The sequence below is a fragment of the Cydia pomonella genome, chromosome 8 (assembly GCF_033807575.1).
Source record: "Cydia pomonella isolate Wapato2018A chromosome 8, ilCydPomo1, whole genome shotgun sequence".
NCBI classification, from domain to species: Eukaryota; Metazoa; Arthropoda; class Insecta; order Lepidoptera; family Tortricidae; genus Cydia; species Cydia pomonella.
In genome coordinates this window covers 2485795-2557883 of record NC_084710.1, presented here as the reverse complement: position 1 = coordinate 2557883, position 72089 = coordinate 2485795, and the positions used below count along the sequence as shown (strand labels likewise).

The 72089-nt window shown below is 36.6% G+C and overlaps 1 protein-coding gene and 1 non-coding gene across 2 annotated transcripts; both read right to left on the bottom strand.

Moving 5' to 3' along the window:
• Positions 1 to 25032: 25032 nt before the first annotated feature.
• Positions 25033 to 65408, bottom strand: LOC133520378 (muscarinic acetylcholine receptor gar-2). The gene is made up of 6 exons (XM_061854760.1): positions 65062 to 65408; positions 37346 to 37425; positions 34256 to 34395; positions 32686 to 32821; positions 30010 to 30193; positions 25033 to 29388 (listed from the first exon to the last, which is right to left on the bottom strand). The coding sequence occupies exons 3-6, from the start codon at positions 34330 to 34332 to the stop codon at positions 27296 to 27298; spliced, it is 2490 nt and encodes an 829-aa protein (XP_061710744.1). The 5' UTR covers positions 34333 to 34395; positions 37346 to 37425; positions 65062 to 65408; the 3' UTR covers positions 25033 to 27295.
• Trnad-guc (transfer RNA aspartic acid (anticodon GUC)) lies at positions 49336 to 49408 on the bottom strand. The gene has a single exon. It is a non-coding gene; the product is annotated as a tRNA-Asp (tRNA).
• Positions 65409 to 72089: the final 6681 nt, after the last annotated feature.

The window sequence follows — 72089 nt, the reverse complement described above, 5'->3', positions numbered from 1 at the left end:
AAGAATATTCCAACAAACAAATTATGTAGACGAATAAAATTATTGTGTTTTTTTTAATAAAGCGGTATTTGATGTAATTGCATTACTTTTTTCATATTTCAAGTGGAATTGAGCTGGATAATTCAGACATTTAAGGATAACCCACGCTACAGAGGCCCGGGCCCGGGCCCGGACCGAGGCAATCGACACTTCATTTTCTATGAAAAGTGACCGGTGATCACTTGGGATGCATGGGATGGCACTTGGGAAAACATTGTTAGCAAACAATCTTGCATACATCTGCGAAGAAATTCAAAGGTGTATGTGAAGTCCCCAATCCGCATTAGGCTAGCGTCGGGACTATAACCCAAGCCCTCTCGCGTATGAGTCCTGTGCCCAGCAGTGGGGTATATTATGTAGGCTGAATTATCATATTATTAATAAAGTAGATGGTGGGAAGATCGCCGCAAAAAACAAAACTATAAAAAAAGAAACTTATTGAGATGTTAACATTACAGAACCTTGTTATGCTTCTTCTAAATACTTAGCTAAACGATGTTCTACACACCCAAGAATTAATTAAAGTAAACAATTATACCGCCAACTTGTATCCCAACCATCGCTGGTTCCTCGCAATCAAAAAGTCCAAACAAAGCGGTATTTATTAAAGAGCGAGAAACTGAGCATTCCACTAATGATGGTCGTGAATGAAGCGTGGAACAATGGACTGTTTCGCGGCGTACTTGCCTAGTGGGAAAAATTATTGTTTATTAAGCTACGTGCGTTGATATTTATTGCGGCATCGTGGAATGTTCTGCCAAGGAAATATCTTAACTTTGTGACGTTGGTATTGTCTTATGAAGTCCCAGAATATGAACAATTCTTCACAAAAAAGAAATGGCTTTACAAAACTGTTTAATGTACCCTTATTATGATAAATAAATAAATAAATATTATAGGACATTATTACACAAATTGACTAAGTCCCACCGTAAGCTCAATAAGGCTTGTGTTGAGGGTACTTAGACAACGATATATATAATATATAAATATTTATAAATACTTAAATACATAGAAAACATCCATGACTCAGGAACAAATATCCATGCTCATCACACGAATAAATGCCCTTACCAGGATTTGAACCCGGGACCATCAGCTTCGTAGGCAGGGTCACTACCCACTAGGCCAAACCGGTCGTCAGCAGGATTTACAATAAACATGCACATATCACTATAGGTAGGTGTTATAATATTTGAAGAGTTCTCTCAATCCTCCAACACACAAGTAGCACTACTCTTACCTTGCAATACCAAAATACTATAAGTGTGGAGGATTATTGTCCCTCGAGCCCTCGACGCTAAAGTTTTTTTATTTTTTTAATACTACCTTGGTAGCAATCAAGCATACGGCCCGCCTGATGGTAAGCAGTCTCCGTAGCCTATGTACGCCTGCAACTCTAGAGGAGTTACATGCGGGTTGCCGACCCTAACACTCCGCGCCCTCGTCGAGCTCTGGCAACCTAATTATTAATATATTCAAATTTACAACTTACTAAACATTATATTCTCGCCAAACTGCTACGTTTGATGGCGAGGTGCGCTCAGTTTTTACACAAATTAAAGTATTAAACTAATTTGTAACATAAACTAACAGTTTCAATAGAAATGGCAAATAATGTAAAATTGTAAACAATTATGTCAGACTTACTCGCTGCGCTCATGATTCTATTAAAGAATCGCTTGTTAAAAACTCATAATCAACAATGATATGTAGTAAAAACACTCTGATCTTTATCGCTCTTTTTTCAGCCTACATATCCCACTGCTGGGCTTTGGCTATATATAATCCTCACGCTAGCCCAATGCGGGTTGGGGACTTCACATACACCTTTGAATTGCAACTGAAACAGGGTGCAATCGTTAACGCTCCATGGCGAACGAAACGCAACTGCCTCTGTCGCACTAATATAGAAGAGTGATAAAGAGAAATAATTACGCTACGCCAAGGAGCGTGAACGATTGACGTCGGCACCCAGGTTTCCTTAAGATGTTTTTCTTCACCGAAAATCTAGTGATACATATCAAATGATATTCCTTACTTCAGTTTCAAAAAACTCATTTCTATGGGCCAGGATTTGAACCCGCGACCTCCGAATTGAAAGTCAGACATCAGATCCACTCGGCCACCAGCCCACCACCGCTCCTTCATTTCATTACCTACACCAAAGAGAATTGATTGTAATGGAGAGGTAGTCTAAGTTAAAAACGTGCCCCATATTTGACATCCAAAACTGATGGTGCTGTACTGCGCCATATCTTTTGCGGTCACTTAATTGTCTAACGTCAACTTTTGACAGTTACCGCAAAATGTATGGAGCTGCAGTGGCACCATGGTTCCATTTTTATCGCTTATCACTATTCCCGTCACTTTCACAGTTACATACTTGTTAGAACGTGACAGGCATGGTGACAAATGATAAAGAGCCGACCATCTTAGCCCTACTGTACAGCGCCATCCCGTTTATATGTCAAATTTGAAGCTCGAAATTGTCTTAGATTGTACTCATATCACTCAATCAAAGTATATTTTCCTACACAATTTTAATGACAATCATTAATATAGGTTCCTGTTCCTATACCTATTTCAAGAAGCCACTACCGCTTCTGTCTGATCATCGATTGAATATATTAATATCATATCGGCTGCAGCATCGGTTATGCTAATATAACGATCAAAGTGCTAATATTGCTGTACTCATCAGAACTTTCCGTTCGAAGTTGCACTTATACGTATATACCTAAGTTAGGAGTAATCTGGGACCTTTCACTCGTCATTTTGTTCAACAATTTTAAATTTGTGTGTATCACTGCTTACGAATTAATATTGCTTATTAAATATGTCGCACTAAAATTTACTTACTTACTGCTATGGCGCAGAGACCCGAAGTGGTTCTTGGCCTCCGACACCAAAGACCGCCATGCTTCTCTGTCCAAAACCGTTTCTGTCCAGTCGACCGCGCCATGTTCGCTAAGGTCTTCGTTTCTAGGTTATTCGTTTCGGTATCTAGGGCGTCCAGACAACACAAAAACAACACAAAAGGAAGAGCGCGCGCTACTGGTAGCTGACAGGAAGATCTACCGAAAACCCTAGGACCCACACGTGAAGAGAATGGAACCTGGAGACTCCGCAGGAACCAGGGGATTGAAGATCTGGTGTCCGAGCCGAACTTTTTTTATTCTAAGTATGGAGTTGTAAGAGACTTAAGGTGACGTTTAGCATACGCAACTGCACCAAGCAAGACACGTCGAGGTATTCTAGAGGATTCCATCCGAACGAACGAACAAACGAACGAAGGAACGTTGGAAGACCGATGCTGCGCTTTAAAGACTGTGTTAAGCGTGACATGTCAGCATTTGAAATCGACCACCATGCCTGGGAAACTTTAGCTGCAGACCGTGATGGATGGCGCAAGCGTGTTGTGGAGGGGAGAAAGCTATGCGACCAAGCCTGGTTTACTACGTTAGATAGCAGAAGGTGTCGCAGAAAGCAAATCGGGACTGGAACCTCAGGTGGCATGAGCTTTCTCTGCCAAAAATGTGGGAGGTCGTACCGCTCACGCATCGGCCTCCACAGTCACCAAACCCGTTGTCTAAACAGCAATGCTTAAATCGTCTGCAATAGACGCAAAGGCCTGTGATGAAGGTGACGTTGTTCACTGCAGCTGCATAGCTGTTGCGAGGTCTTAACAACGAAACGCTTTGTTTCTCTATCACTCTTCCATATTAGTGCAATTGACAGAGCGTAAGCGATTTACACGTTGGCTACGCGGCCTGTAGAGGAGAACATCCGGACACACGAAAGCAGATTGCCCGATTCAAAACGGCTCGTTAACGCTTCGATCAATAATTACGTCTTCATATAATTTATATTTTATAGTAAAATGCATGAAATGGAATTATTATTCATAATCGTATGGCATAATTCGAGTCGCTTAAGGTATTAGAAAGTATAATAAAGAGTTAAAGAACTATATCCAATCTTGGCCCATATGGCTGCGTCTTCACTAGGAGCGAGCAAGTCTTCATGGTAGCCAATAAACTTTCTCTTAGGGCAGTCGACTGTTATTGGTAGATAGTCTGCTTTAGAGCTCCGCAGTCACACTGGTGAGTCTCGAGCCCATCGGCGGCTGTACCTGTTACTGAGAGAACCTCACAGCCCTGATCCCGAGTCTATTATAATGAAATGAAATAGAACATACTAAGTTCCATTGCACCTATTTACGGCAGTCTACACCTTTCGCTTTAAAGGTATGGAATTAATTTTCGCTATGAACCCTCAATTAGCGCATACCTCATTTTCATATACCTACCTTAGAGCTAATGGCTCATTTTGACAGAAGGACGTATGTTCGTAATTAATCTATGTTAGTTACGACGTTATTTAACTAACAGTTAATGCGTTTATCTCCATTTCCATAATAAACGCCTGGGATTCTAGTCTGCGTTCGTTCATTTAAATGGGTTCTAGGAATGTTGGGTATGGTAGCTGTGTATAATAAATAGCATCTCTGACCATCATGTTGAATTCCCACCGACCGGCTGGAGTCGGGCTGCGCCGAACGCCATGTGCCTGTCATTGACATATATATAAGGACGGACCTTACAGGTACTAAAATTGGTGCTAGTTCAGTCAAATTAGTAGTATCACTTACGAATTCGAGCCAGTCGTGCAGTCTAAGGCGACTAGTTGCGACCAATCGCGCGCGTGATGTGAACTCATCAACCAATCGCGTTGTTACGTTAGACTACACGATTGGCTCGTATTCGTGTGCGTGACACCGCTGTACTGGCCCCATTCATATTCGACGACCGGTCTGGCCTCGTGGGTAGTGACCCTGCCTATTAAGCCGATGGTCCCGGGTTCAAATCCTGGTAAGGGCATTTATTCGTGTGATGAGCATGGATATTTGTTCCTGAGTCATGGGTGTTTTCTATGTATTTAAGTATTTATCAATAATTATATATTATATGTATCGTTGTCTAAGTATCCTCAACACAAGCCTGATTGAGCTTACTGTGGGTCTTAGTCAATTTGTGTAATAGTGTCCTATAATATTTATTTTATTTATTATTATTATTTATCATATTGCCCGTAAGAAGTTAATAGTGCCTATATATTATGTGTGGCAGATGTAATGGAGTCCGTCCGGAGCCGGTCGCGTCCGTCAGGAGCCGACCGGCTTGCGGCCTTACAAATGTGAAATGTACTCTGTCTCCGCTCGTTCGGTGGGAATCGTACTTGCCTATGAGGCATATTCTGATTGTAATAAGAAGTTATGAAATAGAAATGATTTTTTTCTTGGATAGGACATATTTATTATCCTAGGATCATAATCTGTCAGTGTCAAAATTGACATTTCTTGTTGAAGGAATCCACATGGAAGGTAGAGGTAAGGAATAAATAAATAAATAAATAAATAAAATAAATAAATATTTTAGGACATTAGCACACAAATTGACTAAGTCCCACAGTAAGCTCAATATGGAATGCAATCTCCATAGGCAGAACTGTTGCAAAAGTGTCCAGCTGTCAACTATAAATAATAGTTCCAAAATTCTCCAGAGTTGCGCTAGAGTAGCTAAGAACTTAGACGTTATTGACGGTGTAAAGTGCGCTGTCTATGATTTGTTTTGTTTTTTCAAATTTCTAGGTACTGTAGCGCCACCTATTTAAGGTTTTTTGACGGTCATTTTTTGGTACATGGAGATTTCATTCCTTACCTCTAGCTTCCAAAGGAATCCAGATCAAATTAATAATCTGTTAATAAGGTCGAAGAAATATTATTTGCACCGATGAATGTGATCGCTAATGACTCTGTTACAATACAGTAATAAAACAATAGGGGACATTACGCAAAACTATGCGTAGGGGGCGCCTCTAGCACATATTGAGGGCCTACCGCGTTATCTGCCTCTAATACATTAGTAAGGCATTATTTAGCATTTCTAACAGCAGAACGAAATACGCACAGCATTCATATATTGGGCGCGCATGTAGGCAGTACAATGAAAAATGTATGGACGCAGATTTGTTTTGCAATTCATTAGGCCTCTTTAAAAGAGCAGTATATTCTTTTCTAAAATAACGGTGAAAAGTTGCAGCAACCTGATAATAGATACCTGTGATTTAAGTATTTTCTCAGTTCTCTACATATATGTATATGTATATATATATATATATATATATTATATATAAATTTACGCTTTTGTTATGTACGCTATAAGTTTACACTTATTATTATTTTTTCAATTGTACATCGAATAATTTAAAATTAGCAAACTATAGATCTATAACGAAATCAATGCATAGCTATTAGCTAAGTTGCTCATATGTTTATTTTAAGACTGTTTGTTTCTCAATAAATAAAAAAAAAAAAAAAATATTGCTCTTACATATTCGAGCGATAAAGAGCCAGAGGGCCTACCGCGAACCACGTTCGACGTGTTACCTCTCTCTCGCACTTGTAAATTCGTACGTAAGTGTGACAGGGAGGCAACACGTCGAACATGGTTCGCGGTAAGCCCTCAGATAACGAAATTTCGATTTTCGCGTTTCGCAGTAGGCCTAAGTAAACAAACAAAATGCATCAATGTCATAGTGAAAACTTCTCAAAAAACCGGACATGTGCGAGTCGGACTCGCCCACCGAGGGTTCCGTACTTTTTAGTAGTTGTTATAGCGGCAACAGATGCGTAGTCGTGTAGACGTAGGCCGCGGCTATATTAATTGGCTGTTTGCGTTTTTCTTAGTGGATATATGTTTTTTAAAAGTAAAAACAATACAGTAATAACTTCCCGTCAACTAAAACACGACAATAATGGTTTGAATTTTTTTAATTTGGGTTTGACCATAACGAAGAACTTCCCGTACTATTTTTGCTACAATAAGTCAACATTTCCGAGCATATTGGAGAAAATTATATTTCGTCAACCATACAATCAGAATAATACTCACACATATGTGTTTGCAATCAGGTAACAAGTTTTTAGCGATGTTATAAGCAAGTTAATCGAGACTTGTTTTGAGGATCAAATGTCTGTATTTGGTCTGTATGCACCCATTGCACTAAAGAAATACAAAAGCCAGAAATGCCAGTCAATATCTGACAATGGTATTCTGAACGCGAAACGTGACCTCACAATCAAATTGAAGCCATCGCGCGTCGTGAAGTATGGAAACTTGATGAAGTGACACCTAAAGATTAAATTGTTGACGAGTACTTACCTAACAAGGAAGGGTACCCAACTGTCCGACTCCGATTTGATTCATTTTGGTATATGTTATAGAGTAGTCTAAAATAACGGACACGTATTTTTTTTTAGTTGCCTAAACTCAACCTGTTAGGAGAAAATGGCCTTCAAAGTACTAAAAAGTTACTAAATATCTTCTAACTCCTATAGAAAGTGATGCTCAAGCAACTTGCTAGTTAATGGCTGGTTTGAGTATATGTTTGAAAGCAGCAAAAAATAATGAGCACGTGTTTTGTTATATCTGCTTAAACTCAAGTTTTCCTAAAAAAAAATCCTGTCTTTATATGTAACTTTAGCGATAAGATATTATAACACTTCGAATGTCGATTTTTTTAGGAAAAAATGAGTTTTAGTCGATATAACAAAACACGTGCTCATTATTTTTTGCTGCTTTCAAACATATACTCAAACCAGCCATTAACTAGCAAGTTGCTTGAGCATCACTTTCTATAGGAGTTAGAAGATTTAGTAACTTTTTAGTACTTTGAAGGCCATTTTCTCCTAACAGGTTGAGTTTGGGCAGCTAAAAAAAAATACGTATCCGTTATTTTAGACTACTCTATAACATATATCAAAATGAATCAAATCGGAGTCGGACAGTTGGGTACCCTTCCTTGTAAGTTTCAAAGACGCTTTTGGGAGATGTTTGGCATAGACAAAACATTTAGTGTCGCTTGTCCCAAAGGTTCTACTACTATCATAAATTGTAAGTAATGTTTTTAAGCGTCATAAGGACTTATGTATGTTTTCCACGTATCCATGTATCACATTCTTGTGAATATTTATCGCGGGGCCCATTTGGTTGAGTGCTTGCTGTTTTTACCAAAAAAGAAGCAAATATCCTATGGGTGGAATATTCTAGTAAATCTGTGCTTTTTACTTGAAAAAAAAAAATGGAATCCTTATATGATCACACGCGCGTGTGCGTCTGTCTGTCTGTCCGTCTGTCACAGCCTATTAGCTCCAAAATTTATGGTGCAATAAAATTAAAATTTTGTACTCAATGTAAGTATCTATAACCCAAAGGTAACGTAAAAATATGTATTTCAAACATACGGACCAATTTTAGGGGGTATATGAGAAATAAAAAAAAAGTTTTGCAAACTAGGTATATCGCGCTATACCGGGTGTGGCCTGTGACACAAGCAATAAATTTAACTGTAGGCTGTACTATGCAAACTTACCAACATTTATTCAGCGATATTTGAAAATTATGAATTCTTTAGACTCCCTATTTTTCACACAAATTAAATATTAACTTCAGTGTACGCTGTCATCAGTGTAATTGACGTTGATTGTCACGCTTTCAACATAACAAAATTCGCAATACATTGTTTCTTAGAATAAATTTTCAAGTAAGAGTTCTAAATATGAAAATAAAAGCTATTTTTAAAAGTTGAACAAATGTTGGTCAGTTTGAGGAGTACAGCCTACAGTTTAATTTTTTTGCTCCTGTTACAAGCCACACCCGGTAATTATATTGCTGTCCCGCGCATGATGCCGGCTGTCAATGTCACTGCGAGCTTGACAGCAGTATAACTATCCGCGTGCAATAGAGATAGCAACAGGCAAGTCAATATACGCAAATCTATATGGAAAGTAGAGACTGCTTTATGTATTTACTTTTTTACTATGTTTCTCTTGATTCGGAAGAATAATAAATACATTTAAGTACATATAAAGTTACTTGCTAAATTAACTAACTATAGGCACAAAATAAAAAAATAAACAGAAGGTCCGTCCCGCTGTTCTTGAAAATACATACCTAAACTTGCCCGACTCACTAGGGTTGCTTCTGTATTAATTTCGAATTTTAAAAAGGAGAAGGTAATATAAGTTTACAGACATATATACATCGATTCGTTTATACATACATCTTATCATGTTTACATTACTTAGAGACTGCATTTTGACGTACATGACAGTAGGTACCTACGTAGCGGCGGAGACGTCAAGTGAGCAACGCGCGCACAGCCCGACTAAGCTTTGCCCGAGAGTGCCCGAGAACGCCTGTAAATGTAACGTCTGTGTGCGTAAATGTCACGTCTGTGTGCGTGCGGCGAAAAGGGCACTTTGTACTGAGCGGACTCTGCTCCGGCGCGCGCCGCCGCTATTTACTTTGTGCTATAGGTATGTAGTTGTAAATAATAGCATATGCAGTTTTGTGTCCTTTATTACTGAATAAAGATATTTTATTATTTATTTATTCACTTCGTCAGCATAACAATAATAAAATACAGTATTTTTTTCTTAAGAACGCCATTCACACTGTATTTAATATTCGCGGAGACAATGGCTTCACGGAACAATGAACTCGGTTATATTAAAACAGTTCTGGATCCGTTATGGCGCTGTCAAGTTATGGTGTCAAGTTGTGGATTTTAAAATTGTTATTGTTCGAACTGTACCCCTAGTGTAAATTTATTCGATGGCGTAACGTGACGTACACGTTTGCGTTAAGTCTCATTTTGTATGAGATTTTGAGTTTCCAAAACGTCACGCTTGGCGCGCTGTGTCTAAATTTCCGATGGGAATTCATTTTTAAATTTATAAGTTTAACTCCGTTAAGTGCTATTTTATAACTTTTGTTGTATTAACAATTATTTTTTAACATTCTGCTGTAACTAAAGTCGATAATTTGTCGATAATTAGTTTCTATTTGCGAGTTCCTATAATTGGCTCTGTACTCGTATTGCTATCTAAAAAGTTTAATGTATCTTTTATAGATGAATTCCTTGAATGAATAATTAAATAATATTGGATAATATAGGAATTATTAATTTAGGTAATTTGAGATTAAGGTATTATAACACCAGCACCATGTCGATTTGAAGTTTAGGCATTTTGGGAATGTGGTATAAGAAAAAAATAGGCATTTTGACACTCAAATTGCGTTTTGAGATGTAGAATTTTTTTAAATGGGTAAAATGAAATTAAGGTGCAAATAAACCAAAGCACGACCTAGATTCTTGGTAATTGGCGCGCATTTTTCACTTCATTTCAAAGTCGTAACGAAATAAGATCAAAACCGTAACAAGTTGTTAAATCTGAATCGGGTTCATGGTGTAAAGTAAAGAGAGAAAATAAAATTTATATTTAAATATATATTTGTGACAACACTATAAACACCGTAAAATTAACTTTTTTTTTTTTTTTTTTTTTTTTTAATATTATAGGACATTATTACACAAATTGACTAAGTCCCACAGTAAGCTCAATAAGGATATCCATGCTCATCACACGAATAAATGCCCTTACCAGGATTTGAACCCGGGACCATCAGCTTCGTAGGCAGGGTCACTACCCACTAGGCCAAACCGGTCGTCAAATTACTTACTGTTACAAACAACTTAATGTTAGTGTGTCCTACGACAGTTTAAATTCATCTATATACAGCGTGGGCTGATAAAACTCGACATATTTTAAAGGTGTATTCTTACAGGTCTAGACTGCATTTAGAGATTAAAATGTCATACAAAGTTTTCTGAAATTGGGTTGTTTTACGACATAATGACAATTATTTTGAAAATTTGTTTCTGCAATAACTTACTGAAAAACGCCTTTTTGGGTGCGACGTTGCCAGTAGGTATGTGACTATGACCAGGATTAGACATATGTTTTAAACGAAACTCGCATTAAAAAAAACTTTACTTATTGGTGGTTTTGCCAAGATATACATGGAAAAAACGTTTCGTCTGCAGAAAATGCAAAAAAATTTTTTTTTTGTAAAAAAAAAAATTTTTTTTCTTCAAAAAATTTTTTTTATCCAATTTCACAAAAACTCGTATAACATTTTTCCTCCTTATGACCTCAGGAATGAGTGGTTAAAATCTGTCGGTTCTTACCAGCCCACGGTGGATAACAGATTTGACCACTAGAAAATTCGGTTACAAATGTAAACTAACAACTCATTTTTAACCTCAACAACATGTATAAGACAGACCTTTAAACGGGCAATCCTGGCACGGTTACATCTAAGTTATCTACACGTATAAATAAATAAATAAATATTATAGGACATAATTACACAAATTGACTAAGTCCCACAGTAAGCTCAATAAGGCTTGTACTTGTAGGGTACTTAGACAACGAAACACCCATGACTCAGGAACAAATATCCATTGCTCATCACACGAATAAATGCCCTTACCAAGATTTGAACCCGGGACCATCGGCTTCATAGGCAGGGCTACCCACTAGGCCAGACCAGTCGTCAAAATGTACAAAATCTACACGTATACAAAGCAACTAAGCAAATTAAAGCACGCCATTCACAATACCTGTCGACGCGCCTCCTATTCTGGTACTTGACAACGGCAGGGCCTGGCACAAGCGATAAGAGAAACATGATTCTGTGGTTTTAATAGTGAAAAGAGGTTTGAGGAGGTCGTAATTATTTTTTTTTTTTTTTTTTTTAATTTATTTAGGCAACAAACAGTCTTGTACAAAAAATAATGTAAACATAAGTAATGTGTTAATAGACCTTGAGTGCCCTACCTTAATAATAATAAGTAGCTAGTCTAGGAGCAGTAAGCGGAAAACAAAATTATCAGTTAGTAACAATAAAGTTAGCAATAACTTGAGTGAATCTGTATTCATTCATCCATGTATATGTATGCACGGGCAGGTTCGTTGATACTCGTACATACATCCACATGGGGTACACAAGAATATTATATACATAAGTTAATACCTACAATGTTACAATGTTATAAGTACTAATATGCAGAGGTTATTACAAAGGTGTAAGTATAACTACTTTTATTAATGTTACCTACTTAAAGAAACAGTTTGTTAATGTTTATAATTTCGATCTTAAGTGAGTAATAATTTGTTTTTTAAAACTTTCACAGGTTTTATACGAAAAAAGATCAATGTGGGATACATTTATATTGTAATAATTGAGACAACGGTTGAAGTAAGAATTTGAGCAATATTTTGTACGAGCGAAAGGGATAGCAAATAATTTCTTGTGGCGTGCAGTGCGTTGAGGTATTTTAAATAATAACCTACCAAGAAGTGAGGGGGAGTCAATAAAGTTGTTAATGATTTTGTAAAGAAACATTATATCAAACTGTGCTCGGCGATCTTCAAGTGTCAGCAATCCATAGTGAGAAAGACAATTTTTATATGAATTTCGACTCCGTCCCATACGGAAGTCGATAGATTTGAGAAATTTCCTTTGTACACGTTCTATTCTATTGATATGACACCTAAAGAAAGGGTTCCAAATGATACACGAGAAATCTAAGATTGATCTGACTAAACTGTAGTATAATATCATGTATGTAATTTCATGTTGGAAAGGCTTACAAACCCTTAATATAAAACCAAGTTGTTTGTAAGCCCTTTGAACAATGATATCTATGTGATTATTAAAAGTAAGTTTATTATCTATTATAACCCCGAGGTCACGGACCTTGTCAACCCTGTTTATATGGTGATTATATAATTTATAATTATGTGTTATTGGATTTTTGTTACGTGTAAATGTGATAATATTGCATTTATCAGGATTAAGAAATAGTTGATTAATCTCACAATATTCAGATAGAGAATTAATATCGGCTTGAAGCTCGCAACAATCATTGACTGTGTCAATAATCTTAAAAATTTTAGCATCATCGGCATATAACAGGTGATGACTGCGGCTAACTACATCACCAATATCATTTATATAAAGTGTGAATAGCAATGGACCAAGATGTGACCCTTGAGGGACACCTGAAGGAATGTAAAGAAAATCTGACATGAAACCTTTGATCGAAACAGCTTGTGAGCGGTTTGTGATGTATGACTTAATCCATCGGAACAAGTCGCCATGTATTCCGGCACTCCAGAGCTTCTCCAATAAGGTTCTGTGACTAATTTTATCAAAAGCCTTGGAGAAGTCCGTATACACGACATCGACTTGGCATTTGTTATTTAGTGCGGTTAGTAAATAATCAGTAAAGGATGATGAAACTAAATTATGATGAAACTTGTACCTTTTCACTTGATTGTGGCTGCTGAATTGGTGAAGTATGTACACCAGAAGGGGACTCCCTCTGGTCGTATAACAACTTAAGTCATATTTTTAAGTGTATGACACTTTATGCATAAAATTGTAAGTTATAAAATTCTTTAGTAGAATTATTCCTGAGCATAACTGGGTTTTTGTCATATATGAATTATGTCATAATTTTTATAGTCATAAATTTAATTCGCATAAAATTTTAAGTTAGGTTCGTTAGGTATGTCATCAAATATTATGGCTAAAAATGTATGACACAATATAATATGACTTTTCATTTGTAGCCGCAATGATGATTATGACACATGTTGTTATGCGTATCAAAGATATGACTTAACTTTTATGCAAACCAAAATGGACGATGCGAAGATGGCGCCGCAGCCGAACGATCGATCTCGGCTCTGCGTTTTTTATTAAATTATCAATATGAAGAGTGCAGTTACAGGGACGAAAATGTTATAAATAGTGAATGTGTACTTAAGTGCTTTATATTAAATAAACAGTGAAAAGGCTAAATAGGCCTACAGTGCAAAAACCTACCAAAATCCATTGTAAACAAACTGATACTTTCTCGGCCTTGTCGACCAAATTATTGTGAAAATAAACATTAGGCCACACAGTGAAGGGTCTGATATACAAAGTGCCAAGAACGACGGGTCAATTAAGGATTAAACTTCAATAATCTCAAAAATTATAACCAAAAAAATCATTAATATAACGGCACATTCGTCCCGCCATCTAGCGACGAATAGAATACGAAGATCTATACAAACTGCTTCACCGACCGAGGTTCATACTGTTTACTGATTACTGAATGCCCCGCTACTAACCACCAGTGTCGCCGCCGTCTAACTACAAGCTAGTTCCACCACATTCCACCTGAGTCGCTAGCGTCTACGTATAACCTAGTTCCGCCATCTGACACCTGAGTTGCTGCCGTCTATATAGAAGATAGTTCCGTCACCCACCAGTGTCGCTGCCGTTTATTAAACAAGAACTTTTACTTTACCACCACAATGTCACTCACATGCTCAGGATGCCACATAGAAGTTACAAATAAAGGATACCTAAAATGTGTGGCATGCGAAAATGTTTACGATTTGGAATGCGCCGGTGTATCCGATAAATGGTTCGACAATATTATGACTTATGAAACTAAATCGTCCTGGAAATGTCCCCTCTGTCGGTTGAAGGAGCCCAAGGGAGATAGAACCAACACGCCCATCCGCTCTCACTGGCAGTCTTCCTTGCCCCATTCAGCGGAGAGGCATTCTGAGGAGTCTTACAAAGACAGTAATTCCAAGAAGAATATTGCAGATATTTCTAACGTCACCATAAGGAGACCGCCACCCCAGAAATACTCTTCTACCAGTCTAAGCGGGGATGATTCCATTACATCACCCGTAGGTCACACTATCATACAAGAGTCCCCATATTCAACAAAGAACTCACTAATACCTACTAATTTGTCTAGTAATTCTGAAGAACAAATATCCCTCAAAAACTTTAAAACCATATTACAGGAAAACAACGAATACATCCTAGCAACAATACAATTATCAATTCAAAACCAACTGCAAAGCGCCATATCTGAAATAAAGGACAACTTCAAGCAAAGCCATGACAATATATGTGCTGAACAAAAAAAACTAACCCAGGATATAAGCAATATTAATTCAATAATCGACCAACTTAGCCTTAATTGCCAGAAGTTGCAAACTGAAAATGAAAAAATTAAACAAGAAATCCAAGACTTTAAATCAAAGGCTGAACCCAAACAAATTCCTCAAGCATTCGAGAAAATTGTGGTTCTACATGGACTTTCCGTAAACTACTGGGAATCTAATTCTGAAGTTATTAACAGAATTTGCAATATTTTTTATGATCTACTGAATATCAACATATCTGGATACATTGAAGAGATATCTTTCATCGGGAAAAAAGGAGCAACTAGGCCCGTCAAGATTGAACTTATAAGCAAAAGAATAATGATGTTTTTGTTGGAAAGCTCATCGCCCCTAAAAGCTGCTGGCCTTGGCATCAGCACTTACCTTAGTCCTGCAGACCTACAAAAAAAAAGGGAGCTCCGGCGTGCCTTGTTAAAAGCCCGACAGGATGGTCACCATGCAATATTAAGGAATAACCAGCTAATCGTGAACGGCAAGGTGACATCGTACTCCACTCAAACCCTCTCTACGAAGGATCATACCTCTACCACCATAAATAAGACTCTAAGAGAAGATACGCCTACGGAGGACCCATCAACTTACCATGCTACAACATGCCCATCTACCCAGCAGCCCGTGGCAGCAGGAGCATCAGAAGACGCCTTAGGAAGCTCTACCTTTCGTGACTAGCTCTAGTATTCTCTTTCAAAACATTCAAAGTGTTTGGAATAAGGTCCATCTTCTTGAAGAATTAATTGAAACTATAACAAATTTAGATATAATTTGTATCTGTGAATCATGGCTTAATAGGGACAAAATTGATTTATTAAGGATGAGTAACTATAATGTGTCCTCTTTCTTTTGTCGCAGCTATCATGAGGGAGGCGGCGTCCTCATATTTACTAAGAATACAATAGTATGCTGCGAGCGATTAGATATTACTCAACTATCTTTAGAAATGATTCTAGAAACTTGTGCAATCGAAATACCAAAATTGAACTTATTAATTGTAATCATATATTGGCCCAATAGTAAAAGGGAAATAGAATCATTCTATTCGCAGCTAAATGACCTCTTAAAATTAATCTCTCTTAAAGATAATCACAAGAAAATTATTATAGGGGGAGATTTTAATGTAGATTTTGCAAATTTTAGTAATGAAAAGTCTAGACTTTCTAACTTAATGTCTTCTTATAATTTCCACCAAAAAGTTAAGGAACCGACACGTGTGACACCTACAAGCTCGACATGCATTGATTTATTATTTTCAAACTTCAACACAAACAATATAGGTCTACATGTTCATGAATTCGGCCTGTCGGACCATAGGGGCATCCTACTTACCATGCCAATAGATTTACCGAAACTCCAAAACCTATCTACCTCAAGAAGAACATACAGTAAACCTAATATAGATAAGTTTAAACTAGAAATTCAAAATGTTTACTGGGATCGCATATTATTACCAAACAAAACCATTAATGAAAATTATGTATCTTTCGAAAATGCTTTAGTCGAGGCCTTGAACAAAAGCATTCCTAAAAAAAAACATCAAAATCAGATTAAAACATAACAATACCTTTTTAACTCCAGGATTGAGAGTGTCGTGCCGTAATAAGAGACTCTTAAAACAATTAGTATCACACTCCAAAAATACTATACTGCGAGCCTACTATAAAAACTATTGTAATGTACTAAAAAAAGCAGTAAAGGCATCTAAGAAACTTTTTAACAAACGTTTATTCCATAATTCGAAAAACAAAACTAAATCAATGTGGTTAATAATTAACAGAGAGACAAAGAAAACCACAACCAAAATAAAACAAAATATTCAAATTAAAACTCAGGATAATTTAACACTAACTGACCCGCTGGAAATAGCTGATTATTTTAACAATTTTTTCTCCTCCGTTGGGAATTCCAACTCTAATTCTAGTCCAAAAAATATAAATAAAATTTCTCTTACTAACCCGATCCATAATTCACTATTTCTGAGCCCCGTTGATCCAAATGAAATATACGTGTTACTAAAAAATCTAAGTAATAAATCCTCTTCCGGGATTGACGAAATTCCTCCTATTTTAATTAAAAGCTGTGCTGAATTACTTACTATCCCCTATACGCAATTAATAAATCAGTCTTTTTCCGAAGGTGTATTTCCGAACGCATTGAAAATTTCTCTAGTAAAACCCGTATATAAAAAAGGCAAGAGTACTGATGTAGCTAACTATCGGCCCATAGCCCTTCTACCAACTTCTGCAAAAATCTTCGAAACTGCCATGATGAACCGTCTCTACCCCTTTTACGAGAAATTCCAAATTCTACACGACAGCCAAAACGGATTTAGGCAAAACCGCTCCACGACACTTGCTTTATATAAATATCTAAAATATATTGTAGAGGCTATAGATAATAAGCAATATGCGATAGGTCTCTTGCTCGACATGAGCAAAGCCTACGATAGAGTCTGCCATGAAACCCTGTTAAAAAAACTTTATATTACAGGAGTCAGAGGATTAGCTCATGAGTGGTTCAAATCCTACCTCAGTAATCGGTCTCAATATGTAGAAGTAGAATACACAGATTTTCAGACTGGCAAAATTCAACAAACACGATCCGATAAAGTTGCTGTTACTTGCTCCATCCCCCAGGGTAGCGTCTTAGGATGCTGCTTATTTCTCATATATATAAATGACCTCCCTAACATATTAGAAAACCATAGCGTGCTATTCGCTGACGATGTCTCTGTACTTCTTCCCTGCTCTGATATTCTCGAAGCTGAACATAAATTAAATACCACTTTAGAAAAAATTGAAAATTGGCTAGAAGCTAATAATCTTAAACTCAACTTGGGGAAATCATTAATTATTCAATTCAAACCACATCAGAAAGCCTCACTGCCAATTCAATTCTGCTATAATAATATTAAAATTGAATCTGTTAGTTCTGCTACTTTATTAGGAGTGGAGTTGGATACCCACCTTAACTGGAAACCTCATATCCTTAAACTTTCAAAGCAACTTTCCTCTTTTATATACGCACTCCAGCATCTCAAACGCGGCACCGACTTCAATACGGCTCTCACGGCGTACTACGCTTTTGCCTATTCAAGAATGTCTTATGGTCTAGTCCTGTGGGGACAAAGTACTGAAGTCGATAAAATCTTTATTCTTCAAAAGAAATGCATAAGAATTCTTGCCAACATTAATCTTATGGAAATGGAATCATGCCAGCCATACTTTATTAAATTTAAAATACTTACCTTAACTTCCATGTATATCTTTGAATGCAGTAAATTTGTAAGAAAACATTTTGAACTATATACCCCAGTAACAGATATTAGAAGAAATAACAGGAATCTTAATAAACTTAAATTGCCCTTCTCGAGAATGAAAATTGTAACGTCTAGCCCTCACTACATGATGATTAAGATATATAATAAGTTACCTAACTCTATAAAAAATCAGGAAAAGACTACTACATTCACTAAATTATTAAAAATATTTCTAATAAATAAATGCTATTATTCCCTAAGTGAATACTTTGAAGAGGATACTAATGATTGATGGTAATACTAATGGTTTATGCTAAAACTCATGTATTTAATTGCAATGTTAAGATTATTGGTTTCTCATTGTTTAAAGTAGATTTAGTCCTCTTAAATTGCTGTGCCCTTGCAGGGCGTCACATGTACTTCTACACTTTCTGTTCCATCTTATGTGATTTGTGATATGCAATAAAGATTTGACTTTGACTTTGACCTCACCAGAAGACCTGTTACCTACACGCTGAGGGTATTCCAGCTTCGATCGTGCCACTACGTGCTCTTCAACTATATAGTGGTGCACGTGCCGCGACCGCTTCAGGGGATCATCGAGTGCGCCGATTTCTGGCTAAAGTGTGTCGTGATTTGGAGCCTCGCCATGAATATTTAGTTTTAGGTTTATGACATTTAGTATGTATGGTCTATGAGGTATTTGTACTATCACCAAAATGCTTTATGATATTATTGCCGGTTACTTAAATTTTCTACTATTTATTATCAGTAACATGCTTCAATCTTGCTTGCAATGCCAATTAGTTAAATGAAAGCTTGTAAGTAGTACCACAAAATAAAAAATAAACAGAAGGTCCGTTCCCGCCGTTCTTGAAAATACATACCTAAACTTACCCGACTCACTAGGGTTGCTTCTGTATTAATTTCGAATTTTAAAAAGGAGTAGGTAATATAAGTTTACTTCGATTCGTTTATACATACATCTTATCATGTTTACATTCCTTAGACTGCATTTTGACGTACATGAGAGTAGGTACCTACGTAGCGGCGGGGATGTCAAGTGAGCAACGCGCGCACAGCCCAACTAAGCTCTGCCCGGGAGTGCCCGAGAACGCCTGTAAATGTAACGTCTGTGTGCGTAAATGTCACGTCTGTGTGCATGCGGCGAAAATGGCACTTTGTACTGAGCGAACTCTGCTCCGTCGCGCGCCGCCGCTATTTACTTTGTGGTACCTACCTAAGTAGTACCTAATAAAATACCGTTAACCACCTTTAACTTACAACTGAGCCATTAAGAACTGTAACTACCCATAACTATCTGTAGCTCCGTCACTTCGTTGTGTATCTACGGTTTATTGTGTCTCAGTAAATGCCTGTTCGTATCCTAAGGTCGTACTTTCAGTTAAAGTAATATCTCAGTGGTACAAAATAACGATGTTCTTGATAAGTACTTATGTAGTATTTGTTTATTGAGATGTAATTAATTGATTCGAATTAAGTTTTTGCCTAGAGGACATAAAATAAACAGAGGTAGGCAATTTAAAAGATGGTCCGATGAAATAGGAGACATGGCTGGAAGGACTAAAACATGGACCAGATTAGAGCAAAATAAGAAAGAGTGGAGAAGTTTGGGGGAGGGCTTTACTCAAAGGCACACAGAGTCGGTTATTGTAGATTAAGGAAAACTATAGACATAGTATAAAAATGTATTTCTGATATGAGGCTATAAATAAAGTTCTTGCTATTTCTATTGACATTCAAATTGAAAAAAGGTATACATGATGCTTCTCTAACCTCGTCTTTAAAATAAATAATCGTACCTATATTGAACTAGTTTTCACACGGACTAACTTAAAAACAACATATTAATTTGGATGTCTAGAAAAGTGTTACCCTAAACCTTATTATAACTTTCTTTCTCGTAATTTTATACTGTAAACTCGTTTATAAAGTAGTTTTGAACCCGGGTATCCTTAAACTACGTCTAAATGATAGACGTAGACGTCTTGTGGACGTAGTTTAAGGACATACCATCATTCAGAAAACAAAAATGTAGCACCTGTGTATACACCGTGTTTTTTTTAATTTCCTTTAATTTCAAAGGGCTTAATTTAAGTAACTTTCTCAAAGACACCGGTATTCTAATTAACTCCATTTCAGAGATAATCAGTAATTCATTTTTATCTTATAAAGCCCTTACGAGCGTATGGACTTGCCTAAGGGCCTGTGTACATATTGATTAGTGTTTAGTACGAGTGTGTACATTTGCTACATGTGAAATTACATTGATTTATTACAGTTTTCAGTTGTTTAGTTTAATTAAATGTAATCCCCGTGTTACAACAACGCTATATGCAACAATTAATTACTTTTTATAAAAAAATAATAATAATAACTATGCCATTTAGTTTCCTTAAACGTACTTACGTATACCCCGGAGTTAAAGGAATTCAATAAAAACACGGTTTATACGCTTGTTTGATTCAAATAAACATTCATTTATTTATTCATTCATTTTACGCAACGATATATTTGGCCGTCACTTATTCATTGGCTGTTGACAATATGACCTACAACATGCACCTACCAAAGTATAAGTTAATGTTACAAACATCTTATATAAAAAAGAGTGGTAATTCTTTACAACTGAACGAACTTCCTTAGAATGGCTGGTATACAGAATATAAACAGTAATCGAGAGGCAATCGAGCCCCCGCGTTGCGTGAGCGATGGTGAACACAAATCACGTTGAATTTCACGGCCTATTGCGTCTGACACTTCAAAAGTCGGCAGCGGTCACAATAGGGATGTTTAAATACAGTAACACAACCACAAATGTATTCGGCAAGAATATGTATATGGTTGATCAGTGCAGGAATCCAAATACAAAGAAATCGGATCAAGTGTAACAATTACATAATTGTTTTTCAAATAGCTCAGTCCCTGTAAGTTATCCAAAGTTGGCGTCATATAATAAAATAATGCTATGAGAAATCCGTTTCAAATGAGATGTCTCAACTCAACTCAACAATATACTCCGATGAAACAAATTGCCCATTCTCCTTTCTATGAAAATTTGACGTTTGATCAAACGTAAAATGACAACTTCTTACTTTATTATTATTATTTATGAATTCACAGGCAGCTTACAGCTGATACGTACACATCAATGTTGGTCGAGTCTGTTTTTAAAAGAATTCACTGAGTGTGCAGTGCTGTGCACTGATTACGGATTCTGGCAAACTGTTGAAACTTTGTCCTATTAAAGTCGGTGTAAAGTTAACTTATTAACTTAGACGGACTCTAGAAGTTGTACTATTATTTTTAACATGTCGTTTACCTCGTAAAATGAGAGCGTTACTTGGATTATATTTATTTATTTAAATTTGGTTATTTATTTAAAAGCGGTGGTAGCCGAGTGGATATGACGTCCGACTTTCAATCCGGAGGTCGTGGGTTCAAATCCTGGCTCGTACCAATGAGTTTTTCGGAACTTATGTACGAAATGTCATTTGATATTTACCACTAGCTTTTCGGTGAAGGAAAACATCGTGAGGAAACCTGCACACATCTGCGAAGAAATTCAAAGGTGTATGTGAAGTCCTCAATCCGCATTGGGCTAACGTGGGGACTATAGCCCGAGCCCTCTTGCACATGAGAGGAGGCCTGTGCCCAGCAGTGGGACGTATATAGGCTGAATTATTATTATTATTTATTATAAATTTGACTTACTGTTAGAACACGTATACTCTGTACAGTATCACAAGCTGCTGGCGTAATGTACAAAGTTCTGATATAAAAAGCGTTGAGACATATTTAGGTTTCGCTTATTGTGTATGTTTGTGACTAACAAATACAAAAAATACAAATACAAATGTTTTGAATACTTGATATTATTCATATGGGAAACTTGTTGTGAATATTTTCTACTATTTTGTGATGTAGTTTAATGGAAGGCAAAGTGAGAGACAATCTGTTTATATTATGGAAATCACAACTGTTTTTCTTTTCGTTTTGTATATGTTTTGTATTTGTTTACGGCCGGACTGGCCCAGTGGGTAGTGACCCTGCCTACGAAGCCGATGGTCCCGGGTTCAAATCTTGGTACCTAAGGGCATTTATTCATGTGATGAGCATGGATATTTGTTCCTGAGTCATGGGTGTTTTCTGTGTATTTAAATATATTATATATATCGTTGTCTAAATACCCGCAACACAAGCCTTATTGGGCTTACTGTGGGACTTAGTCACTTTGTGTAATAATGTCCTAATCTTTTTTTTAGGGTTCCGTAGTCAACTAGGAACCCTTATAGTTTCGCCATGTCCGTCTGTTTATCTGTCTGTCCAAGGTTTTGCTCCGTGGTCGTTAGTGCTAGAAAGCTGAAATTTGGCATGGATATATAAATCAATAAAGCCGAGAAATTCGTACAATAAAATCAAAAATTTTTTTAGGGTACCTCCCCTACACGCAAAGTGGGGGTGATTTTTTTTTTTGCTTCAACCCTACTGTGTGGGATATCGTTGGAAAAGTCTCTCAAAACTAATAGGGGTCTTCAATAAACATTTTTTGATTAAGTGAATATATTCGGAGATAAACGCTCCGAAAGAAAAAAAATGTGTCCGCCCCTCTAACTTTTGAACCATAGGTCCAAAAAATATTAAAAAAATCTTGGAAGTACAGCTTAAAAAAGACATTAAACGAAAACTATAGCGGATATGATCAGTTTCGCTGTTTTTGAGTTATCGCAAAAAGTTTCCCCTTCATAGTAAAAAGACGTACATCCACAGTTCATCCCTTGGTTGTTCAATCTGCTATACTTTAAGCTCCAGTTTAGCTTATTGTAACGGAGGAGTAACTACGGAACTAGTCCTTGAAATTGATGTTACTTAAACAGTTTTTTAAGAAAGACTATTTGTTTTAGTCAAGTAAGAAAAATATATGTTCATATTAATTATATTTCAAAGACCGTGGTTGTACTCGATACACGATTGAACGAAATCGGCTCGATAGAAAATAATTGCAAAGATTGGTCTTAAAATCGCAATTAAACGGTTTTATGTCTTTATTGTTTTGACTTATGGGTCTGCAATTAAAATCACAATTTCAAAACATTTATATCTTAACCGCGGTTGAGTAAAATATTACACTAATAATCCACTTTTTTTATTTAAATATTTTTTTTTATTATTCCCTTGCCCAGGCCCAGTAACATGCGACAGTGCTATCTCATTTGCTCCGATACAAATAGACAGTGTGCGCGCTTTAGGTATTCACAGTTTGACAGCCTCTTAACCACCGCCGGACGGGACAGCAATATAATTACGCGCGTGCGATAGAAATAGAAACAAGCGGTTCAATGTACGAAATTCCTTGTGCAGCTCATGTTAACCAGTTGCTGCATGTAATTAAAAATATTCGTTGAAATTCGAACTTTAATAACTGTCAATAGAGTTGATAATCATATCAGCCATATATGGCTTATGCGGTAAAGGGCTAAGCGTTTTTCTTTTCTTTACTCGTGTTTGCCAAGGTCACAGCCTCGGCAAAAATCGGGAACCTTCGTTTACTTTCGGCCTAATGGCGGTAGGCACGAAACTATCACGCTACGACAATTATTACTTCTTGGGCATTTTCTTTCACATTATTTCCTTTGCTTTAGTTCCTATTAGCCGTCACGAAAGGCAATTATTTTTAATTCTGAATTTTTGTTTGATGAAAGACAAATAACTGCTTATTACAGTAATTGCATATAAGTTTTTATTGTGTCAAACAGAAACGGGTTCAGATTTTATACAATATTTGGAAGTTTTATGAATTTTTTTTCGCATATTACCCTTACTCATAAAACGTAGCAAACTTTTAATACATTTTGTCCCTTTCTAACAAATACTTATGTCAAATTGATGGATAGGAAAAATAGACTATAAAGGGAACAGGGTATGTCCTTAAACTACGTCCAAAAGAGATGTATGGCGTATGACACTGTGAATATCATCTCACTTTGTGTGGTAGGGCACAGCACAGCGGATTTCATTCCAGATCTAGAGCAGACCCCAACTGGGGAAGTACCTTCACCTTATAGAAAACCGCAGCCAAATAACACTAGAACCTACTCATACTGTTGTTTTCCTGCCGGTAAGGTTGACAGAGCTCAACGAGGGTGTGGTGTTAGGGTCGGCAACGCGCTTGTAACACCTCTGTAGTTGCAGGCGTACATAGAAATGGTTACCGAGTGGGACCCACGGAACACCATAGGCGGTGCAGGACAGACAGGCAAATCGAAAAGGAGATGGCGGGACGACTTGGACGCATTCTATCCAAAATGGTGGGAAAATGTCAATGACAGGCTCGAGTGGAGAAAACGAGGGGACGCCTTTGCCCAGCAGTGGAACACTAAAGTAGAATAACAAAAAAAAAACTTCTTAGAAAACGCCTTAGTTATACAGTAGACCTATAATTAATTGTAGAATAAAACTACACATCATTACTATTCTGTTTTATTCTCATAACTGTCTTCCATTTTTTATTACAATCAGTTCAAATTGAAGATTAACAGTCTGTCAAAAAAAACTTCTATGTTAACTCCATCCATTTGACAACATCTAACAAATAATAGTTATTTTCATCTAAAACAGTTTATTATATTGTAAACATTATTACTATAAAAATAATATAAATAAAGATTCTTCATACATAATTTTAATGACAATGTATCAGCAAAAACAACACAATTTTAGCTAGTCATTAAAAAAAATAGAAACGTAAAATCAGTACTTATTTTAATATTCTATGGTATAGCTGTCATTTTTTTTTTTCTAAAAACTTAATGAATAAAGTTCTTTCTATCATCTACGTATCACAAACAATTGAAATATAATCAAAAGAGTAGAGCGTGGCAAAAAGTTGTTTTGGACACAAATTACAAAAACAATATTGCATCAGGGGTTCCCAAACTGTGCGGCGCAGCGCCCTGATACGCCGTAAACAGTATAAAGAGGGGCGCCGCCGTAAGGCAATAGTCCTCACCATACGTACATACCTATTTATTTCTAATAGCTTAGCTAGGGTACGGCGGTGAGATTCAATTTTAAACTTGTAAGGGCGCCACGGACTTTGAAAGAAATTTAACATTAATAGCTGAATACACAAGCTTGGGAAAATGTACTTGATTTTAATCACACAAAATAAACTAGTCCTTTTTTCATTAAAATAATATTTCATTAATCTATCTTTATTTTTCCGTAATTTTCCGATAACACTAACTAATGTTATTTCACTTTTGTCTTTCATATTGATGTGACAATTTATATACGACCTATTATTGTAGCTACAGGGTACTATTATAAAAATACTGTTTAAGATCATACATATTTTGAGACTGAATTACTATTGCACTACGAAAGGCGAGGCTAATATACAAATCTAATACATGCAAGTATTCTAAGTAAATTAATTTTAACACAATCTCAATTAAAACATTGAGATTCTCTGAGCTTAACGTAAAATATGACCATAGGAAAAAGTATTCGCGTTACAAAAACGATATTTGGTTAAATCCAATACAATAAGGTCAATACGGGTAAGTGTAACGGTTCGATTTGAAGAATGATTAAGACACGTCTAAGATCATGGAAAGATCTTTAAAAGATCGATAACTAAACAACATGTCAAAATTGACGTTTATTTAGATTCCACTGTGATCCCAATAAGATCTATCTACGATATTTCTAACGCCAAAGTGACATTGGTTGCCCGCATCGAGCTGCTTCTGTCAATTATACGACATAAAAATGATATCTAAATTAGAACTTATCTAAACCAGATATTATCGTTATCGTATTTCATTCTTCGAATCGGGCCGTAAGTTTGGATAGCTTTTTTGCTACTCGCGATTAGTGGCAAATGAATGAACTCGCATTATACACTAATCAATGTGTAAAGGCCGGCCGCAGTTACCCCGCTGCCACACTTATCCATATTTACCTTACATTTTTAACATCTAATGTATTTTTTTACTTTTCCACAAATTCATACAACGGTGTTTTTTTCGTAGAAAAATCTCATTCTTTCTCAATCTGTGTTAAAAATGTGTTTTGCACAGTAAAGTTTATTGAATAAATATTAACCTCGAGAAAGCGTAGATTTGATATTTTGTTTAATTTTGCAAAAAATATCACTTGCTTGCTGCTTTTTGATCATTTAATTTAATTTGTGATTACGTAAAATCTAAAATCTAAAAATATCGAGTCTACACTTTATAGAAACGGTTTAGGCCCTTAGTACTAACAATGCTTATACTAACAGATAATTGACTATTTTATTTTTTGACGCTGAAAAACTTTAGCTGGGCTCGTGCTTAAAGCTTTTAAGCGTTCCGTCGTTTGTTATGTGGCTATTTATAAAAAAGTAAAAAAATCATCATATAAGGTTTTATTTTTTCTACAATATTATCATTATTTTTTTGCTTTGCTCCACTTTGTCCGGTCTTCGGCAACTGTCGATTGAAAACAGTCAATTGTTCGCATAAATTTTCTTAAGTTTTTTTATGTTATAGAAAAATAAAGCATCCAAACTTTATAGCCACATAACAATACAGACTTTGAATTTAAAACGGTCGATCATACATCATTTTGATATAAATACATGTCTATTATGTTTTTACAACGGCTTTGACTCTAAAGCGACACTTAAACTGATTATTGTAAGGTTCTTAGCTAGAATTATAAAGAGACTTGAAGTATACATACATGACTACAACTTTTATATACACACTCTAACATTTTATTGTCAGTTCTGAACTTTATGACTGAAATTAACTTACAAACAAACAGTATTTACAGTCGCTAATATCAGTTTTTTTTTGGCTTTTAGAAAGCCTATACATCTTAATACACTTTCTACACATTTCATTCTATACACTGAAAGCGTTCTTACTGAATTTAAAATACAGTATTGTCTTATCATAAACAACATTAAATAGTCATTCAAAATTGTGCGCGCAGCTCGGGGGTTGGTAAATTCACGCCTTATGCCCCACATACATGGACTAGGTGATGTGGAAATCACCCCGAAGGAGTCTTGTGAAGGTCTTTTTAAATTGCTGGTTAGCGAGGGCGTAGCAGAAAGGATTAATAGGACTATTAGCGTAGCACAAAAAGTATGTAAACATGTATAAATGCTTGTTCGTACAGGGCGGATCTGTGCAGAAACCTTCCACTAAAGCTAAAATGTGATAAGGCGTCCAACATACTACGAACGCGCCGAGAATAAACGAAATGGTCCTAAACGCCTTCCTTGCCCTGTTTTCCGACTTCGACTTCTGGCGCCCGATGCTCGGGAACAGGCCGTCGCGCTTCGAACGTTTAACTTTTAATTTCTTTCCAATGTTTTTAACAAACTCTTTCTTCGAGTCACCACGGCCTGACCCAGTAACGGCGGGGCTGGACGCTTCGCTGTTTTCCACGGCCGGCATTATGCAAGCGTTTAGTTTCAATGGTGAGATAATTTCAGGCCGCTTCGGTGACTGCTGCTCGTTATTATTGGAAGACGTTGACACTAAAGTGATCACTGGTTTGGGTCGCTCTCCCGTCGTCAAACTAACTTCTGTGTTTACTTTTATCGGCGGTGGCGGTGAGAAGCTCGTTTTAGGCGCCGGCGTTTTGGCCTCCGCTGTAGCTCTAATAAGAGCTGCTTGCAAAAGGGAAGTATTAGTTACATTGGTTGCATTGTTCAAAGTTGGTGGAGATGAAGGTTCAGTTGCAGTTGGAAACGTCACAGAAGAGGGAGGACTTTCGTTAGTCGGTGTAGGAACGATGACTGAACTCTCATCCATGTATCTCAAATCAGCGCCGTCCATTCCAACTAGTACGTCATAAGTATTGCCATCTTTTACTACTCTAACAGTTCTTGCTCGAGAGGATTCGGAATAAGAAGGAGGGCTTTCGGATACAGGCGGGCTGCACCTGAACTCAGTAGGTGGAGGTATAATTCTTTGAGCAATAGTAGTCGACACTTCTCGTTGTTCAGACGGCGTAGCTATGCCTGAAGACGTGGGTGAGGTGACGCTAGTGTTTGACGGAGGCACTGTCGGCGCTTGCATGGTTCGTCCAGTTTGAGACGTGTCAGGGTTATCAGTGTCAAGTAAACTCTTCTCGGATATCTGTGATAGAGAAGATTTAGGTTTATCAAGTTCTTGTTTCGTTACAGGGGTTTGTTTTAAATCTGTTTTAATCATCATTCCGCCGTTCATGCGCATGTTGTTGAGCAGTTGGAGTGCTCCGGTTTGCATTACGAGGTTGGCTACAGACGGTCGCTTTTTGACGTTGGTTTGTGTAGTGCTTTCATCATCGGAGTCGAAAGCAGGACTACTAGATCTTTCCGCCTCTACTTGATCTTCTTTCTTATCTCCGTCTGATTCTGCGGTTGTTGATGTGGCAGTAACAGTAGCACTACTTTTGTGAGCTGATGATTTTTGACTAGAATTAGAATCAGTCGATCCTCCAAGTGTAAGCAACGGTGCTGCTAAAGAGCCCTTCGAAGTTGAATCTTTTCTAATAGATTCGGATACCTTCATTTGATCTTCACTAGAAATTGTAGCTTTAGAAAGTGCCGCCATGCCTGCAGCCCTTCCAGCCATTCCTGACATGACACCTGCGCTCAAAGCCACCATAGATTGCATCTTTCTTTGTTTTGCCTCACTTTTCTTTTGCATATCATAAGCAGTCTTAAATATTCCCGCGTATAGCACGATAAGGACAATCAATGTAGTCCAGTAATATCCAATAATTAAAGCTGTGTTAAAAATGGGATCCTTTAGGAACTGTACAGCGCATTCTCCTTCTTGCAAATCCCTGTAGCCGATGAAATGTTCCCATCCAAAAATAGTTGTAAAGAACAATAAGGCTGGTATAATCCAGGTGACTGTCACCATCCAAATAACTCGGTTCTTAGTTCTCCAGGCCCTGTATCGAGCTGCTATTTTAACGCTGCAGAATCTGTCTACGGTAATAAGGAGCACGGTGTATTGAGATACTAGACAAACGGTGTAGTCGACGGACAGCCAGAGATCGCACAATAGAGGGCCGAGATGCCAGTAGCCTTTCAAAACGTAATCTGTGTAAAATGGCATGGATATTGTACCTGCGGACAAGGACAATCTTATTTTAATATAGGCAACGGCTGAATTTCTCGAGCTTTAGTGGAATTGAATTGCTAACCGTTGCGTTGCAAGCAATTTGTAGAGGTTATTTTCTTTATAAATAACGTTTGTGGAAGTATATTACAGGTGTTTAAAGGAGATAAATCTGTTTAATAATTTGACACCCTCAATTATTAAAAAAATAGAAAATCATGTTTCTCAAAAACTATTTTCTTTTATAAGATGCCTAATCATTAAGCTCAGGAACAATTTTGTTTTTTTAATTTGGTCATCATCGCAATTTTTCAATGCTAAAAAAAAAAATCATAAAATGACGCGCGGGGAAGTAAAAATCATTGTAAATATTTTCCTCGACAAAAAACTGAATATTAAAAAATAATGCAAGTGTAAGATGATTTTTGAAATTATTTCGATATTCCGTGTAATTTTACCACCGCGAGAATGACATACCTGAGTGCCTTACCTATGAGGAGGTCTGTGGCAGAGAGTGAGGTCATGTAATAGTTGCTGGACGGGCGGATAGTCCGGTCCACAAGGGTCCATAAGCACCCGGACATTGCCGCTGACTTTCAACATTAATATTTATATTGGTAATATCGCACCTATGAGAAGGTCTGTGGCAGCGAGCGAGGCGATGAAGTAGTTGCTGGGTTGACGAATAGTGCGGTCAACAAGAAAGGCCATGAGCACCAGGACATTGCCGCTGACTGTCAGCAGGATGACCAGCAGAAGGCAAGTTGCGAAGATCGCGGCCAGCCACAGAGGGAATGGTGGGAGTATTGGTTCCTGTGGGGAAATTGTAATGTTAATTGTTTTCAAAATGAAGCATTTGGAGTTCGCGGATTCCAATTTTGACTCGTACCTATGAGTTTTTCACAACTTATGTTACGGAATATCAATTGAGATTTTAAATTACTTTTCGGTGAAGAAAAACCATCCTGAGGAAACCTGCATACCGTGAAGAAATTCTAAAGCGTAAGTTTGTGGAGTTCCCAACCCACAATGGGCCAGTGTGATTATAGCCCAAGCCCTTTTCGCGCATGACGGGAGATCTGTGCCCAACAGTGGGACGTATATAAGCTGAATATATGATCGTTATTAGATGTTTTTAAAGTTAAAAAGAAAAAATACAGGTTAGACACCGACGTGCGAACAAACATTGTACACTTTGTGTACGAATACATGTATAAGTAGGTACCTTGAGTAAATTTTTAAAAGACAGCTAAAACTTTTTTTATCAAAAACTTCAAAAGATGACATGATGACATACTGAAAGTACTGTTTTATTTTTATATCAAACTATTTAACTAGCTAAATATTTAAAAAAGTAGATTTGTGAAAGTAAAACTGAAAGAAAAGTTCAATAAAGTTCGCATAATAGCTAAACTAACACAAAGAAAATCGTATGTACTTAGCCCTGCCCTATCGTCAAGGTTGCATTGACTTTGAAATACCGTTCATTCATTCTTGGCTACAAAATAGGCTTCCTTTATACCCATTTTGCCTCACAACCGCCGCTTTCTAACAAAAATAAACAAATGACTATACGCCTTTCACAAACGATAAAATACCACAACGACTCGAATCGGCAAACCTATCTTCTAATGACTTTTCGATTCCAAGGCTAAAATGGCAAACTAGGCTAATTTGCTCTATTGGGTATGCTGTTTACTGTCCACGAAATCGGTTTCTGAGATATTTACTCCTACATTTAAAGAGCACGGATACACGCTGGCCCAATGCGGGTTGGAGACTTTACATATACCTTTGAATTTCTTCGTTGATAGATAGATAGATAGAATACTCTTTATTGGCACACCTCAGTAAAAATATACAAGAAAAATAAACAATTGATTAGAGGCAGACAACAGGCGGTCTTATCGCTAAAAAGCGATCTCTTTCAGACAACCTTTGGGTAGCGGAAATGGAGAAGTTAATCGAAAAAGAAGGTGTTGCTAAACCGTTATGAAGTCTACATTCACACACACAATTACAGTGAATAAACCTACACATATAAGGAATACAAATAGACATACATAAACATACATATAAATATATATAAAATTAACCGAAACATAGCAGGTTTCCTCACGATGGTGGTGATTGTGGTGGGGACTATAGCCCATACCCTCTCGAGCATGATAGGAGGCCTGTGCACATCAGTGGGACGGATATAGGCTGAATTATTATTATTTATACGGAGCGGTGATTGAAATTGGTTGATTTTATTTATGTTCGGCAGATTTGAAATTGAAACAAAAGGCTGCTTAGGTGTTTTTGTCAACAGTTGTTTTGTTTTGCAATATTTTGTCGTAAACAACGTAGGAAACTTTTTGCGTATACTTGGAGTAGGAGCTGTTCACAAGAAATACGAACATTTTAAAATTCGTAGCAGGTATGGAATTTGATTTTTCCATTCTTACTCTTCTAAAGAGCAATGGTAAAAAAAACAGAAGTTTTTTTATACTTCCCGTTGTCCCGGCATTGCAACTAATCCCAAAAATTGGGGTTTTTACGAAAGCGACTGCCATCTGACCTTCCAACCTAGAGGGTAAACTAGGCCTTATAGGGATTATTCCGGTTTCCTCGCGATGTTTTCCTTCACCGAAAAGCGAGTGGTAAATATCAAATGATATTTCGTACATAAGTTCCGAAACACTCATTTGTACGAGCTACGAGCCACGGTTTAACCCGCGATCTCTGGATACAAGTCGCACGCTCTCACCATTGGGTAGATATTCGGCACGGACATATCGGTCGAGCGTGTGTATTCTTTGTATTCACAGATCTACAATGTAAGTACAGGATTGACTGTCAATTAACGAGTGCGACGAAAATCGAAATGATGTCAGTGTCAGTAGAAGTATTGAATATAGAAATAATTGTGATTCCAAGATATAATCAGGTCGGTACCTGATATTCAGATATGGTTATCTGATCTTCTTATTACAGCCTTTTATATTTTCCAGTCTGCTAAACTTAAGTTTTGGTACATTCAACTATTAAGCTCAAAAGTGGTCACGTGTTTTCATTTATAGACCACCTTCGCACTTATGAAATGTTGCAAAAATATTTTTAAGAGAATTATTGGAGCGACGTGGTGGAGACGGATCTGCGCGAACTCCGAGTCAACAATAGGCGAGAAGTAGCGCAGAACAAAAAAAAAATTGGCGTTGTCTTGTGTCGGAGGTCATGTGTCATTTTCGGTCATTGAGCCAACAGAATAAGTAAGCATCGTTAAAGGAAAGCGTCATTGTAGCAGTGTCATTATTTCTTACCAGCCCATTGTTGTCCAAGGAATTGTTATAGTAGTATACGTCGGAGTAGTTAGACCCGTTGAGGAGGTAGATGTTCTGGCACTCGCTGGGACTGTCGGTCGGTAGGCACGTGCGTTGCTTCAGCTTTAACAGCTTCCTACAAACAAGATACTTATTTAGTTTTTATTCGTAGAAAAGCTAGTAACAGATTTTCCAGACCATGTTCCACTCAGGGACTTCACCCGTGAACGGGTGCTGTTTGTGGAAACCGGTGTGTTTAAGCTTACACACTATGTAACTTCATGTTTGAGTGACATTAACGTGAGACACTTCATTCGGTTTCTGTTTACTCTGTTTGTTTGATTATTGTTTTTCTCTTTTAATTATTTAGGAAGTCAAGTCTTGGAGACCCTGAGAAGAAGTATATCTTCAAAGATAGCTTAATAATCGTTTTTAGGGTTTAGTATAGTCAACCCTTATAATTTCACCATGTGCTTCTGTCTGTCCGTCTGTCCAATATATATATTTAATTTTTTTACCTCTCACACTTAGAGACTATTACATCTCGACAAATGTTATTGTCTATTATATGTTTTAGATTTTATCTATAACTTATAAATTTATTTCTATTGCTTGTAAAATGTAAATTGACATGTAAAAATATTCTTGTGAGTCAGGCGATAGCTGGAAATACTTCAAAGAAACAAAGAATTGCTTGAGTAAACTGATTGTTGGAAAGCACGTATGTTCCTTCAGTTCCAACAGTTTCCTGACAACAACTCTCTTATTTAGTTTCTATCCGACCTAGTTCTAAAATAGCCTGGGGAATCGCATTTGATGCACAGTTTAATTCCATGCGACTGCATTTGTAAAAGTTTGGTTTTGGTTTCAATTCCTGTATATTTGGCATGCACAAATTTTATTTCACGAAAATGTATGCCTACAGGTACATATTCGCAGCGTTCTATAACATGAATCTTTTTAACCTCCTGAGACCCAGAAGCAATTGTTTTGTTTTTGAATTTGGAACCCTTAGTTACATAATAAAAGTTCAAAATAGATTTTGGAATATGTACAAAAATTTGTACTCAGGGTCTTAGGGGGTTAAATCGAGAGTAAATAGGTATCTTTTAGATAAGCATGCTCCATCCTAAACTGCATCGGCACTAAACATCAGGTGAGATTGTGGTCAAATGTTAACATTTTTATAAATAAATAAATAATATATAAATATGTATGTATAAATACTCAATACATAGAAAACACCCATGACTCAGGAACAAATATCCGTGCTCATCACACAAATAAATGCCTGTACCAGGATTTCAACCGGGATCATCGGCTTCATAGGTAGGGTCACTACCCACTAGGCCAGACAGGTCTTCTGAATTGTGACCTTAGAAGTTTCAAACTGCAGGGTCATAATGAAAAGCGTATTTTTGGACTATTTTGCAATGGGAATGGAGTATATCGATATCGATAACCGACAGACAGACAACGGGACAGTTGAAACTAAATAAAAGCTTGTAAAAAGTTGAAACTACTGTAGAAGTTATTAACGATACCTAAACTCATACGAGTAAACACTCACCATTGTGTAATAAAAGTCGTGCCGATGGTGTATATCGGTGTAGATCTATTGACGTCCAGGCTTTCCGTCGAGTTCATTATGGTATCGAAGGCTCTATTATTGTCTACGGTTATCTGCCGGACGCCTCAAACGCCTGGAGTCTGAAACAAATGGTTGTTGTTGAAAATTTGTTATCTCTGTGCGTCAACATGTCTGTAGGAAACAGACAAATAGAAGAGGTTGAAAGTTTTTTGTAGGTTTAATGTCAAATGTTAATACTCAGAGGTGAGAAAAGATCAAGGTCCTTCTATATAAGTTGGATGTTCCGTTAAGGCCATTTTGTAAGGCGCGATCTTAATAATTTTATGACTTTGAATACCGTAATTTTTTTTTGCATTTCTCTTGACAGTAATAGTTCTGAACAGTTTTACGCCTCATTAGGTAGTTCCACACAGAGCGAGCATATGCGCGAGGCAATTTCCTCGCTCACAAAACGGCAAGTGTACCTCGGCCAAGGCGGCGCGCGCGTTTTCCTCGCCTGTCCGCGCTGCCTCACATTACAATAGTATTTTCTTAGAGCCGTTTCAATCGTCGAGTGTGAGCGTCAGACTTTAACTCACATTTCTGACCTTTCTGTTGCTTGAGTGCCACGAGTCCGATATAGACATTTGATCTTCAGGAAAATCATGATCTAGTCAATTGTCATTGTTTGTATAGTCACGTATTTAAATCTGTTTGCAAATTGTATTGACATTTTTGAATTTGGACGCTCTACTCAGTCGATTGCGCTCAATGAATTGTTGAATTTTGTTTGTTATGCTAATATAAAAACTTATTAAAAGCTGAAAAAATATAAGCACAACCTTTCACAACCATTTCACAACGTACAGTAAAATGTGCCTACTTTTCTGTCCACCGAGTAATTGTACTCAAACAGTTTTTATATACCTACATATATCAGAATCTCATTTTAGTGTTCCAATATGATAGTAGTGATGATCTACTTTAAATCGTATATATTACCGTAAAACCGCGTTCTAAGTTAAATAGTGTTTTCAATAAGTAGTTAAAACTAGTTGTAACGGTATCCTGCCTGCCAGAGCCAAAAAATAGGTAGGACGACGAGCGAAGCGAAGACGAGCGTGTTAGGTTAGCCATGACCAAACGGCTTTATGATTTTAAAGTCATGCCAGAATCTACTTTTATAGTAATATTATATAATGCTATAGTTCGTTTTATTATAGGTAGTATTAGAAAGAAGGCAAGCGATTTCGGCATGTTATATTTAAAAAAAATACTTTTGAAAAATAAGTCAAGACAGATCTGTAACAATTTTAATTCATATACGATTATTTTGCTATCATAAGTAATGCCTAGTTACTGATTTAAAAAATACTTTTTTCAAAAAATACTTGTAAAGATCGTTTACCTTTTATCTAATGCAAAAAAATACGAACTATAAATAAAGTAGATTTTTTTTTGTTCTGTGTTATATGTATTATCTGTCTCTGAAAACGCGTTTTATAAATATAATAGTAAAAAAAGCAAATATAGGAGCAAAGTAGGCACATTTTCTAATAAGTTTAAATTTGGAGTTAAGATTATTTCGAGTTTAATCCAAAATAGACTCGTTTTCGAACTCGCAAATCAATTTCTTATTCTCGTCCATTGAATCCCGGCTTCATCTTTGGTATAAGATCATTGTCTGCAGACTCCATTAACGAAGTTCAGTAATCTGATATTAACCTCATTAATGTAGACGAAGTTAAATCGAATTTTGATAAAACATTAAGCTATTGTTTGGGATTTGTGGGTTGTATATTTAATCAGTTCCCGAGCTTAAAAATATAACTACATATGGCTCTTTGTGGGAAAATCAATTAAAGAAGTTTGAAAGTGTCTAAAAATTAATAAAATAGCCACACCCAAATACAACGTAGTCGGAATTAAACATACATACATTTTTCAAAATATCAGTTACGAGTATACCCTTAACGACGGTAATAATCGAGTTAATTTTGGAATATACTTGGGATTTATAAGAACAAATTTAGGTATATTTTAAAGTTTCACATTTTTCTGCAAACTGCCACATGAAACATCATTAGGCTATTTGGGTCGTGCTATTTTTTTGTGACCTTTAATCAATTGCTAGAAAAATGATAGATATTGAATTCTTGTATAAAAATTGTATTCCCAAATTGTACCTGAACCAAATAATATGAAATTTGTTGACCAATATTCATACGAGTATATACAACACACCTCAATACAGAAACAATACAAATAATACAACGCATAAAGAAGAGATAAACAACAGGCGGTCTTATCGCTAAAAGCGATCTCTTCCAGACAACATTTAGGTAGCGGAATCTATATATTTATGATTAATGTAAAACGATGGTAATGCAGTGGTAAATGACTTATTTTCATACAAATCGGGAGGCAATAAACGACCATTGAGTTACTGTAATTAAGAATATTTACAGTAGTCATTTATTGTACAAAGCTATATCGAGGTTGATGGCCTAATTAAGTCTCTTTCTCCATCGTAAAACAGAAAATGAAAGTAATGGCCAAGTATTCCAAAATATTATTTTTACGAAAAGTGTCAAAAATGTAAGTACAACAAAAAGTAGCATGGTCCACCCATATAACATTACGGCTCAAAAAATCAGAGGGCCTACCGCGTATCTCGTTGGACGTGTTGCCTCTCTGTCGCACTTGTAAACTCGTACGTAAGTGTGACAAGGAGGCAACACGTCGAACGTGGATCTCAGGCCCTCTGGAACTTTCTGGATTCCACGGGCTTTAGTAATGAACTTTAAAGGGCTGTCACAATAGATCACTGCTTGGTCGACGTGACACTCAAACTCCCCCAATAATAATAAATAAATAAATAAATATTATAGGACATCATTACACAAATTGACTAAGTCCCACAGTAAGCTCAATAAGGCTTGTGTTGAGGGTACTTAGACAACGATATATATAATATATAAATATTTATAAATACTTAAATACATAGAAAACACCCATGACTCAGGAACAAATATACATGCCCTCCCCCAATGCCCCCATAATAATAATATTTGTGTGGGCGTCACTCACCTTGCGAGATAAGGCCCCGGCCTGACGGATGCCCGCCGTCCGGCTCCCGTCCGGAAGCATCGTGTGATCGCGGCTTACGTCTGTGGAGGAAATAGGAAGATAACATGTGGGGTTGAAATTTGTGTTTTTGGTGTGCAGATAATATGATGTCGTTCGAGTTTCTGATTATTCAACTTTTCTGCCGTGACACCCGCAACTACGTTAACTTATGATTTCATTTATTTCTTTCAATCAATCAGTACTAACAGCTAAACCTGACATGCTAATTAGCATTATATTACTTAGTGTCTAACATGCATTAATCACTTTTAAAGATACAATAAAAATACAATTATACATAGATACATGAGTTAAAGATAACCTCTCTAAATCGTCTTTGAAACCGTTAAAGATACAGTGTGTATTTTTGATATAACCTCCAACTTAAACTAGACGTAGGTTTTAGTGCAATAAAACAATTCTCAAAGATTTTTTTAGTCTAGTCTGCACTGCCAGAGAAAACACTTTTTTTTTTCGAGCGGCAATGTATTTCGTACATTATGATCACTTGTGACAGTTATCACGTCCCGACATTAATGAGACGTTTTGAGTTAAAACAAAGTAGTGATACATTGCTTGCTGAATTATTTTGTATGAAAAAATAAAAATCGACCATTTCTTATAAAACCTATGAAAGTGTGTTAATTACAGCCTATACTAACTGCCCTTTGATTTTTTTTTTATACTACGTCGGTGGCAAACAAGCATACGGCCCGCCTGATGGTAAGCAGTCTCCGTAGCCTATGTACGCCTGCAACTCCAGAGGAGTTACATGTGCGTTGCCGACCCCCCTCCCCCCCCCCCCCTCGTTGAGCTCTGGCAACCTTACTCACCAGCAGGAACACAACACAATGAGTAGGGTCTAGTGTTATTTGGCTGCGGTTTTTCTGTAAGGTGGAGGTACTTCCCCAGTTGGGCTCTGCTCTAGATCTGGAATGACATCCACTAGCTGTGCCCTACCACACAAAGCGAGATGAAATTCACAATGCCCTCTCTTTTGGACCCTCCAGAGTTGCATGATATGCATAACTGGCACAACCAAAATAACACCATTGTTTTTTTTTATGGATACCTAGTAAATTTAATTTAAGTAAATTTAATTTAATTCATAAACAAACTTGTATAAAAGAATTCTTAAAACTAATTTCATAAGCAAACTTGTACAAAAGGATTCTTAAAAGTAACCCGGAAGGTCTGTTTCCTAAGTAGGCGAACCTGTGATTTAGGATAAACAGTGCCCCTCCCCTTAAATATAATGTTTCTTAATTTAATGGAACACATGACTAACCGATTAATCATGTATCTACAATAGTTTTTTAGATGCATAGAAAATAAGTCAGATAACTTATTGGACGTACCACGTCTGATAAAAAAATGCGATGAACCGTCAACAATAACAACATTTGAATCATTAAACTTTACACGTAATTATCTCGAAACTCATCTTTTAAAGTCACATGAGTTGCGCATGACACGGCAGTTCTACGATGAGATTCTAACTTAAGTAATTTGTACGCGTCAACACATATCATACTGGGTATTTTCTCAACCCTTAGCCTGTCTTATTCGCCTATGCCAGCGGTTCTGGCTCACTTTTAACCTACGCCACTCGCCTTTATTTATCCGTATTTTTAATTTAATTTAATTCATATTTTTATTTAATTTTTTGTAATTTATATGTAAATATTTTGATTGTTTGTTGTATTACCTATGGATATTGTCCGAAATAAATGCTTTTTATTTATTTATTTATTGGCCCTTCTTATACAACGGTTGCATAAAATATTATTAGGTACCTATACTCTAATGAAATGCACTATTTTTGGAAGTTGGAAGATTAGGCTACGCTACTAGTGAAGCATAGCTACGGTAGGATTATTGACATCGCTTAGGTTGACTGCGCCGTGTTTATTCACCCGTGAGCTATCTCAAGGAAACCTAGCTATATCTTTACCTAGGTATACGAGTAGGTCGAGAAGGTCCGCATTCAGACGTTCTATACCATATAAGATGTTTTTTAGTCACCTGCAATAATTTAAAAGGTGAATAAATAGGTCACACTGAGCAAAAAAAAAGTTGACTCTCTCATACAAAATATCAGCCAAAAATGTATGAAACAGCCAATTTTTTTTCGCGATTTTGGGGTCGGTCCCTGAGATTAATTTGCTCGGTATTACCTATATATTCACCCCGTAAATTATTGCAAGTGAGCAAAAACATCCTGTATAATTTTTAAAATATTTAAGTTGTAAGGAGAGGTACAAGAGGGAAGGACGTGATATGATTGAGTGCAAAGTATCTGAAAACCACGTCAAAAATAGGGCGAAGTGGAAACAAAATATACGGAAAGCAGACCCCATCACCATGTGGAATATATAGCGTGGAAAAGTGAGAGAAGTTGTACAACGAGGTCAAATATTGTATTGTATTTATAGAATTTCATAAATATTTGACCTCGTCCTACAACTTCTCACTCTTTTCTAAGCTATATGTTCCACATGTGATGAGGTCAGCTTTGCGTATCTTTTGTTTCTACTGAAAATGACATTCAAGCTTCCAGGTACTATGTATTGATTGACTAATGTATCTCAGTAGCCGGAAGGTGAGGCAAGGGAAAATGCCATAAAAAAACATGTCTGTCAACAGTCTCAACTCATTGGAAAACTTTTTAAAACAATGATTACACCGATACTTTATGGTACGGAATGTTGAGCATCCAATAAACAGCAGCTTTCTAAGTTACACGCGACAGAAATGCGCATGTTCCGCTGGTCTGCGGGTGTGGAAAGAGTTCGAAATATCCACATCAGAGGGAGTTAAAAATTCGCGCCCAATGTCGACAAGATTAAAGAACGTCGCCTACGATGGTATGGACATGTATTCCGCCACCCTGAACACCATATGGTACGAGTTGCCCTGAAGATAACCACGACAGCGCGAAGCGACGGAGGACGGCTCGCCACCTGGTTGACGACGGTCCAGAAGGACCTGAAAGAGATAGTAGATAACACCGTAGCCCAGAACCAGAAACAGTGGAAAAGGCAGACAAGGAGAGTCGACCCCAGATAATGGGATAAAGCTTAGGACAAGAAGATGTCTAATTTTCATGTATTCTCAGTTGCATTTCGTTACCCTGATTATCATTTCAATATAATTTGGAAGGAATGGAAGGATCTGGCGAGCTAAATTACAGAATTCTATTTTAAGAGAAATTGAGATAAAAGGTAAAAAGTTTCGTACGGCGTGCCATATCTTTTTTATTTAGGGTTCCGTTCTTAACTAGGAACCCTTACAGTTTCGCCATGTCTGCATGTCTGTTCGTCCGTCTGTGGCTTTGCTCTGTGATCGTTAGTGCTAGAAAGCTGCAATTTGGCATGGATACATAAATCATACATGGCAACAGAACGGTAAAATAAAAACTACATAAATATTTTTTTAACCTACCCTCGGTATTCATAAAAATATTTTATTTTCAAAAAAGTCTTCGCTTTCATCCAAGGGTGTGTGGTATCGTTGGATAGGTCTATCAAAACGAATTTTCAACAACCATTTGATTAAGTGAAGAGAAAGATGAAGAACAAAAAATGTGTGCCCCATCCTCTAACTTTTGAACCATACAAAAGCTTAATGAATACTTTCAATGAAAATGATAGCGAATATGCCGTTTTAGAGTTACTACAAAAAATATTCTCTTCTTAGTAAAAAGACGTACAAAGCGAGGGTTCTCCCTTTTACTTGTAATGTACATGATAGCCCCCGATAGCTTGCTAATAGCTCCCGTTTAGCCTATTTTGACAGAATAGTAACTATGGAACCCTACACTGAGCGTGTCTAGACGTGCACTGAGCGTGTCTAGACGTGCTCTTGGCCAATTTTTTCCTTTTAATCTTCGCTTTACGCCCCCTTTTAAGCCATCTGTCTGCACCAGGGATCGGAAACCGGTATTTTTTGTATGGGAACGAAAACGGTATTTTTTCGTTCTTTGTTAATTATTTCATTCCTAATCGGGCAATCTAATAATACAAAGTCGTTATCTAAAAACACAACTGAGTCCTACATTTTGAGTATAAAATAAACCGAAATATAATGGTTATTTCGATGTTTTTGCAAAAAACCGGTTCCGATCCCTGGTCTGCACTGCGAGTCAAGATTCAAAACTAACAAATTGTAGAATCTCAATACTTCTCAATGCTTCTGCTGGTTCCATGACCACTAAACTCCACTGTCCTGACGCGGAAACTGTCCAAAGCAGATAACTTGTGACGTTAACAATTTCTCATTAAGAAACAATAACAAGCCCAAAATGCCTGTCACTCGACTTGCAACACTTAAATGACCAATGGTGAGTCTTATGCGGTTACAATAAGGTTGACATTTATCAGGTTGACAGTGAACGATGGAACATAGTTACAGTAACTAGTATATAGCTAGGCTAGCGTCTATCTCCGTCACTGTTTATTATGCAAGAGTGATAGAGTCGGAAGTAGACAATGGGCATGCATGAAATTATATTGTATCTATGTTTGTTCAATAAACACGTTTTACATTTGAAACCAGTGATTATAATGAAATTGATTTCATTTTCAATTCATTATATTTTTCATTCCATTCAATTTTTCCGAATGATTTTGTCATCAGGCACCGACCGAACAGAATGCAGTTTTTATACCCGGAGGCCGACTCTGATTTAACAATTTGCTTTGGTTTACTTTTTTTTTTCATAGGTCCTTGCTTGAAGGATTTAATAACTGGAGACGCCTTGTCTGTAATTTTCTGTACAAAATAGTCTACCGATTTTTGAATAGAATAGAACAGAATAGAAGAAATTTATTCAGAAAACGCTTCAATTTAGTTTTTACTTGAGACAGAATCAATTTATTATTAAGTCTCCACTCAGATTAATGTCAAGATACCAACATTCACCTAAGGATCTCGACGCTGGTCTTTCGTGGAAATGGAAACCCTTCCGAGAGAGCGCAACTAAACACTAAAGTACAAATTGTATAGTGCAAAAGTTTCTAGTAAATTTAATAAGGCTTTTTATAATTATTATTACCTAAACAGTCAGTAATCCGTAAACAAGATGAATCAAATTATATGGGAGCCGTTTATTCTAGTGATGGCACAGGAGTTTACCCAATATTTATAATTTTAACATGTTTAAAATGTGTTTTTTAAACTTGTTAAAATTTACTAATGTATGACAGATTTACAGATGTAGCCATGTCAGATTAACGTCAGTCCATACAATACGTATGACAATTGGCTCAAGTTTTCGACAAATGGGTAAGCACAATCAATCGTCCTTGAACCTTTCGAGACAAACGCCACTTCAAACTTACATTTTGACATTTTGATGTCACTCTTATCATTTACCCGTGCGACTCGTTCGCACCAATATATGAAAAACAATAGAAATAATCAAATTAAATTACTAAAATATCAAAATATACGTTCAAATTGGCCTCACGATTCTTGATTCCATTTACAAACCTACTTCTACTGACGCCGCCGCCGCGTAGGCGTTCAGGCCGATTAGTGCAGCGGCGCACGCTGAATCAAGAGCACATATTCTGACCGGTATAACAGGTTATGAATTTAATCTGAATTAGTTTTGGATAGAATCTGTCTGTTTCAAAAGCAACATTTCCTTTATGGAAGGTTGAAGCAAGTAACGAAATCTCCAGATACCAAAAAGTGTCTGTCAAAAACCATAAATACTCAGAAACCATAAATAGGTGGCGCTACAATACCTAGAATACTTGAGAAAAAAATCTAATCATAGACAGCGTACTTCACTCCGTAAATAACGCCTAGGTTCTTAGCTACTCTAGCGCTACTCTGCACAGATTTGGAACTATTATTTATAGCTGACACCTGGACACTTTTGCAACAATTCTGCCTAAGGAATTTCTATTCCTTGCCTCTACCTTCCATAATCTCCTTAATCAGAAACGTCAATTCTGACACTGACATTTTATATCTATAACAAAACCAGATCAAATTGAGAACCTGTTATTACAATCAGAAAACCATATAAAGATAAAAGATACATAAATGCGACGATCACAAAACATGTACGAACATGTACAGACAAAAAGAGCAAGAATAGAAAAAATCATACATGTACGAAATGGACCAAACTCAGCATAATCTAGCATTACTTATAAAGCCAAATAATATAATATAATAACAAATTATTAAGACGGAATCGGCCTCCCGTTCGGAAAGTATTCATTTACGGATAGTTTTTGTTTTGCCTTTGTCTGCCTCTGCCGGGTTGTTTGTAGAGGGCTACAGATTTAAGTATACGGGTTGTTTTAATAGTTTTTTTACTAAACAAACCCGTACACGGTGCACACATTTTAAAATGGTCCGATCCACTCGTATTTTAATTTTATATGCCTGTTGGCTTTGTTTTGTTTCGCAGTAAAAATATTGCTACGGTACACCATTAAAATATGGCATATATGTGTTAATAATCCTCTCTCCTTCTTACCATCCTGTCACCCCCTGCTGGAGTGTAGGGCTTGAACTATTTTCTTCCTCTGACTCCGGTCCTGGGCAGCTCGGGTAACCTCCTCCAACCCTATCTCCAATACACCTAACTCTTGCTCCACGGAACGGGGCCAAGTAAATTTAGGGCGACCATGTTTCCGTTTTCCGGGCATCTTCTAGGTCAGGCCCATTTTGAATAGGTGGGTGTCAGGCTTCCTGAGGATATGCCCAATCCAATGCCATTTGCGCGCTTGGATCTCCTTGTGTACGGGTGCTTGTCCGGTTATTCTTAATTAATCGCTCCAAAAGGGAATAAAATAAGCGTCTATTCCCTCTTACTTTTGTACCATAGGTTTTTTTTTTCGTTGTGTATAATCTCCACACACAACGGAAAAAAAATGTCTGGAATTTAATATTGTGAAAACCTTAGTAACTTGGTGAATGTACAGATTGCTGCTTACAAGGTCGAGAATAAAACAAAGATGTCTACAGAATTATCTTATTTGAAAAAACATTATTATTAAGATTAGTATTTGGTCTCAAGAGAGTTTGGTCGTATGTACATTAAAAAGTTTATAAGTTAAGGTGACATTCGGTATTAAGGTGATGTTCGGGTATCAACTGCAGCTGCATTAGTGTCAGGCCTGAGTGGACGCTCGAAGCGGAGCGTTCGGCGGGGCGTGCAGCGTGGCGTCGGGCTCACAAGTGATGTGAGCAGCGTGCACTATGGCCGCTCCTATACGTTTGCATTTGTTTAACATGCACGCCGCACGCTGCACCCCACTGCACGCTCAACACGAGCGTCCACTCAGGCCTTACACTTACTGTTGTAGTGTCGTTATTGCCGGCACTGTATCTGACAATTTGACAATTTCTTTGATAAATTGAGTGACGGAATGAACGTCATAATCGCGGTCGTAATAAGGCGACGAATCTCACTCGTTTTATCTCTCGCCCTCGTCAAGGCCACAGCCACAAAAGTAATGTCGCAATAGATTGGAAACGATTTTACCTCAAAAATTCCAAAATAGATTGTCAAAGACGCAAGAAGAAATATTTTTAATACATCAAAACATTTACATCAACATTTTAGGTATGACGGCGTGACTAACGGCAACTTGTACAATTTGTCACAAGGTAAGCTTCAATTTTGGAACGCGTATAACATATCTTGAATTAAAATAAATCATTGCAGCCAGCGAGTAGCTACTTCCGAGCCTCGGCAATAATGTAACATGTTTTGTGTTAATGCCTTTACATCAATAAAGGACAAAGGATTGTGAATATTCCAACTAAAGAAAAGACGCTTTCCAAATAGATTTTCGTTCATTGACCCGCCCGTTGCTTGTTGCTATCTTTAATGTACGCGCATAGTTATAATATTGCTGTCAAACTTGCACTGACAACCGCCATCATGGGCAGGACAGCAAAATAATTATGCTATGGAGTGTGGAATCAAAAGGAGTGAAATCTCTTATTATGGTAGAACTGTTGCAAAAGTGTCCAGCTATCAGCTATAAATAATAATTCCAAATCTTTCCAAAGTAGCGTTAGAGTAGCTAAGAACCTTGGCGTTATTGACAGAGTGAAGTGCGCTGTCTATGATTTGATTTTTTGTTTGTGAACAATGTTTGTCTGCTTGTAGTGACACTATCTCGGGGCCAAAAAAAACTTGTCAAGCTTTAACAGGTTATTTGTCTTTTATAAACATGCGTTATTTCACGCCGTAAAAGTAAAAAAAGGAGGGAGGACTGTATTCCTGTTACAGCGCGGCTTACGTGGGCGATGACTCGCGAATGCGACGCGGCGCGGCGCGTCGGCCCAACGGCATTCGGAGATCGCCCACGTAGGACACTTCCATAGGTATCAACGGATTGAATTCACCCGCGCCGCTTCGCGTTCGTGAGTTATTCGCTCAGGTAAGACACTGCCTTAAATATTTTAGACATGCTGGAGAATATCCACCTTTTTGAGACACAATGGGCATCCGTACCTAAATATATAGGCTAGCCGGCAGGAAACGTATTCAAAATACGTTTCTTCATTGTATGCTTTACAAATACATATTATGTATATAAGATGTTTATTTAGTCACCTGCAATAATTTACGAGGTGAATATATAGGTCATACTGAGCAACTTTTACTATGGGAACAACCCCGAAATCACGAAAAAATATGTACTCTCCGATAGAAACTATAAAGGTCAGACAGCCAAAGTGTATGAAACTGCCAATTTTTTCGCGTTTTCGGGGTTGGTCTCATAGTAAAAGTTGCTCAGTATAACCTATATACTCCGTAAATTATTGCAGCTGACGAAATAAACACCTGTATATCTGGGAACATGCCTAGATATAAATATATTTTATAGCCAGCCGGGTCAAGTGAATAATTGACTTGGGTCAGACACCTGCGCAGCCTCAATCAAAACGTAAAAGACGTAACTGCCACCCTTTTCTTATAATTAAAGGTCTTTTTTGTATTGAAGGATGCTCTTCTCCTTTTTGAGTGGCAAATGTACGTGTCAATAGGCTGAGTTTCGCAAACTTCTCGAATAAAAAGAAATTCGGTGTATTTTAATGAGTTTGTAACACTGGGAAGAGATACGACAATGACAAGCGACAGCAGATTTGTTAGACCTGTACCCCAAAAGCATAAAATTGTTGTAGTAATTCACCGAATCGCATTTCACCTTGAATGAAAAAGATATCACTGGATTTTTTTACTTGACGCACTTGTTCCCGTAGCCTTTGACATTAGTATAATTAATTTGTAGTATTTAATTTTTCGTGTAGTATGTTACCGAAGAGGCATTTCGCCGCGATCGACGTTTGTTTGGGACTCTATTTAACTTGATACGTTAATTTGATGCTTGCACTAAAATTAAGTGTTTTTTTTAAACACGTTTTGTACTTGTAGGATTAAGCCTCAAGTGCTATCAAACTCATTAAAATTTTATCTATGTGACGTTGACGTTGCGTTGAATCACGTCGCCAATACATATCGAGGTGAAATGCGACTAAAGTAATAAACGATTGAGTCACAACGCGATGTTTAAATGTACGGTCGAGGTGAAATGCGACTAAAACTTATAACCACTAGAAAAAAAAACTATTGAGACACAATGCGAAAATTAGATCGATCGATCGAGGTGAAATGCGATTCGGTGAATTACTACAACAATTTTATGCTTTTGGGGTACAGGTCTAACAAATCCGACAGCAAAATAAAATCAAAATTTCTACAAATCTTTGGACAAAGTATTTACACTTAGAAGCAAAACTGTTCCAATAGTAGCATATTAGGAGACTGTGGAGAGGTTGATGTCGATCAAGGGGAGGGGTACATGGTTAATACATAACAGTTTTTTTTCCTATTTGGAGTTTTCATAGGAGAAACTAGAAATATTGGAAAAAATAATAATGTGTTTTTTTCTACTTTTCGATTCGAAATTACAAAATAACCGTAAATGTCAAGTACATCATATGTTAGGCCGATTTGTAGAAAATTTCAAGGAGTACTGTCATGTATTAACCATGTGCCCCTCCCCTTGATCGACATCAACCTCTCCACATTCAACGAATATGCTACTATTGGAACAGTTTTGCTTCTAAGTGTAAATAAAGCTTATTGTTTGGGTTATTTGTGAATTACAGATGAAAAACGAATTTCAAAACATTTGATTTTAATGATGATATTTGACGACCGGTCTGGCCTAGTGGGTAGTGACCCTGCCTATGAAGCCTATGGTCCCAGGTTCAAATCCTGGTAAGGGTATTTATTCGTGTGATGAGGATGAGCAAGTTTGTTCCTGAGTCATGGATGTTTTCTATGTATTTAAGTATTTATGAATATGTATATTATATATATATATTGTTGTCTAAATACCCGCAACACAAGCCTTATTGAGCTTACTGAGGGACTTAGTCAATTTGTGTAATAGTGTCCTATAATATTACAACATATCCTACTCAGGACCGAGAAGTGGCGCTGTCTTGTGTCGGAGGCCAAGTCTCATTTTGGGTCGCTGAGCCAACGGAGTAAGTAGTAAGTATCCTACTATTATATAACACCACTTATATGGATGATACGTGATTTTAATTACCTATTATTCTATTTGTCATTGTTGTTTACAGATTTATTTTATAAGAGAGTGCCTTAGAAATAAGTACTTAGACAAAAAAATGTTGCTACGCCCTAGTAGGGTCCATGATTGTACTCTATTTAAAGAACATCTGTAATACCATGGTTGCAACGAATAAATGAAAAAATGAAATGAAAATATTGTAACATATCTACAGGTACCCGTTAAATTTCCCAAAGCAGGAGCACTGAACGAGCCCGCCATTGCTAATTTTAGCTTAGCCTTTAGGGGGATTGTGTATAATCTCTACGCTCAGAAGGGTCACCGCTCGCGACAGGTAGGCATTATACTCGTATGCATGCAAGGTTCCTATCCAAGGATACTGTTTAACCTTGTGTATAGTCAACCGTGACATGGTTATATGGCCAATAATTAATTGACGATGTCATTGGCAAGCTGTCTGGTTTCCAGTTGTATTCAAAACGCATTATTAAATGATAAATTATTAGCCACCGTATTGGTACTCAGAATGTCTAACAATACAGCATAGGTACATCAAATGCTATACTATCTACCATTGTTTATTTATAGAATTATTAAAATGCCAAAGTCAAGTCAATGCGGCTAAATCCGTCTGTGGTAAATTCCGTACAAGAGCGCATTTTTCAAACAACAATACACTGTACTGTACACTTGATAGTGTCAAAAATAAAATAAACGTTCCTAATTTGATAATTAGGAACGTTTATTTTTTTTTTCCATGACGCACCAAGATATTAAAAAAAATGTTTAGGTAGGTAGTTGGCAGTTGTGGATTGTCAGGTATTTTTTGTGGTAGTTGTGCCACCGCAAGAAGTGGCAAAAAAAGGAAGTGAAATAAATTTTTTTTTTCATATTAAGATGAAAGACGAAGGTCTGTAAAAATTTGGATTATTAACCCCATTCTATCCTCCTCAATTCTGAATTTATTTGCTTCCACTCGCATGCTTAGTTAAGGTAATATAAAAGTTTAAAAATCACCTTGATTTTTTTACATTATTGTAAATAACTCTGAAACAAAAGAAAATCGAAGGCGCCACCTTAAAGCAGGGATCGGAACCGGTTTTTTGGAAAAACTTTGAAATAAACATATATTTCGGTTTATTTTATACTCCAAATATAGGACTCGGTTGTGTTTTTAGATAACGATTTCGTATTATTAGATTGCCCAATTAGAAATGAAATAATTAACAAAGAACGAAAAAATACCGTTTTCGTTCCCACACAAAAAATACCGGTTTCCGATCCTTGCCGTAAAGTATATCCAAATCCCTCGAGGGGGCCACTCTTGTTAGCTTATCCTGCTAGACCCTTTAAAATTGGAATAAATACTGCCTTGGGTGAGACTTGAACTCACGGCCTCTAGATGGACACTCCAGCGCTCTGCCAACTGAGCCACCAAGACCTTACCATAGCTAGCGATGATGGTGATAGGCAGTTTTTTTTTTTTCACTTTTAAATTTATACTAAGCTGTACACTATTGTCTACTTGACGGATAAGTAGCGATAGCTTTTAGATCCAGCAGTCAAATGCTCTGTAGCTGCGTTGAAAATAAATAATAATGTATTAATTGCATAGCAGGAATACAACATTAAGAGTATTCTCTTAGTGTTGTATTCCTGCCGGTGAGTAAGGTTGCCAGAGCTCAACGAGGGTGCGGAGTTTTAGGGTCGGCAACGCGCATGTAACTCCTCTGGGGTTTCAGGTGTCATAGCCATAGTCATTCAGGCCATAGGCTACGGAGACTGCTTACCACCAGGCAGGCTGTATGCTTGTTTGTCACCGACGTAGTATATAAAAAAAAAACATACGTCCGTATCTATTCTGTTCGTACGTTCGTACATTTTTTTTTACTGCTGCATATTTTTGATAATTTTCACAAAAGTGAGATATTTTAAAGATGCTTATTTTTTAGTTACATGATTATAATTATAATTTTTACGTATTTGTGTTTAAAAACAATATCCTAAAAATATTTGTAAATGTATTTAGTGCCACCCTGTATATTTTAGTTTATGTGTAATTTTTTATGGCATTAGTCCTTGATTAAACGTGTAAAAATCAATATAACAACCACAATAATTTTACATTCAACCCCTCTTAAAAGTTGACTTTATGCTTCGAGGTATCTATCTCGCAAAGCAACAGAACGAATGAATGAATGAAAGAAAGAAAATAATGAACTAATGAATGAATGATTGTATTTTTGCTATGCTGTATCTACAGGTAGTACTCGTAAATAAGTAATCTTTACCGCCAAGTGTCAGTAAAATTCGATTGAAGTTTCCATCAATATTCAGTCGGAATAAATAATTTGCGAAGTTGTAACGAAGTGAGGCGACGTAATTGGCTGTTAGTTACGCCAAGAAACGTGATTATGCAATCGAGGAACTTTCCAAGTTTCACGATTATGAGACTCGTTACTCGATTCGACACTTGGGATTATATTTCGTGGAGATGGCTTGGAAATAATAGGTATTAATTCGTTCTTATTCACAGCTCATTTTGTCGTTACAATTTATAAGTTAACCATAGTTACACGCACTGTCCGTCAGATCTGTCTGAAAGTCTGGCGGACACATCTGTCAATGTATGGCGAGAAATAGACTCAGATTTGTCTGCCGGATGTCTGTCCACTGTCCATGCTCAAGAGTAAGGCTCTGCCCTATGCTGCGTGGAACTGCATCGCCTGCGTCCATATGATTAGCCTAACGGATCGGACATGGGGCAAACAGATCCAAGAGCTGACTTCGGTGTGTGCGTAGTAACGGATGTGTCCAACGGATATCGCACCTCAGTTGCGCTCTAATGCTCCGGCACGGCAGTGCGCACGCGCTCCTTTAAAATGGAGTGACAACAAAGTGTTTAAGACAAGTTTTAGAGAGCTTTATAGGTCTTTGCCATGTTTATGGAAGCTCAAGGACAAGAAATTGTATCTGAACAAGGATCTTAAACAAAAAGCTAACGATCAATTGGTCGAAAAATGTAAATTCATCGACCAAATTGAACGTTAGCTTGTTTCCTTTCTTCGAGACATAAAACCGCCACATATCACAGCTAGTTTTTGTTTCGAAAGAGAGATTGTTGTAGGCAACCGTTACTAGTTAAATCCGGATCACGACTGATGTTAGTCGCCGTGTGTGGCGTAGTCGCGGATCAGAACTGAGACATGACCGGCGGACAAATCTTTGCGTATAGCTAGCTATACTTGTTTTGACCTCAAATTGTAAGATTCAGAGAGATGAAAATCTATAGTTTTTGTATCATTATTTTTGTATATGGGTAATTTCTTGACACGGGTGATTTTTTTTTGTCTTCCATTGACCACGAACACTTTAAAGGTTCAAAATGTTTAAATTTATTATACGTGATATAAGAGGGTTGGACGACTCGGACGACCTGTTCCATAGAAGATAAAAAAATATACGTGTGAAAAAAAAACTACTTATTGCTAATTAGAAAATTATACCGAATATGCCCTTAAACGGATCACCACTAGGCCAAAAACTTGTGACAAAGAAAAATTTATAGAAACTTAAGGCCAGCCCTAAATACGGTTTACCAATCACGTTGAAGGTATTTAACGAGTTACTCCATAAAAGTTTGATTTACTTTAGAAACTTCCCGAAGATAAAATAAGCTTTCCAAGATTGTTGTTGTAATAAATACAACTTTGGGTTTATCTTCAAATATGTTTAAATATTTATGGAATAACCCATAAATTTGACTACATTTTTCGCTTTTATACGATTTTAAACTAACATGATAATTTGCAAGGTTATTGTTAGTCATAGTCAGTTACTCCGAGTTGATACAACTATGCCGAAATAGTTATATAGATCTCACAAAATCAAATGTTTAATCGCCGCTAGCCCTTTTCCCAACACTTGGAGTCGGTACGCATGTATTTTTCCTCCATACCTCTCTTTCGTTGGTCATCTTATCATTCAATAGCTTTCTTGTCATATCATCTCTCACAACGTCCATCCACCTTTTCCGTTGAGCATACCCCTCCACATTCATTCCTGATTCCTTTTGCTTTATACGACTTTCATTCCTTCGCATCACATACCGGCTAGGCTATTTGATCATAGTTTTTCTGTTCCTAAATCAAATAGCGATCCTAAGGGGGAATGCAGCCAGCCTTATGGGAACCCTTCTGCAGGGATCGACCCTGGGTGATCTAGCTTAATATAAACAGTTTGAGCTAGGTCACCCATGTTATGTTTTTTTTTTGTTTTAATTTTAGTTTTGTAGGTAGTTTTAATTTTAGGTTACATTTTATTCTAAGTTTGTTATTATTTAAGTCTGTTTTTGGTTTTAATAAATCTGTATAATAAATGTTATTGGTTAGTTGATATCATAGTATTATAACGTGTACTTAATATATTCCGTTTTTATTTTTTATATTATTTTATTTTTATTTTTTCTATTGTTCCACTAACATCGCTATGGATCAACTTGGGCTAAAATAAATTATTTATTTATATCTTTATATATTAGATTCTTTACCAAATTGTAAATATACATATAATATACATTTAATATCAATTATACTATATCTTAATTAACCTAAAAATTAAGATGTTATAAAAAAGATATAATACTTCTTTACATCATCTTAATTTTTAGGTTAATTTTAAAATACAAAGCCGAAAGGAACCAGAAAGCAATCATCCCGCAGCGCTCATTTTCTAAAAATGGCGCCAAATGAAAATTAAATTTTCTTCGTTCCTCCTTAATCATTGTCTGGCCATTAGCGCAAGTCATTTATATAATTGAGAAGGATTACTTTTTCAAGAGACTAGACATTTGTGCAGTTTTTATTTCTTGCTATATTTAGGTGAGCTAATGTTTTAATGTTATTCAGAGTGGACGCGAATAACTCAGTTGGCAATTTCTATGGGTACTAATTAGGATTGACAAAAAAATAATAAGTATTTCTTCAATAGAAAAATAGCATTAGCAAGCTCATTTAACTCTTAAAATGCTTTACTAGGGCCTATTTTAGCTATACTGGCTATTGAATAGATTTTTAAAAATGTTATTACATGTATTTATCGCAATTATTTGTAAATAAATTAATGTCAAAGTCAAGTATCTATTTTTTTTTTATCTTAAGACATTATTTGTAAATGTCAGTCAAATCTAATTCGTTGATTGGTTGTTTCTATCATTTATTTCGACTTTGAAGTTTATTAGAAAAGACAAAATTTAATAAAAGACTTATGAAATAATTTTATATAATTTAAGAACACGTCGTGTTTTTTTATACCACGTCGGTGGCAAACAAGCATACGGCCCGCCTGATGGTAAGCAGTCACCCTATGAACGCCTGCAACTCCAGAGGTGTTGCATGCGCGTTGCCACCCCTTTAAAAACCTGTACACTCCTTTTTTGAAGAACCCTCGGGATAACTGGCAGGGAGCTCATTCCACAGCTGGAGCGTCCGCGGGAGAAAATTCCTCTTAAACCGCACAGTGGCCGACCATTTAGGGTATGAAGATGAACACCCCGTCGACGGTGCGGTGATAGAAAGTGGCCGTTGGCATCATGTCAAACAATGTTTCAGAGCACAGCCCATTGTACAAGCGGTAGAACACACAGGGAGGCTGTCTCTCCTTAGGCTTGAAGGTTCAATGCCGCTTGTGAGTTTGGGATCGTCGACAATTCGTACAGCGCGCATTTGGACTGAGTCGAAGGGTCCAAGCTGGCATCCAGGTGCTCCTGCCCAAAGGTAACAGCAGTATTTCATGTGGGGTCTGACTTGCGATGTATATAGTAGCAGTCTTTGCCTCGGAGTAAAGTATCGCCTCGCTTTATTGAGCACACCGGCACATGTGAGTTATTTGTTAATTAATTAATGTGGATCAGATCACTTTGTCTCATCTCGTACATATCAATGATCCACTGAAGCCCTATTTCCAATACATACACAAGATCATAATTGGCATGCAGCATGACTGCCAATCAATTTGATTTCTAATTACATACCTATCAGACGGTTGAGGCTCAAATGAATTCTGAGAATTGTTGTATTACAATATAATTAGCCTCTTAGGTCAACTTAGCTAACTAGGTCATTTATTGCATATATAGGTAGGTAGGTTATAGGTGGGCATTTATTGGGGCAATGGGCAGATGCTTGTGGGAGAGTAGTCATGACCCTCGCTCCGGGTCGCTACTGAAGCAGAGGTTGTCCAACACCGTTCAACTTGGCGAGCGTGATGGGCTCTTTTGCGTCGGGATGGGCGCGGGGGGTGTTTGGCATATTTTGTGTGTGTTAATAGTATATTTTAGGTTATAATGTGTTTTTCTACTCGTGGACTGTAATGGTTGAATTAAGAGTTTGTATACCAAACTATAATTGCGTACTTTCCATGTACGGGCTCCCAACTTAACTATAATTTTCGTTTCGATACGCTGTATATAAAATGAAATTTTTGCCACAAACTTTTTGTGTTCCCGTTTGCCTGGTGACAAAGGCCTCTTCCATTCTAACCTTTCTGTGGTCTCTACTCTCCCTGTGTTATGAAAAATCATTAGAGTCACGTAAACCCCTGTACACAAAACATCTAATATTAACTTTGCCTTGCCTTTTCATGAAGTAGCTATACATGTAAAATTTAACATAGGTCAATATACAAAATTTAATAGCATTAGATATCAAGGAGAAATATACGCAAAACCATTCTAAACAGCCTTACTTTCCAAAAGTGTATTTGGAATGGCACCCAGATTATATAATAAACTCCCAAAATGTATCTTAGATTGTAATAATCGAAAACATTTTAAGGAAATTTTGTACGACTTTTTATCAAAAAAATCCTACTACTACATTCAAGAGTACTGTGACACATTTTAACATCATCGTGTAACATTAATTATGAAACCGCTTTTGTTAACTTATATGTAAACGTATTGTGTTACATGACTTATGTATTAAGTAGGAGTAAGTACCTAGTTAATAAGTTTGACTGTTTGTACGCCTAATAGCAAGACCATGGTGATTCTAAATTAATATGTTCCAACATTGTATCTACGCGTGTTTTACAGACAAATGAATAGGGTTGTTTCCATCTACAAATCTTAGGGCAGAATAGTATCCCAATATTCTTATGGATTATAAGAACATGTTAAACTATATTTAGTGGACCTCTAATAAGCATATTTTTGTAAATATTGAATTTAAAATATCTTTTAACACACGTCACGTGATAACGTGACACCGGCGGTAGACCTCGGCGGACTTTCTCTGATCAAATCGGAGAAATTCTGAAGAAAGGCCAGGTCAAGTGCACCCTAAACCGGCGAGCGTGTATGAGGAATGTCATGAAAGTGATGGAAGTGAAAGAGGTATGTCAGGATAAGATCAGCAGCAAATTGAAATCCGTGGTCTCTGATGCTTACCCTACCGGGAAACAGGCATGATTATATGTATATAAATAAATAAAATATTATACGACATTATTACACAAATTGACTAAGTCCCTTGTGTTGAGGGTACTTAGACAACGATATGTATAATATATAAATATTTATAAATACTTAAATACATAGAAAACACCCATGACTCAGGAACAAATATCCATGCTCATCACACGAATAAATGCCCTTACCAGGATTTGAACCCGGGACCATCAGCTTCGTAGGCAGGGTCACTACCCACTAGGCCAAACCGGTCGTATATGTATTTTTTTCTCATGATGTTGGATGAAATACAAAATATCATAGACGTACTGCAGTTCCTATCGTCCCGTCACAGTTTATCCCGTATACTCAAACTTCAAGTTAAACCCCGATATCGAGTAACCGTCTTGCACAAGATTCGATAAACTTCGGTAAAGTTCGGTAGCTTCGGTAAACTCCCACGAGTCAAATCCAACTTCATAACTGAAATACGATCAAGATGAATTCATAGGCCAATGTTAGCTTAGCGATCATCGAGTTGTTTAATCGGCAAAGTTTTGCGTATTTTTGATTTAGAACACATATCAAAATTCAGATTGCGATAATTGGAATAAAAAAGAATAAGTAAAAGAATCTTCCGCACCGCTCGCCGTCGGCAGGGGTTCATCCTCACACCCTAGAACCTAAATGGTCGCGCACTGTGCGGTTTAAGAGGAACTTCCTCCCGCGCACGCTCCGGTTGTGGTATGAGCTACATGCTGAGGTTCTCCCGAGGGTCTACAGTATGAGGTTCTTAAAAAAAGGAGTGTACAGATTTTTAAAGGGTCGGCAACGCGCATGTAACACCTCTGGAGTTACAGGCGTCCATAGGCTAGGGTGACTGCTTACCATCAGACGGGCCGTAAGAATGGCATTGTATTTTTGCATTAAAACAAGTTAAAGCTTAAAGTTAATTACTTTCAAATTAAAAATTAACAATGTTTATGTAGTTAATAAGCCATAATATTTCCTATTTTATATATAGTTTTTTTTTTGTCTGGGAGCGGAGTCTCTCTTCTGTGACACAGGTTTTTCTCTAGCTCAGTAGTCAGGAATACTAACAATTATTATGTGCTTGCTTTATTCCAATAAAACATATTTTATTTTATTTTTTATTCTATAGGGTTGTTTCCAATTTTTTGAAACGCTTGTATTACGTTCTATATTAACAAAAAGTTGCCCTAAAATCCAACTTTTATACTAAAAACGGCTTTAAACTTTAAATATGTTAAATTAGCAAAATATATTTTGACACATGCTTTCGCGCCAAAACGCTCTTTGAAAATTGTGTGACGTCACAGTTTACGGTTTGACACATAACTACATACACACGTAGAAGATACGAGCTGTCAACTGATATTTTTCATTTGTTATTTATAGCCTAACTGTCAACAGTGTCAATCCGAGAGTTGTGACGTCATCAGAATCTTCAATGACGTTTCGAGTTCGGTCACGTGACGTGTACCAAAAGATATTTTAAATTCAATATTTACATATATATGGTCATTACAGGTCCCCTAAAAGTAGTTTAACATGTTCTTATAATCCAAAAGAATTTATTGGGATACAATTCTGCCCTAAGATTTGTAGATGGAAACAACCCTATTGTCAGAGTATGTGGCGGGTTTTGGAGATGAATAATCTGTTTTTTCGCTTTTAATTAGCACTCACATAATACAGCAATTATATCCACCTGTATATTGAAGGATAATAATCACAGTATACTCGTAATATCAATGACAGGGGAGTAGGTGGTTAATATATTTTTTTTAATTTTCGTGTTCTATAAAATATGCAAGAAATTGTTTTACGGGTCTAAAGGCCAGTTGCACCAAACCATCTGTTCCGTTAAAGCATTCCATAAATTTCATTTTATGGGAAGTTCCATACAAGGCTGGGAACCGGTTTTTTTCTTCATACAAAAAATACCGGTATTATTACGTTCTTTTTCGTTTTTTGGTTTATTATTTCATTTTTAATGGGACTATCTAATAATGCGAAGTTGTTACCTAAATACATGATCCAGTCCTACGTAAAGAGTATAAAATAATTAAAAATATTGGGCTATTTCGGGATTTAAAAATAAACCGGTTCCGAGCCCTGGTTCCATAGTTCACTGGCGAGTGACGTTAATCCATCTGCTAAATGTGATTGATGCAACTGGCCTTAAGTCGCATGAATAATAGCGAAATCGCAAAAAAACAAGTAGTATTCATTTATTTTTTTCACATTCGAAGGTGGCGTCAGATTCTTGGTCGCAAAAAGACATAACAGTTAAAGAATTTTTCATCACACTTGCTCGAAAAAGATCTTATTTCATGCAGTTATACTGAAGGACAAAGGCATGTATTGTTCCTACGGGAGTTATGGATAGTGAAAAAAAAACATACGAACCAGTATAAATGAGCTTTACTTTTAAAATACTGATGTTTGTAATTTTTTTTTTTTAGATTATAAAATAATAAATTTGATTAATTTAATGGCCGTTTAAAATATTTTTACAGAATTTTCAATCGTGGCTGAATGCCTGATAGGTGTGTGCCTTCAATGCCTAATCTGTCAAAGAATGACAAAATAGCGGACGAATGATAGTATTTAAGAAATATTTCGCTTTAAATTTAGTTTTTACTTAGCAAGTATGACGAAAAACATTGTGTGTAACTCCGGGGGTGAAAATATTGCAAACTCAAGACTTTAACACATGCGCTGCCAACGTTTTCGTAGCGATACGCTCATAGCCGATCCCAGCGTTTTCCCACTTTGTAGAGGAAAGCGACTACGAATAGAACAGAGAACCCGCCGAACGGGTTCCCGGCACTCAATGTGTTAAACACTGCAGCCCGCGGCTGTCTTGCATCTAAAGACCTCGTTGCATAAAGTACTACAGTAATATTCTAGGGACCTCATACTATTGTCACGGTGTCAAGGTACAAAATGTTACTGAAATTAAATTCCTTGAACGTACCAACGTCTAATTGCGCAAGTGGTTTCAAAAGAAACAAGAAGAAATTGAACTCTCATGTCGTGTTTACCAAGTTAAAGTTTACGGAGGTGTTTCCAGCCCACTTTAATTAACAACAGCCACGTTACACGTAGGAACCTGATAGTATTCATAATTTTATTCAAACACGTGCTTACATTTGCATACAAAGCTAATTCTAAGATCGTTAAGATTTACTTTGAAACGGTGCCATTGCAGAAATGTTGATTGCGGGCGCGAGCTCATTTAGAACTGTTTCGAAGTTGAAGTTATGAATATATGAAGTTGGATTTAATTAATTTTACTGTCGTGTTGGATTTTTTGTTTATTAATTGGGGTATAATATGATACATATATGAATAATTTAGTATACTTAATTTAATGTTTGGTGTCAAACATAGTGCGGCGTCACGGCAGACCTCGAAGAAGGTGGCAGAACGATCTTGATATCTTTCGGAAAGATTGGCCTAATATTGCCATAGACCAACACGCATGGAAGAAAGAGAGGGAGGCCTTTTCCCAGCAGTGGGACACAGCAAGCTAGCAAATAATAATAATTTAATATGGATATCGAATATTTCACTTTCTGAATTTCCTCCCACTTCATCAAAATGATTGAATTCATTGGAAGTTTGATTGTAACTTCAATCACTGCTAGAGCCACTAGCACCAATCACTAATCCGGGGTTAACCGGTTAAACCTGGAGTTACCATGGTTACCAGTACAATTCAACACTGGCCTAATGGTTTAACTGCCCCGGGTTAGTGAGATGGTGAAAGTGGCCCTTATAAAAATAAAAACTACAATTCCAATGAATACAAAAGTGTGAGAGGAGAGGAAACAACAACTTCTGCACAAGCTACATACGTTCCATGGTGAGATGCTGGGTATCAACCTGCATTAAAATAACTCGATAATTAGACTACTTTGACTACTTCCGGTCGGATTCAACGGGCATCAGTAATGAACTTTAAAGGGCTGTCACAATAGACCAATGCCTGGTCGACGTGGCATTCAAAGGCCCACAACTACAATAATAATAATACTTCCGGTCATAGTCTGTCAGATTTCGTTCTAGAAGATATAACTGCGTGTATTCCAGTGCACTAGTGAGCTGGCTATCTAGAACTGAGATGCTGGTGGTGCTGAGATGATGGCTCAAAATTAGTGTTAATTAAAAATACTTAAAATTGATTTTTAATTTACGTCTCTCATATATATATTGACTACCATTCATTAAATATCGTCTAGAAATATTACTACCTTGTATTTTAACGCTATTTTGAGGCCGTAGAGACGAAACGGCTGAGAGTTTTTTGCAAGTTTGGTTATGATGTTTGTAAGAATATTATTTTTATTAATATCAAAGTATGCATGTAGCATGTTATATTTTAGGCATGTCATTGAATTTGTATATCTGCATTGGTGGATAAAACATAGTGACCTAAATGTATTTAAACGTACCACCTATATACACTTATGTTAATTCTGATAAGTTAAATCTGATTATGATGCTTACTGAGTAGAACTATGAGAAAAACCCACCTAGATCTATAGAACTATTAGGGATGCCACTAGAGCCCTCACAAAATTGTGAGATGCTAATATTTAATATTCTTGGTTCATGGACATGGCTCGGAATCTAGAACTACAAGATTTACCGAGAATATGCACAGCTGGAAATTTCCCTTCCAGGAATTATTTGCAATGAGTAAATAACCAGGAAAATTACCATTTTCCCAGTAACGTTCTTCGTAATTGTAAATGTATTTTTATTTATTAAGATTTCTCATCAAAAAAAAAATGATATTTAAAAAAAAAAAGTTTGATATTTTAGTTATATTTAGTTTAATAATCAGTATGCACTTAAGATATACAGTTAAGATAAGTCACTTGGTAAGGAAATATCCACACAAAGTGACCTGTTTTCATAGTGCTTGGGTATATTAATTAGGTTTACTCTCTGTAAACGTAAGTATAAATTGGGTGTAATTCATTCGCCAACCGTTTCACAGTTTGGCGAAGTTTTGTAACAGTTGTGTTTTTTGTTTATTAGCAATACAATAAAAAAGAGGTGTGGGCATTCTGTACCCCTAGTGTAAATTTAGTCGATAGCGAAACGTGACGTACGCGTTTGCGTTAAGTCTCATTTTGTATGGGTTTTTGAACAGCGCGCCAAGCGGGACGTTTTGGAAAGTCAAAAATCTCATACAAAATGACACTTAACGCAAACGCGTACGTCACGTTTCGCTGTCGAAAATATTTACACTAGGGGTACAGAATGTCATCTCGCTATGTGTAGGCACAGCACAGCGGATGTGATTCCAGATCTAGAGCAGCCCAACTGGGAAAGTACCTTCACCTTACAGAAAACCGCAGCCAAATAACACTAGACCTTACTCATAGTGTTGAGTTCCTGCCGGCGAGAAAGGTTGCCAGAGATCAACGAGGGTGCGTCGTGTTAGAGTCGGCAACGCACATGTAATTCATCTAGAGTTGAAGGCGTACATAGGGTACCGAGACTGATCAGGCGGGCCGTATGCTTGTTTGCCGCGGAAGTAGTATTAAAAAAAAGAACAACCAAAAACAAAAACGTTACTATCCGATTCGTATCGTATCTAGACCTAATATACGACGTAAGTAACTTAAAGTCCGAATCAGGCCGAATTTCTCAACAAATATATAACTTTAATAATGAATAGTGCTCAGCGAATTTAATGTTTTTGTTCAGTTTAATTTCGAACTAACAGAAAGTTCAGTCTATCAGAAACTTTTATTGAGATTTTATTTTTCATTTTGTAGGTAGGTACAAGTTGTTATTTGTGTATACTAATGGTCACCTAGCCTTGTTGGTAGTGACCTTGCCTACTAAGCAGGAGGTCCCGGGTGCAAGACTAAGTAAGGGCATATATTTGAATGTTTATCACGGTTATTTGGTCGTACCTTATATATATATATACTAAGCCTGAATATTGTCGTCTAGTACCCATAATACAAGACTTTTGAGCTTAGAACTATGGGATTTGGGGGCCGATTTTTGAATTTCAAGCGCTCGATTTCATCACTCGAAAATCTGTCCAACACGGCGAAATCCTATTTTGTTTTAATACGAGCCAAAGAAATTGGGAGTCTAGTGTCAGACCAAGCTAAGTTGGCAACGATTTTTATAGTCTAGCTTTTGCAAGTGTTAAGTAAACGTCGTCAATTTACCGTTTAAAATAACACAGTACGGGCTTATAATGGTCTGGCTCTAGTGGTATTGACCACTCGTTTTCAATTCTACTAGTAGAATTGAAATGCCTGATAGTGGAAGTAGTATGATATTTTTTTTTTTTAAGCTTGTCCCCAGCTTACACAGATCGACCTAGCCCAAACTAAGCAAAACTTGTGTCTAGTATGGGTACTAGACGACGATATACATACGTATATACATAGAAAATACCCATGGCTTACGAACAAATATCTGTGTTAATCACACAAATAAATTCCTTTACCGGGATTATAACCCGGGACCATCGGTTTCATAGGCAGGGTCACTACCCACTAGGCCAGACCGGTCATCAAATATTATTAAAACAGGACCACGAAATCGAGCGATCGAAATTCAAAAATTGGCCCTGAAGCTCAAAGTCCGCTGTTTAATTGTTTCTCCACCACTTTGCACGGCCTTTTTGATTGTCTAGTCAATTTGAACGTACTAGTCAACTCAAGCTATGTTCAACGTTGAATACAAAGTACAAATAATGAAGATACAGTTCTGCAAGTGAAGACTGTTTTATTGAAAATTTCCTCCTCTTAATAATATTCTATTCAGATGTCTTAAATATTAATGCGAAAAAGGAAATGTCTTCTTTTTTCCGCCTCTTTTGGCAACAACTTTTGAATTTTTTTTGTGCTAATAAACAATTTGAATACATTTATCTAATAGATCATTCCAAATTCAATGAGGTAACCTATTTTTAGTAGTAAGGTAGAAGTACTAGTGCTCGACGTTGCACTAGTCCTCGACATGGGCACTTTATGTCAAAGTGACAAGGATTAAGTTCGAATACAGAAAAATCTTCGTTGTTCAAATTTAACCTATATTTCCATGAAATAAAGTGCCCATGTCGGTGACTAGTGCAGCGTCGAGCACTAGTACTTCTACCTTAATATGTCTATTTTTCACTATTTTGAACTTGTTTAGTAGACTCACTATTATATTATTTGTTTTTTTTTTTCGTTATCGATATCGTGCGTCTCGCCCGTGCCAATACTTGTACTTACAAGTACGAGCGAAATGCACGATAACTGTACCTGATATCAGTATACGTTTGAATTGGCCTGTCAACTCTAGACAACTGGTTATAGAGTTGGAGTTCATTCGAAGTTTCAATTTCTTCTTAAGTAAGACAAAAGTTGAGGACTCGCGCGAAATCACGTTTTCGTATAAACGTAGTCCTCATTTTCCTCTCTGGATTTTAACATTATTGAAAATATTTGGGCACAATTTGTTGTATATCAACCACAGTTATGGCTTCGTTTGTTATTTTTCGATTTTTAATAATTATAAGAATTAGGTTAGGTTGAAAGAGTCCGTAAGTATGTATATCTGGGACAAGAGATTGTCGTGAGTAAGGAAAAACAGGACAATGAGATATCGCGACGGCAAAGACTAGCATGGGCAGCAAACTCCAACTTGAAATTCGCTTTTGAAATGAACCTCACAGCACTGCAAAAGGCTCGCATATTTGACCAGTGTGTCCTACCTGTACTTACTTACGGAGCGGAAACCTGGGTCTTTCACAGATCTTGCACAGATTACAAGTGACCAAAAGAGCGATGGAAAGAAGAATGCTAGGAATCTCACTTACGGACAGGAAAACAAACAAGTGGCTTCGAGAACACAGTAAAGTCACTGATGTAACCAGGCGAATGGCAGAACTGAAGTGGGAGTGGGCTGGGCATGTGGCCCGAAAAGACGCCTCGTGGTGCAAGAGGCTGGTAGAGTAGACCTTGGGGAGAGTCGCGCCCAGCTGGGAAGCCAAAAATGCGTTGGTATGACGATATGAAGAGAACAGCTGGATCGAAATGGGTACATAGAGCGCAAAACAGACCAGAATGGCAAAAATTGAAGGAGGTCTACATCTCAAAGATTGTAAAAGGGCTAAGAAGAAGAAGAAGATAAGAGTTAGGAGCATTTAAAAATTTCTATGAAATATGTTCTTCGCTCCTAGTTTTTACAATAATAAAAAAATCGAAAGAAGTAAAACGTAGCATAGCTATGCTATATAATAAACATCAAGTTATACAGAAATATTTTCTATAATGTCAATATACAGAGAAAAAAAATAGGGACTACGTTGATATGGAGAAACGGCTGTCCCCTTTGTACTTAAGATAAGCTAACACAAAAATGTAGTTTTAATGTTGAATTTTCGCAAGTTTCAGTCAAGAAAAAAATGACATGACTAGACTATACAGGGTAAAATTGTTGTTTGACCATACGCTGAGGGGTGAATATGTGGGTTATAATGAATAACTTTTACTATGGGGCTAACCCCGAAATCGCGAAAAAAATTAGCGGTTCCATAGAAAACTTTGACACATGATTCACCAAAATATATGCGACGGCAGTTTTTTTTTGCTATATCGGGATTGGCCCCTGATAAATTGTTCAGTATGACCTACACATTCATCTCTCAGCGTATGTTCAAACATAACAATTTCACCTTGTATATGCAAACTCCAACCAAAAGGTTAGCTTGATAGAAAAAAAACACGACAATCAGTCAGTTGAATTATAATTTAACTACAAGGTGCCCGTGAGCATTGCGAGAGATTTTAACGGTGCATTCCTCATAGAGTTTTTACTTGAAATAAAACAAATTAAAATATTAAAAAAAATATATATGTTCAGTCTAAATCGTAACGGTATACTTTCAGAGAAATTGAGATTGAGTTAAAAAGTAGTAAAAACCACATTTCCATTGTTAAATTCTTCCCGGGTATTTTCCATACTCATTTATTAAAATATACAAAAAGAAACACATTATTTTAACGTGTTTTATAAATAAAAAAACACGTAACCTTATTCACTTTTATTTTATGTAATATTTGTGGTTAATTTGTTTTTTTATTTTTTTTAATCTATTGTTGTTGCATATAAATTTAATCGTTAAAGTGTATTTTTTTTTTTTCTTGCTAGCTTTTTAAATCTACCAAAAATAACCAGAGATAGCCGTATTTTCGTTTTAGTTTTGTTTTGACATGTTTTAATTTTAGTTTTAAGTTTCTTTGTAAATTTGTAAATATTTTGTAAATATGTTCTATATGCTATGATTTGCATGCCTTCTGGCTGAATGCGCTGATACCAACATTGATTATGTCTGACAATAACATCTATTATGTACGTGCATTTTTAGCAAATAAAATTTTGAAGTTGAAGTTGAAGTTGAAGTTGAAAGTTCCTTAAAAAGTAGGAGTTTTGAAAGTTTTTTGTGTTTAGTAAAAAAGTTGTACTTTTTCAATGTTTTCGAATGGTATGCAATTATTGTAAAAATAAATACAAAATGACTATATTCTCACATTTCACAGTAATCCTTTTCAACCTATCTTAATAATAATAAAAAACCGTAACAAACTTACCCATTAATCAGGAAAACTTCCAAATCAGTTCATAATTAATTCATTAAAAACTAAACACTATCAACCAAAGTTCCAAAAACATACATTTGCAAAAAAATCGTATCGCACTAACGAAAAAAACCAACACCAACGAAAGAACAAAAGCACTTTTCGAAAATTTAAATTTAGAGTACGAAAGTAGGCAAGAGCGGCGTAGCGGGCGGGCGGAAAGACTCACGCTTGGCAACTGGCTACGCTCGTTACGGCGCTACGCCGCTACGGCGCAACAGGCTACGATGCTCGCTTCACTCGGCTAAAATGGACGATCGGATTTTGTTTTAGATTTTTAAGCCTTCTGATACTTCTCGGTAAAGGGTTTTCTGTTTTTTTTTTTGCGCTAGTGAAGAATTAGCGCAAATAAAACAGATAACCCTTTTTGTTACGAACTAATTAGTTCATTACTTTTGTAATATCGAATCGAACTAATTAGTCTAATTACTTTTGTATTTTTTTTATGATACAGGAGGCAAACGAGTAGACTGATCACCTGATGGTAAGCGATTACCGCCGCCCATGGACACCTGCAACACCAGAGGGGTTGTAAGTGCGTCGCCGGTCTTTAAGATGGGAGTACGCTCTTTTCTTGAAGGTTCGAAGGTCGTATCGGTCCGGAAATACCGCAGGCAACAGTTCATTCCACAGTTTAGCTGTGCGAGGCAGAAAGTTTCTGGAGACAAAGTTGAGGACTGCCAACCATCTAAGTGGTGAGGATGGAAATGTTGTAAATAATAATGTAATACATTAACTAATATTATTTGGATAAAAACATAACTTAAAAAACGCAACACACGATTTATTCACAATACTGGTTTCGACATAAGTAAATGTTAGATTATGAAAAGGTAAAACTTTAACTCAAAATGAGCGAGATGCATAGAGTAGTACATTACAAGTGCGAAAAATAGGAAATTTGAAACGAGCGGCGATAAATTAAAACACGACCGAAGGGAGTGTTTTAAATCGACACGAGTTGCGAATTATCTATTCGCACATGTATCGTACAAGGTTTTATAGTACATATGGCCCTTTAAATGTTTGACACAGTAACGTAATATGCTAATTTGCGCACTAGTGCAGTAAAGCAGCACCATTTGTACTGTAATAGTACATTGTGTATTAAGGGCGGTAAACAAGAATTTATGAACTAGTGTTAATTTACAGTTTGAAATCGAGTTCGTAATTCTTGTAATGATGTTTTTCTTTGCACTTGTGTTCAAGTGTCTGACGGGCTTATAGCAGAAAAACTCCAAAATTATTAAGAGGCCGTCAATACCTAAAGCGCGCACACTGTCTATTTGTATCGGAGTAAATGAGATAGCACTGTCGCATGTTACTGGGCCTGGGCAAGGGAATAATAAGAAAAATATTTAAATAAAAAAAAGTGGATTATTAGTGTAATATTTTACTCAACCACGGTTCAGATATAAATGTTTTGAAATTGTGATTTTAATTGCAGACCCATAAGTCAAAACAATAAAGACATAAAACCGTTTAATTGTGATTTTAAGACCAATCTTTGCAATTATTTTCTATCGAGCCGATTTCGTTCAATCGTGTATCGAGTACAACCACGGTCTTTGAAATATAATTAATATGAACATATATTTTTCTTACTTGACTAAAACAAATAGTCTTTCTTGAAAAACTGTTTAAGTAACATCAATTTCAAGGACATTGGGTGTTGACAGCCTCTTAAATGAGACGTGTAATCTGTCTTGTGGTACAGCGGTGGCATCATGGTTCCATTTTTATCACCTGTCATTATACCCGTCACTTTCGCGCTTACATACTTGTTAGAACGTGACAGGCATGGTGACAAATCATAAAGATCCGGCCATCTTAGCCCTATAGTAGGGCTAAGATGGTCGGCTCTTTATCATTTGTCACCATGCCTGTCACGTTCTAACAAGTATTTAAGTGCGAAAGTGACGCATGACATGACAAGTGATAAAAATGCGACCATGATACCACTGCTGGAATAAGTAAAGTGACATGCAAATTTTGACAATATCTTAAATTAATACGAGAGGAGATTGACCTCTGTGGCGCTTTGCTATAATATTTGCGCAGGCGCTTCATGGATCTGATTTTGACCCGAACAAATTGTGAGGAAAAAAACAAATTTTAAGCGAAATAATTCTTAAATAGGGTGACATTTTAGACGCGACTGTATGACGTGAGTATACTTGTGTGTTCATCAGAGACCCTAGTGTAAATTCATTCGATAGCGTGACGTGACGTACGCGTTTGCGTTAAGTCTCATTTTGTATGGGCTTTAGAAACAGCGCGCCAAGCGGAACGTTTTGGAAACTCAAAATCCCATAGAAAATGAGACTTAACGCAAACGCGTACGTCACGTTTCGCTATCGAATAAATTTACACTAGGGGTACAGAACTGTACAGAGGTGGCAATATGGTTCGGTCTTTATCACTTGTCACTATGCCCGTCACTTTCGCACTTACATACTTGTTAGAACGTGACAGGCGTAGTGACAAATGATAAAGAGCCGACCATCTTAGCCCTACAGTTTTCTCTCCTGTGGATAATAGTTAGTTAACAGTTTGTGGGCATGTAGGTAATCATTTTATCATACTTATTCAGTATACATATTAAATAAGAAAATTAATCTTTGAAGCCCTTAACTTTGGGATATGTCTACAGGAAAGACGTGAATACAGTTTTGTGTTTGACCCAGCCGCTGAAATGATCGTCAATTGCCTGAAGTTTTTCAATTTATCCCCCACAGTACTTTGCGGTCGTTAGCCATGGCACAATTGCGAAACAGTCAATTGTTGTATTTGTATTGAATTGATTTTTAGAATAATCTCAGTTAAAAGGAATGTCTACCCTCATCTGTTATTTATTTGTGACAAAAAATAAATGATAGATAATATTAACATTGACACTTTGCAAATAAGTTGCGTAGTAAAATTGCGTACGGACAGTATTTTTTTTCCTTTCTTTTGTTTGTTATTTAATCGTATGATATACGTATCAAATGAATGCTTATTTTATATAAAATCTAGGTAGATCTCAGTTAGTGAGAGGTTGCCTTATTAAAAAGTTGGTCCAGTCCATATTTGCCTAGATTTATTTATAAAAATCGTTTAATCTAAACGAGTTTCAACATTTTGAAAGAATATAGGTATTCTCAATTCTCCGGGATTCTCCTTTTTATTACATTCAGATGCCAATTGCGTCAGCGTTACTGTTGCTGCGTTACTGCTGCGACCTTGAGGCGGGCGCTGTCTTCTTCTTCTTATGGTGCCATATCCTATCGGATGTCGGCGATCATCATGCGAAAGTTTTCTCTAATCTTTGCCGTTCTTGAAAGAGTGACGGCGTTCTTGGTACCGGTCCAATCCCTAATATTCTTACTCCATGTTGTTCTAGGTCTTCCTTTACCTCTTTTACTTTCTATTTTACCTTCTATAATTTTTCTCAATATGTCTTATTTACTATTTCTGTAGATATGGCCGAAGTAAGCTGTTTCTTCTTTCTATTGTTAGCACTACTTCCTTTTTCTTTTGCACTAATTCCTTTTTCTTGGGCGCTGTCACTGTCCATTTATTTGGTAAAATAAGTATTGGAAAGCTAGAGACGTTATTGAACAAATTATATAACTAAAATGGCGATGGGCAAGGCACCTTCATAGAAACATAGACGATAGATGGTCAAAAAAGGTTACAAACTGGCATCCCATGGGGTGCAAACGTAAACGAGGACCACCTAAGAAACATTGGAGAGACGATCTTGCATAGGTTGCAGGAAAAACGTGGTGCAGACTAGCTGCAGACCGCACAGGACGCAAAAACATGGAGGAGATTTTCACATGTTTTTAATCCAAATAACTAAAAATTTACTTAATAATCTAGTATTTGACATCTGACAACAGGAATGGAATAAAGCTCTTTTTATTTTATTTCATTATTTGACGGTTATCTTGCATTCCATTCTTACATATTTGGTTACTTAACTGCAAGAGCGAGACTGTCGGTAGCCATAAATTCATACAATTTAACCGCCCAAGAATGCAGCCCCAAGGCTTCAATCATAAAGTTATTTTCCGGTGCGTCAGTTGTGTTGAATGATAAACGTCCACCGGAAAGTTGTGGGGCAAGATATAAGTGTTGTAAAGCAGTAACGCAAAGCTGCCCTTCGCAAGCCAAATAAAAATAATAATGTATAAAACGGAATATTTACTTTGAGCTAGGTCAATAAGAGAAGCGAACCTACGTAAGGACAAATAGAAGGAACGTTCGTGGGAACTTTTATGTACTTACTTACTCCGTTGGCTTAGCGTCCTAAAATTATAATTAATAATTATTAATTTATTTTCAACACAATTGCTCAAAACGACGTTTTTATTCCACCGATTTTTGGCTCATAATCTTAGATATTAAACACGCGTGCTTTTTCAGTATATTATAACACTCGTGCTTTTTCGTTATATTATCCGACTGACTTGGTAACTGATTGCTATTAATATGCATGGAAACGGAGCCTTTCTGAATTTGGTCGAGTAAAACATTTTTTAAAGCATTTATTAGGTTTCAAATGTTAGTTCAAAGAGGTTTTATCACACCAAACATCTTTTTTAGATTAAATTATCTCGTAAATTAATACATTAATGAACAAACATAACATTTTATCGATTTGATCTCCATCCGTCGAATAGAAATACGAAAATATTAGCTTTTTACATTTTTTTAATTGGCTGTTTGTCGATTTCGTTCGCGCCTTTGCCTTGCGCGCGCATTGGAATCGTGCTTAAAAAAAAAATAACGCGCCAGCCATTTTCCGTATTTGTCATAAATTGGAATAGTTTTGCACGTTTGTAGTTTTTATATTGACGAAAATGTCACATAAAATTGACGCTGCCAGTAATACTAATAGAGGCAAGAGCCGAGAACGATAGCCTTTTACCATCAAAATCGGGTGAAAAATAATTGGCGGCATATGAAACTTTCATTCAATGGAAAATCAGCAAAAACGTCCAGTCTTTCTTGGAAAACGTGTTGGTAGCTTACTTCAATGAACTGGCGAATTAGTGACTACAAGCCCCGTATGCTTTGGTGCAATTATTCGATGTTAACACTATAAAGCCACCATTTTGAAAATTGTACTTTTACTGTTTTGACAAAAAAACAACAAATTTATAAGTTTTGTTTTGTAAAAATCTTAATTCCGGAGACAAGAGCTCTTGCTAAGTATAAAACTAGAAGATCTAACTGTACATACATCATAATTATATTGTGATCTTATATTATTTTTTAGGTCCATTTTTTTGGTAAAAATGTCAGTTCGTTCCTTAACTAATATGCAAATTTCTAATATATAAATACACGTCAAATGTCTCTTAGGGATTTCATATCCCTCAGCTTAAGTATAATTCTGAGACATTTCTTTTGAAGAAGAAATGTTGATTCGACGTTTACCGAATTGCCCCAAAATATTATACGTAAGTGGGGATAAACATTTCCATAATACGCCTTCATTGCGACATCGCTTGAAGTTATATTAGAAAGTATGGATAGTGCTTAACTTGTTCTGGCTAGTTTTTTGTTTACATTTTCAACGTGATACTTCCAGTTTAAGTTGCTATCTATTGTAATACCTAAAAAGTTTGTACTATTTACTTGTTCAATGCTTTTACCGTTTATTTCTACATTTAAACTATTTGATGTCTGCTTATAGTTAACAAATTGTAAAACTTTTGTATTGTCCAGGTTCACACTTAGATTCAAGGTTGACCACCAATCAATTACAAGTTTTAAGGTATTTTTTAATTCATCGACTATTATCTGACCCGTTTTCTTCAGACACACCATCGTCGTAAAAAAAATGTATATACAGGGCGTCCCAAGACTATGGGAAATCAAGGGAAAGTACCTTAAATATCGTAGATAGGATATTTTGCTGAAAGAAGACTTTATTTTATTTTTAAAAGTAAGTAATATTGCATTCAAAGTATTTCTAAAAAAAATTGAACATTGCTTACTTTTTCCGGGAATTAAACCGAATCTTGAAATTTTAATCAAAAACTTTACTCTATTCATTTCTTTTGCGATAGGCATCATATTCCTGAGATGACTTATTTTTTATGCATTCTTTCGATTGGCATCATAAAAATAGTCAGTTTTTATTTTTTTTAAATCTTTGAATGCAGTATTCCTCAGTTTTGAAAGTAAAATAAAGTCTCCTTTTAGCAAAAAATCCTATGTCTTATATTTAAGGTACTTTCCCTTGATGTCCCATAGTCTTGGGACGGCCTGTATACTACACAGTCGCGCTACTGGTTTGATTTTCGTATACAATTACAAACGTTGTGGTTACAGAGCTTCGCGGTTCAAATCCTCGTTGAGAACAAAAGAGCTTCGCAACTAATAGCTTTGTATTATATTATTATAGTTTCGGTGGTGGACTGAACATTTTAAGATGATTGAATTTATTAAAGTGCCCCTTTGTATTTACAAACACAGGATACTTATTCGTCCGAGTGGCTTTCGAATTTGAATAGTACATTGCGTATTAAGGGCAATAAATAAAAATGAATCGCCAATCTGTATGTGATCGCATAACTTCCGAAAGACGGGACTGATTTGGCTAATTTTGGTATTGAAATATTCGCGGAAGTCCAGGGAAGGTTTAATCGGTGAGAAAATATGGGAAAATTGCGAGGAAAATATGTAAAAACAATGATATCCTTTCCCATACAAACTGTTCTTACCTGTCAAACATTTGATTCGTCCTGCCGGTGCCGTAGACTCCAGTTCCTTGGATTGCATGGATTGTATATGTTAGTGTCAAAAGTGACGGTTTGGTTGGAAGAAATATCTATCTAATCCATCTGGTATCTTTAGCAAATGTTTGACGTAAGTATCTTAAAGTTCGAATCGGGCCGTGAGTCTTAAAATGCTACGTTGTAATTTAGATTCCACCAATACCTGCTGAGCGATTCGTAATACCTTATCTTAGTGGTGTAGCT

What these genes read in the sequence shown, in the direction of transcription:
- LOC133520378 (XM_061854760.1), bottom strand. Translation starts at nt 34,332, where the DNA reads ATGAACTCGACGGAAAGCCTGGACGTCAATAGATCTACACCGATATAC. An exon ending in ACGACTTTTATTACACAATG is followed by an intron (nt 32,822 to 34,255) that starts GTGAGTGTTTAC and finishes TCTTGTTTGTAG; the next exon opens with GAAGCTGTTAAAGCTGAAGC. An exon ending in TGCCACAGACCTTCTCATAG is followed by an intron (nt 29,389 to 30,009) that starts GTGCGATATTAC and finishes CCTTGTCCGCAG; the next exon opens with GTACAATATCCATGCCATTT.